The sequence below is a fragment of the Oncorhynchus mykiss genome, chromosome 28 (genome assembly GCF_013265735.2).
Source record: "Oncorhynchus mykiss isolate Arlee chromosome 28, USDA_OmykA_1.1, whole genome shotgun sequence".
NCBI classification, from domain to species: domain Eukaryota; kingdom Metazoa; phylum Chordata; class Actinopteri; order Salmoniformes; family Salmonidae; genus Oncorhynchus; species Oncorhynchus mykiss.
The window spans coordinates 34,121,979-34,194,067 of record NC_048592.1 but is presented as its reverse complement, the minus strand read 5'-3'; the positions used below and the strand labels follow the sequence as shown (position 1 = coordinate 34,194,067).

The 72,089-nt window shown below is 43.0% G+C and overlaps 1 protein-coding gene across 4 annotated transcripts; it reads right to left on the bottom strand.

Annotated features, from left to right (window-relative positions):
• Window positions 1-20,900: 20,900 nt before the first annotated feature.
• On the bottom strand, window positions 20,901-66,438 carry LOC110509059 (RNA-binding Raly-like protein). 4 transcript variants are annotated; one of them, XM_036966851.1, is made up of 8 exons: window positions 66,092-66,435; window positions 32,359-32,437; window positions 31,939-31,986; window positions 31,608-31,816; window positions 24,836-24,949; window positions 24,588-24,724; window positions 24,138-24,175; window positions 20,901-21,843 (listed from the first exon to the last, which is right to left on the bottom strand). In XM_036966851.1, exons 1-7 carry the CDS (start codon window positions 66,345-66,347, stop codon window positions 24,143-24,145), a joined length of 876 nt encoding a protein of 291 aa, XP_036822746.1. In that variant the 5' UTR covers window positions 66,348-66,435; the 3' UTR covers window positions 20,901-21,843; window positions 24,138-24,142. The 4 variants fall into 4 exon arrangements, with proteins under 4 accessions (XP_036822746.1, XP_036822748.1, XP_036822747.1 ...); XM_036966853.1 differs by having other exon boundaries at window positions 24,588-24,721; window positions 66,092-66,434; XM_036966852.1 differs by lacking the exon at window positions 24,138-24,175 and having other exon boundaries at window positions 66,092-66,438.
• Between the last annotated feature and the right edge of the window lie 5,651 nt (window positions 66,439-72,089).

Genomic DNA, 72,089 nt, shown 5'->3' with positions numbered 1-72,089 from the left:
TTGTTAACATTGCAACATGAAATCCATGTCTTAAACGTAGCTACGTTTCAGGAATGGCAAAGAAAACACTTAATCTCCTTGACACATTAAAATAACTAACATTACAGATCACCAAGTCAGCTAATTTCCACTCCTTTCATTTTCAAATCTGTTTGATTCATACACTGGCTTGTCTGGCTGTAATGTATTTATTGAAACCTGTGCCCTTCCCTTGTCTACACTGAAATAATATAATTTCAGTAGTCCTCTATTATGATAAAAACATATATCTATCTCACATAGCTCATTGGTACACCCTTGTGAAATATATATGTATCTATTGTAGGTCATAGGATACAACCGTGAATAATGTGGAACAAATAAAAACCATCAAAGGATACCTTACAATTTACAACAATGAACACTGAAAACCGACCTGGCAATATTTAAACTTGTTTAAAAATGTTTGGTACAGTTGTGTCATTAATTTATTTTCACCGATTTATTTTTTGTACACTCACTCACATGGCACTCGAACCGAAATGCTTAATTCTGGTGTGTGGAATAAAGAGGTGGGTGCTGTGTGGTTGGGAGGTTCTGCCCAGTGTTGCCAACTTAGCGACTTTGTCGCTATATTTAGCGAGTATTCAGACGCCTCTAGTGACACATTTTTAAAAAGTCGACTAGTGACAAATCTAGCGACTTTTTCTGGTGTTATTGGAGACTTTTGGAGACTGACGTGAAAGCACGTATCGTTCTTACTCTTCTCAACGAGCAGCGGGTACTGCCGTGGGCCCCACCCCGTCCCAACGCACAGGCGGCCCAGTCCTCACGCAGCAGTCCCTCCCAGCTGCAGTCAGCGCAGGAGATGTTCACCCCTCCACGTCCAGACTGCAAATGAATCGCGCATGCGGGAAGCCGCCGCTGGCTAATCTCGCTCTTGTTTACATTCAGGGCGGAATGTAAAATGTTCTTTGTCTAAAATAAATCACTGCACAAAAAATAAATCACTGCTTTTGACTCACACAGCCTCAGTCACTTACTCACCTTGTCCACTGTGTGTGCGCCTCTCTGTGACATAAGCTAAACATCTAGCTGGCTAGCTCATCATGTCTGTCTAAACTGTACACTCAAAAATACAGAAAGGAGATGGAATCAAACCCTGAATTCAAAGGCTGGTTGAAGCTGTTTATTGGAGATGATACACCGGCATACAGCCTGTTTCTACGCCAAACTTAGTGATGTAAAAAAAAACACATGACAACTCAAAATTATACTCAAAAGGCAAAGCCTTATATAACAGTTCCACCAAAAATAAGCTGCCATTTATGGTTAAAAAAATTACTGCAAAAAAGGCTGAGGCCACCATGGCATTAGCTATCGCTGAACACTGTCCATGCAGGCATGTGATCACATTGGAGAAGCATGTAAACTGCTTTCTCCACAGTGCTGCTACCTACTTCAAAATGCACAGGACGAGGTGCACAGAAATGAATAATGATGTTCTAGTACAATACTTTCTGGATGAGTTGATCGCAGATCTGCGTGACCAGCGTTTCAGCCTCCTCCTCGATGAGTCCACGGATGTAAGTGTTTCTAAGTACCTGGGGGTTGTGATAAGGTACTTTAGTGACACCAAGCAGACAATTGTATCAACATTTCTGGGGCTTGTTGAGTTGGAGGGAGGAGATGCCAAATCTATAGCCAGTGCTGTTGAGGCTTTCCTCGAGAAGTGTTGTCTTGGAAAAGAGAAACTCCTGGGGATAGGGACTGACAATACCTCTGTTATGATGGGGATTAACAATGGGGTCCATAAAGTGCTGAAGGTAAGGCCTCAACTATCTGGTTCTTATTTGCTGTGTGTGACACTCTGCAGCTTGCTCATTTGTAGTTGTAATCATATTTAGGGTGTTTTTTTACTCACTGTTTTGTCTCTCTCATGATGTTATTCCTCTCACCTAAAGTGTCCATCACAATTGCATGCACATGGCCAATTATGCAAATTAGGCGATGACATCATTTAGCGACTTCTAGCGACTTTTAGGACAGCCAATAGCTACTTTCCTTCATGAGTAGTTGGCAACACTGGAACTTCTGCCTGTCACTTGTTCTCAATAGCCTGAAATACTGAATTCTGGTGGGTGGAATAGAGAGGAGATGGGTACTGTGTGAGTGGGAGGTTCTGCCTGTCACTTGTTCTCAACAGGCAGTCAGTCTTGGAAGGTGGACTTGAAAAGGGAGATTGCGAAGACCAGGCACTGAAGCTTTCTTTGTTCTGAGTGTTTGCAGTGCTAGTGTTTTTAGTACATCGGTGTATCTGACATATTATATGGCCAGTATGATATGGATAGCAAACTTTATTAGCAGATAATGACAACATGACAATAACAGTAGCTTTATATGATGAAATGAGATGGAGGAGGGGATGAGATGAGTGGGCAGACTGCCCAACAATCATAGTCACTAGATGCAGAATTTCATCTGGAGGGAAAGGAGAGAAAGAGTTAAAGGATGAGGAGAGAGGAAAGAGGCAGAATCGAGATGCTTGATCAGGTGCTACGGCTAGTTCTTCCTGTCACCCTCCATCTCTCTCTGTCTTTCACTCTCTTCCCACCTCTCTCTCTGTCACTTTCTTCCTCTTGCTGTATGGGTCTCTCTGTCTAGCGAAGACATCTAGTTAAGGGCAGTTGGAGTTACCATAATTGCTTACACCTATTCATTTGATTGATCAGGGTTAACTTATAGCTAGATACCTCTAATAAAATGTATAGCTAGTGACATGTAGATGACCAACTAACGTTAGCTAGATGAAAAATGGTTGTACATAAATCCCTCCAGTTATGTAACAGTAATAGATAACGTTACCCTGAATTGTGAATTTCTCTGCCAACCTACGAATGTTGCGCCTCTTGTCGAGATCAGTGGTGCCTTCGCCTGGGTGGAAAGACAAAAGAAAATCTCCTCGGGGGATGCCGGTGAAGTGCAAGCTACATACAAACAAAAAGCTCCTACAATAACAGTTAGCTACTAAACTTAGCTAACATTATCTAAATAAAACTGTCTGGCTGAGGTAAATAAGTAGCTAGTGTCATGTCTGTGACCATCATTAAATGTGAAGACTTATTTATATCATCAGTTCTCTAGGTTTAATTATTACATGATTAAACTAATCATGTAAACATGAATTAACTAGGAAGTCGGGGCACCACGGAAAATGTTGATTACAAAGTTTAGAAAGAATTTGCTCCTTCTTTTGTAGTGATTGATAGTCTCTGACTTCTTTACCATTCGAGACATCCGGCTTACCGTGGGTCTCTTTGGCAATTGTAGTTTAAACCACTTCACACACCGGCATGTTTTGGTCTCGTGAATTTCATCAGGAGTGGGTTTTTATACACTTCAGTAGAAAAAGGTGGTTCCATGACGCTGACGTAATGTCGTGCTCACGTAGGCGTGGCCATTGATTTGGTTCACTTTATATGTCACGACTTCCGCCAAATTTGGCTCCCCTGCCTGTTCGGGCGGTGCTCGGCGGTCGTCGTCACCGTCCTACTAGCCACTACCGATCCCTTTTTCGTTTGTCTGTTGGTTTTGTCTTATTCGTTTCACCTGTGTGTATTTTAGTTTAATTAGCGTCCTTATATATAGTAGGTTGTCCCGCCCTTGTTTTGTGCGGGATTGTTTTTGTTATCCTGTTATATGGTGGTTTTTCGTGTGTTTTATTCTCCGGACTATTTTGGTCCTGTGTTAGGGCTGGGTATTGTATTCGCCCTGTGTGTTGGCGTGACCGTCGTTTGTGCGCCGGAGAATAAACTGACAAGTAACTGAAACCTGCTCTCTGCGCCTGATTCCACCCACCTTAGTAATTCGGGACATTATATGAAAAACCTATACTCTCATTTAGAAGGTTAACATCACATCTTTTCACAAATAGTTTCATTTTTAATCACATACGTTTCACAATATTTAGATTTAAACCTGATAGATGGGAAATTTACAGTTATGTGTGTTTCCTGTCTTTCATGAGATCACCAAATAAAACACACTCTTCATAATGGTCCCCTAAGTGTCCACAGTCCATTCCCACATTCTCAAAAGTAAGAATATTGTTTAATTCTCCCATTTTTGGTATTAAAAGTTTGGCCAATAGAGGTTCTTTGTTCTCTTAGACAAATATATGGTAATGAAAGTGTTCTCTTTCCGGTCTTTTCGGGCCTCTGAAGCAGCAGATTGTCACCGTCTAAAACACCGTCCTTGGAGAGAAATTCTGAGGTAATAATTTAGCATGGAGTGAGCGAGCGCTTCTGAGGTGAAATAGAACTAGAACTGCCGGCTTCCTCCTTCCTTCGCGACCGCTACGAGGTAACCAAGTAACCAGATTAGCGACGAACACTTCGGTTCATTACATAATCCGGTATGAATGTTGTAAATTCTAGCAACAGAAGTTAGCTCATTGAATCCCATTGTGACGTAGAGGGGGACATTATTTAGCATGACTATGGAGGAGCAAGACGACCAAAATCTAAAATAAATGAATTCATAAATAAATAAATATGCATGTAAATGTAAAAATAAATTAATGTACACAGAAATCAATCAATACATAAACACAGTTTGATATAAATGAGTACTTGTGCACCATTTATTCCTGTATTTATTTCCCTATTTATTTACTAATGTCAACTTTTATTAATGTATTATTTCTGTATTTCTTTGTCCCTATGCAAATGATGAGGCTGTCAATCAAACTATATCACTGTGACCTTACTCCCATTGGTTGATTGGCATCAGAGTACGAAGATCAACTTCACATGCATGGTTGCTATGACACAGACACTACGCAATATGGCTACAGACATGCAAGAGATAGCCAGAGATTTGAGAGTGTTGGCTAACCTAGCTGAAAATGCTAGTGCTGAATCTGATTATTTACTTTTTTGTGTGGAGTCTCTGGCTGACAATTAGTTCCAGTTAGCTGCATCTACTGACACAGAGGTTGACCCTGTAGTGTTCAGCAATTTGGATGAAGTATGCCATTGCCTGAATCTTTCAATCCAAGATTCAGATGCCACCAGAGCAATTGGACGTCCTGCTCACATACTTAGCCTATGGATGCTGCAGAAGGTTATTTGTTAGCAGGTTTGTCTGTCCGTGACCTTGCAACTCTTTTTGGGGTTGGTGAAAGAACAGTTTGCCGTCGAATAGCAGAGCATGGGATAAGGTGAGTGCACCTGATTGTCTTGCGGCAGCCATCCCTAAAACGAATTGGTGTGTGAATGCGTCTTGAGGTCAAGGGTGACATTAGCTGTTTTGTCTGTACATGTTTTTCCAAAATCGTGTTTGATATGGAGTTATGTACCCATAACTGTCTTTCAACTTTTCATAACAGGTGTTACAATATTCAGTTTCATCAATGAATACCTTTTTGTAAGGAAGCAACTCCATTTGGTAGTTGCCAGTTAATCTCAGCTTGTAACTATGGCAAGTAACCAAACAGATCTCCAAGCCATTGTTAAAACCTGCGCCAAAGTCACTGGTGTGCCCCTCCGTATCCAGGCCTCGTTCTATAAGCAAACCCTCATCATCTTGGGGGACGTTACCCATCCCCTGCATTCACAGCTGAACTCATGCCACTAAGGTGGTGCCTGCACTTCATTAAGTGCTCTACTAACCGCCACAGAGCAACGTTTATGCCAGAGGCCTATTCAACAAGCTGGGACAATGATCAGGAGGTATTTGTTATTTATTTGTTACTAATTCACTCATCATGTCCATTTGCATTACTGTCTTGAAGACTTTGCACTTGTGCAATGTGTAAAAAGCCCCTGTAAAATGTCAGTCTAAGAAAAAAGAACACATCGATCCAGTGATTGAAGAGTGCAGATTCTTTTAACTATGTTAGTTGGGACCTTTACTATTCCAGTAAACGAAACAATGCAATTTCTTTATTACAGATGGTGATTTGTAGTTCATGGTGGCATTGACGGTTTTAGCCGTCTAATCGTGTACCTCAGCGCCGCCTCAACAGTGCTGAATCGCTTCCTTGAAGCAGTCAACCGCTATGGAGTGCCATCGCGCGTTAGGTCTGACGAAGGAGGAGAAAATGTTCATGTGGCACTCTTCATGGTGTCCACCAGAGGCCTAAACAGGGAATTCCCAGTCACTGGTAGAAGTACACACAACCAGAGGTATTATATGTTTTGTAATAACTGTGTATAATTTCACACTTCTTCAATTCAACCTTTATTAGCTTAAATGGCCAATTATGTTTGGTTAATATGCAGAAAAACATGTTTAAGAAGCAAATGAGTTATCAGATTGACATTGTGGTTGTTTTATGTTTGAGTTCACATGCTAAATTGAGCGGATTAGTAAACATTCCTAGAACTTTTTTGCACAGAAAAGACTGTTGACAACTGTGGTGATTTTATGAATAACAATAATGACATTTCTCTTTCCCCCAACTCTTTCTCTCACACTCTTCTGCTTGTCTCTTTATCCAGGATACAACGACTGTGGAGGGGGATATCTTTAGGGGAGTGTTGGACCTCTTCTATACTTCTTTCTGAAACCTGGAGAGAGAGGGTCTACTCAACCTAGATGAAGAGATCCACATCTATGCCCTGCACTGGAGCTTACAGATACAAAGGCACCTGCAGTTCTTCAAGGACGGCTGGAACCACCATCGATTACGCACTGAGGGGAATCAGTCACCACTGCAGCTATGGAATCAACGTGAGGGATATCATGACCCCCTCCAGGTTTGTACTTTAAACAATGTTAGCAAGTACACTTCTAATACATAACACACAAATGTGTAAGTATGAATAAGTATGAATGTAAGCAGCAATCAATGATGAAAATAACAATATAATTAAATTGGTAAACATTATTTTACCACAATTTATTTAACATGATTAGAGATAAATTCCAACTTTTTTTTACACTGCAAGCAAACACTGTATTGCCATATGACCTTGTTCTTGAGTTTTATTGTGCTTGGCATTCCTTTATTATTTGCATAGAAAAGACATGCTCATATTTTACTGTCGAATCTCACATTAGGTTGACATGGAATACGGCATTGACTGGGGAGGTCCTTATGGTCACCATCATGAAGGAGTCACAGTCCCTGAGGTTCAGCTTCCACGGTCATTGACTGGGGAGGTCCTTATGGGCACCATCATGAAGGAGTCACAGTCCCTGAGGTTCAGCTTCCACGGCCATTGACTGGGGAGGTCCTTATGGGCACCATCATGAAGGAGTCACAGTCCCTGAGGTTCAGCTTCCACAGCCATTGACTGGGGAGGTCCTTATGGGCACCATCATGAAGGAGTCACAGTCCCTGAGGTTCAGCTTCCACGGCCATTGACTGGCATGGAAGTGCACACATTGCCAGAGGTTATTTTCCCGGTGTCTTAAATGTCTAAAGACAGTTGCCATATTATCAGATACAATTGGAGATATTTAAAAGCCCGGGTCTGAGAATTTAATTGATTTTAGTGTTTGGATTGGTCAAATTATGTCCAATAGAATTTCAAGTGCTGATAGATTCCATGTAACAGCAAATGCTGTTTGAGCTGTTTTGGCAAGTTCCCACTGAGTCATTCACACTGACTCAGTGTAGAACGAATTGAAAGATAAAACAAGTGCCAACTATTATGATACAAACAAACTGTGATTTCTGACAAAAAAATAAGTTGGCTTTAGCTAAAGAAGGTTATTTACAAAAACAATGTTAATTTGAACAATTGAGTGCCACTCATTCAAACTCAACATTCAACAAGCAAATCACTGTAATAAGAAACTATAAACTGAACTGTGAGTGACATGGTCCTCTGTAAAATGTGTTGTATATGGCTGATTTAGTTCCAAAGCATTTTACCTCCCAAAAGAATGAGTGAATGTGACGTAAAATCAATCATTGATTGTCTGACAACTTGTCTAGGTTGTATTCATTTGCCGAAGCGCTTTACTTTAGATGCTGTTTTGTGAAAACTGTCATCACCATTTTTGAGTTTGTCTTTGAAAATTGGGATTTAATTCCAAAAGACATCAGGAGGAAGCATGGTAAACAAACATTACTGATGTTGACTTGTGGAGCCTTTAGAAAAGGGTGTTCAATAACTGCTCAATTCTGTTCTTTAATTCGAATTTGTACAGTTTTCCCTGTTCCCATTGACTGCCTCAGTAAAACTGAGGTGAGAAACAGTCAATACTAAGACATGCTGCTGTCTTTTACACTAGGGAGCAGACAGACCATCTGAAAAGTTCAACTAAAGAGTATAACGAAAAGTATCACTTCAACTTCAGCTGAATGTATTCTTCATGACTGTTTAAAAAAATACATTTTTTTTTTTTTATTTCTGGTGATGTACGTCTAACTACCAATCATGAGACAAGCAAACTCAAAACCATTGTACCGGCACCCCCCTGTATATATTGTTCTTATTTTATCTGCTGCTCTTTAATTACTTGTTACTTTTATCTCTTATCCTCTTGAGTGTAGGGGGCAGTATTTTGATGTTTGGATGAAAAACTTACCCTTTTTCTCAGGCCCAGAATCTAGAATATGCATGTAATTGTCAGATTAGGATAGAAAACATTCTAAAGTTTCCAAATTTGTCTAAATATTGTCTGTGAGTATACCAGTACTTATATTGTAGGCGAAAACCTGAGGAACATCCAACCAGGAAGTGCTGTTTTTCCTGAAACTTCTATGTTCCATTGCATGCCTTCCCTCCATTTAAAGGGATATAAACCAGATTCCTTTTCCTATGGCTTCCACATGGTGTGAACAGTCTTTAGACATAGTTTCAGGCTTTTATTCTGAATTAGCGAGAAAGATCACATCGCGTCATTAGATGGCTGGGTGCCGGCAGAGTTTTGCATGCGTGAGCAGCTTGGAGCAGACATTTTCTCTCACTCCTATTGAAAAAGCTATGGTCCGGTTGAAATATTATTGATTATTTATTGTAAAAGCAACCTGAGGATTGATTATAAAAAACATTTGACATGTTTCTATGAACTTTACGGATACTATTTGGAATTTTCGTCTGCCCCGTCGTGACCGCTCGAGCCTGTGGATTTCTGAACATAATGCGCCAACCAAATGGAGGTTTTTGGATTTAAAAAGGGTCTTTATGGAACAAAAGGAACATTATTTGTGTAACTGGGAGTCTCATAATTGCAAACATCCGAAGATCATCAAAGGTAAGCAATTAATTTGATTGCTTTTCTGACTTTCGTGACCAACCTACTTTGCTGCTAGCTGTTTGTAATGTTTTGTCTACTGAGAGCTATCCTCATATAAACACTTGGATAGGTTTCGCCGAAAAGCTTTTTTGAAATCTGACACGCCAGGTGGATTAACAATAAGCTAAGCTGTGTTTTGCTTTATTGCACTTGTGATTTCATGAAAATTTAATATTTTTAGTAATTTAATTTGAATTTGGCACTCTGCAATTCAGAGGATGTTGACGAAAATGATCCCGCTAACGGGATGGGTGCACCAAGAAGTTATTCTTATCTGTACTTATTTTTAAACTGCATTGTTGGTTAGGGGCTCAAAAGTAAGCATTTCACTGTAAGGTTGTATATGTGACTAATAATTTAGGATTTTATTGTGGTCCTTTTATTCCTCAATGCTATCTATGCTATAATAATCTGGGGGCGAACACTGCAACAGTGTGGATAGGCTTGCTGACACAGCCAGCTCTCCACAGACACCCAGAACACAGAGGCCGTTGTGAGCAACTTGTGATTTAAAATTGAGCCAGGCCACGGAACGAGGACATCGCATCACAGCGTAGGGAGCCAGGGATGGAATGTGACCGGGGGCCTCAAACAGGATCAGGTGCTCCAAACCCTGTCAAGACCAACTGAAGCCAGTCACCTTGGTAGGGTACACTAATACATGTAAATGGGCCTCTCCCTTTTCACTTTGACTCTTTCACACTATCATTTTTTTCATTTAAATGTTTGGACTCTGAGGGAAGTTTGTTATAAGGTGTCAGTGGAATGTGCAAGTGGTGAGACCCCACATCTGGCTTCTGTTACAATACGCTACATCACCTTTATTCAGTGTCAGGATTCCCTGGGCTAAAGCCCTTATCATCGCCTTGAAACACCACCCTCTCATCAGGAGGGTTCAGGGGTCAAACAGCTGCACTGCCCTTCTACTGTCAGATTTTATAACACTGGGGAGGCCTTGAGACATAGCTCACATGTTCATCCCTCAGCGTGTGACAGGAAACACTGACTCCTGGGTGCTGAATTAACCCCTGTTGGCCTTAAATATCCTCCTGGCTCCAATTTGATATTGTAAATCTAATCCAATTATGTTAATGCAACAGTATACACAGTTCATTGGAATTACCTGCCGTCACATATTCTCAAAGTCCCCAAATAATGTGTTCTTGATATACTGTATCTTCTTGTCTTAATGAACGGTGCCAAAGGCCTTGCTGCATATTTCAATATAAGAGAAGGCATTGGGCTGAAAAACAAGAATAATGTCTTATCACTCTGTCCCACACTGTTTGAACATTTGTTGCAGTACAAGGAAGAGAAGACTTCCTAACTGGAGAATGCCCACAGTTATAATTAGTTGTTTACTCAGAAGGGCTTGTCCTTCCTACAACGTCATGTTAAATTCAACAGACAGGCTGTTTGAGGTAACTTGGTAATTAAGCAGAAAGTGAGACATAAGTCAGAAACATAATGCCTCTTTGAATTTCTAACATTGCTTTGGCTTGGATCTGGCCCCTTACCCATGGGCATGCAACATTTAAGTCTCTGTCTGGTTTTGGGCTTTTAGTCCACCCAGATTTCCCCTGGCCTCTGTGTTAATTCCTCAAAACAGTTTTGTAGCGTGACCTGTTCAGTTGAATTATACAAGCCCAAAGTGCACACAGGCAGTTTGGATGCCCCTGTACTGAACCCTGTACACTATTTAATTTTTTTTCCTAATTAATTTGAGCTTTCAGAATCCATCCGTTTTCACTTCATTGCTGCCTCTGGTGTCCTGCTCCTCTCAGACCCAGTTAAAGAAACACCTCCACTTTTTCACCAGATGAGGGATCTGTCTATTAGACCTTTTGAGACTCTGAACCTTATGAACACCAATGTCGGTTAATATACGTCAGACGCTTTATTGCAGAAAACCAGAGCACAAAGTGGATCGAGGTAAGCTGGAGGAGCTGGGGGGGGGGGGGGGGGGGGGGGATGGGCCTGGTTTGTCAAGGGCACCTCTAACATTGATTGGCCATTTGAGACACCTTCTCCCTCGGTGTGGTGGAAAACATATTTCAGGGTAAATGCAGTTATATCGAGAGGATATGTTGTAGATATATAAAAAATGTTCAAGCATCCGATGAAGCTTCAGTTTTTTTATTTCACTTTTAGAGGGTAACTTGCCTTACAGTTCACTTTGTAGTGCAGGCATAGAAAAAGTACATGGGTATTCTGATATTGTCACACTGATCTGTTTCACTTGTCTTTGTGGTTGTCTCCACCCCCCTCCAGGTGTCGCCCATCTTACCCATTATCCCCTGTGTATTTATACCTGTGTTCTCCGTTTGTCTGTTGCCAGTTCGTCATGTTTGTCAAGTCAACCAGCGTTTTTGTGTCTCAGCTCCTGCTGTGCCCAGTCTCACTTTTTCTCACCCTCCTGATTTTGTCCCTTACCTTTCTGGACTCTGAGCCCGCCTGCCTGACCACTCTGCCTGCCCCTGAGTCTGCCTGCCGACCTGTACCTTTGCCTCACCTCTGGATAATTGACCTCTGCCTGACCCTGAGCCTGCCTGCTGTCGAGTACCGTTGCCTCACCTGACCCCATTGCCTTTACTGACCCCTGCCTGCCCCTGTTGGATTATTAAACCATTGTTAATTCGATGTTGTCTGCATCTGGGTCTTACCTTCATACCTGATAGACATACCAAAACAATATTCCCTAATGCAGTATGTTTCCCACAGTTGGAAAATCCCACCTGGCTTCAAAGGTAAATTGTTTGCCATCTATAAAGAGGATTTGTCAGTCACAATTAGTATTTGTTTCTTTGAGAGGGACCCAGAACACATACCAACTCAATATTTGTCCTCACGTCCTTAATTAATTTATCCAATATAGAAATGAGGCAGTGCATTAATATCACAATTTCCTAGAAACTCCTTTTTAATTTTTAATTTACAACCAGCAATTATTTTCCTCTGCTAGTTTTTGGCCATACATTTGGATTAGCCAATTACACTGAGCTTCAAAAGGCACATTTATCTTCTGCTGCTTGACTGCATAGGCACTTCCTTGAGGAAACTTTTCAAGACAGAGACTTTTAAATAGGGATAATGAGAGTGGATATGGAGGGTAGGCCTTTGAACTGGCCCCTCAGCTTCAGGTTCCTCCTCCAATAGGATCTAGAATGCAACTGCCTGCAAGGCCATTGGGAATTGATGAGGTAGTGAGCACTACCGCTGCCGGCCGCGACCGGGATGCCCATGGGGTGGCGCACAATTGGCCTAGCGTCGTCCGGGTTAGGGAGGGTTAGGCCGGCAGGGATATCCTTGTCTCATCGCGCACTAGTGACTCCTGTGGCGGGCCGGGCGCAGTGCACGCTTACCAGGCCGCTAGGTGTATGGTGTTTCCTCTGACACATTGGTGCGGCTGGCTTCCGGGTTGGATGTGCGCTGTGTTAAGAAGCGGCTTGGTTGGGTTGTGTTTCGGAGGACACATGGCTCTCGACCTTCGCCTCTCCCGAGTCCGTGCGGGAGTTGTAGCGATGAGACAAGACTGTAACTACTAACAATTGGATACCACGAAATTGTGATCTTCCTGTCTGGGTTGGCCCCCCCCTTGGGTTGTGCCGTGGCGGAGATCTTTGTGGGCTATACTCGGCCTTGTCTCAGGATGGTAAGTTGGTGGTTGAAGATATCCCTCTAGTGGTGTGGGGGCTGTGCTTTGGCAAAGTGGGTGGGGTTATATCCTTCCTGCTTGGCCCTGTCCGGGGGATGTCATCGGATGGGGCCACAGTGTCTCCTGACCCCACCTGTCTCAGCCTCCAGTATTTATGCTGCAGTAGTTTATGTGTCGGGGGGCTAGGGTCAGTTTGTTATATCTGGAGTACTTCTCCTGTCCTATCCGGTGTCCTGTGTGAATTTAAGTATGCTCTCTCTAATTCTCTCTTTCTCTCTTTCTTTCTCTCTCTCAGAGGACCTGAGCCCTAGGACCATGCCTCAGGACTACCTGACATGATGACTCCTTGCTGTCCCCAGTCCACCTGGCCGTGCTACTGCTCCAGTTTCAACTGTTCTGCCTGTGATTATTATTATTTGACCATGCTGGTCATTCATGAACATTTGAACATCTTGGCCATGTTCTGTTATAATCTCCACCCGGCACAGCCAGAAGAGGACTGGCCACCCCACATAACCTGGTTCCTCTCTAGGTTTCTTCCTAGGTTTTGGTCGTTCAAGGGAGTTTTTCCTAGCCTCCGTGCTTCTACACCTGCATTGCTTTCTGTTTGGGGTTTTAGGCTGGGTTTCTGTACAGCACTTTGAGATATCAGCTGATGTACGAAGGGCTATATAAATAAATGTGATTTGATTTGAATTGGGGAGAAAAAGGGGGTAAAAAAATATATAAATATAAACTGAGAAACTAATTTAGGCTCCATACTCACATTCCCTTGCAGGAGGCCAATGTACAGAGTAGCATGATTTATCATGACACAAGTGTATTAAAGATTTCTCACACTGTAGCCCAGATTGGGGCATAAGATGATGGCTCCGTGTAGTTCCAGACATTTTCAGCAGCTCGAGCCCATGTCTCAACTTTGAAAACAAAGTTAAAATGAACTCCACAAATTCTGGTGAGCTTTCTTGATTACCTGGTGGGATAATGACAAACAAAATATATATATAACTTGCAAACCTGATTTTTATCATTATATACACTTTTTATTAGTTAAAACTCCGAGGAGGGCAGCTGTTTCTGAGATGCTGGAACCACCAAGTGTGGCACCTACAATCATACCACTGTCAAAGTTGCTTGCATCTTGCCCATTCTAACGTTGGGTAGGACAACAACTAAAGCTCTCTACTCTATAGATTGAGTTGCAGGCAGCCATATTATTCGCTCTTCAAAGGAGCAGGCTATTTACGTTAACACGCACGTGTACCTAATAAAGTGGCCGGCGAGTGTACATCTAACTGACAGGACCTACAAAATGGTGTGATATCTGGGCCAGCTGTCCAGCTTTTTGCCCTATGGTGCAGATCTATGATCACATATCCCCTGTCTATATTCTATCCTTATTCTTTGCTAGATAGCAAAACTGACCCTAGATCAGCACCCGTACTCTGAGAATCTTGATAAGTACATGGCCAGATTAGCTTTAATCAGTAGGATTTAATATTTAATAGCCATAGAAGTTATCATGCTTCTCATAGTACGGGTGCCGATCTAGGGTCAGTATTATACACTATGAAAATTGAACTCAAATATGCAAGAACCCATTAATAATTCAACAAGAAACTCATTGAAATCAAATCAAACTTTATTCGTCACATGCGCCGAATACACCAAGTGTAGACCTTACCGTGAAATGCTTACTTACAAGCCCTTAACCAATAGTGCAGTTCAAGAAGAGTTAAGAAAATATTTACCAAATAAACTAAAGTTAAAAAGTAACACAATAATATAACAATAACAAGGCTATATACAGGGGGTACCGAGTCAGTGTGATGGGGTACAGGCTAGTTGAGGAAATCTGTACATGTAGGTGGGGGCGAAGTGACTATGCATAGATAATAAACAGCGAGTATCAGCAGTGTACAAAACAAATGGGGGGGGGGGGGGTGTCAATGTAATAGTCCGATGGCCATTTGATTAATTGTTCAGCGGCCTTATGGCTTGGGGGGTGGGGTAGAAGCTGTTAAGGAGCCTTTTGGTCCTAGACTTGGTGCTCCAGTACCGCTTGCTGTGCGGTAGCAGAGAAAGTCTATGACTTGGGTGACTGGAGTCTCCAACAACTTCATGGGCTTTACTCTGACACCGCCTATTATATAGTTCCTGGATTGCAGGAAGCTTGGCCCCAGTAATGTACTAGGCTGTACCCTCTGTAGCGCCTTACGGTCAGATGCCGAGCCATACCAGGTGGTGATGCAACCAGGTGCTCTCTGGTGCAGCTGTATAACTTTTTGAGGATCTGGGGACCCATGCAGAATATTTTCTCTTGAGGGGGAAAAGGTTTTGTTGTGCCCTCTTCACAACTGTATTGGTGTGTTTAGACCATGATAAATCGTTGGTGATGTGGACACCAAGGAACTTGAAACTCTCGACCAGCTCCACTACAGCCCCGTTGATGTTAATGAGGGCCTGTTTGGCCCACCTTTTCCTGTAGTCCACAATCATCTCCTTAGTCTTGCTCACATTGAGGGAGTGGTTGTTGTCCTGGCACCACACAGTTCTTTGACCTCCCCCCTATAGGCTGTCTCATCGTTGTCGGTGATCAGGCCTACCACTGTTGTGTCATCAGCAACCTTAATGAGGGTATTGGAGTCGTGTTTGGCCATGCAGTCGTGGGTGAACAGGGAGTACAGGAGGGGACTGAGCACGCACCCCTGGGGAGCTCCAGTGTTGGATCAGTGTGGCAGATGTTGCTACCTACCCTCACCACCTGGGGGCGGCCAGGAATTCCAGGATCCAGTTGCAGAGGGAGGTGTTTCGTCCCAGGATCCTTAGCTTGGTGATGAGCTTTGTGGGTACTATGGTGTTGAACGCTAAGCTGTAGTTAATGAACAGCATGTGCATAACAGAGTTTGTAATTTCCCAACATAGACATAAAAATAGCTGCAGCTATTCCCATCCATTCCCCATCCAACCTGACAGAGCTGAAGCGGATCTGCAGAATAGAATGGGAGAAACTCCACAAAATACAGATGTGCCATGGCTTGTAGGGTCATCCCCAAGAAAACTTGAGGCTTTAATCACTGCCAAAGGTGCTTCAACAGTACTGAGTAAAGGGTCTTAATACTTATGTAAATGTGATATCAGTTTTTTTATTTTAATACAAACATTCCCAAAAACCTGTTTTTGCTTTGTCATTATGGGGTATTGTGTGTAGATTGATGAGGGGAAAAAAACATTTCATCCATTTTAGAAAAAGGCTGTAATGTAACAATGTGGAAAAAGTCAAGGAGCCTTAATACTTTCTGAATGCACTGAAACCAGACTCAGCCTACATGTAATTATAGACTGTGTGTCATGAATCCATTGTCTTTCCCGCTCTTTCTCAGTCCCCACCCCTTTCTTTTGACAACCAAGCCGTCATATCGGCTTAGCCCACTAGGGACTTTTCTATCATTGCTAGTAACCAATATCTACTGTTTGTTTGTTATGTATTTCTGTGGTTAGTTAGTTAGTTAATAAATAAATAATTAAGCCAATTTGTATATTGCTGATTCATAATTTATGCTAGGGTTCGTGCAGATAAGCAAGAATTTCACAACATTCAGATGAGACTGATAGAAGTTAATGAATAATTCATGATTGACTGCTATTGATATAAAAGATCTTTAAGAGTGGATTCGGGAGATAGCCGCTCTACATTAACTAATTGCCCCGGATTCCTAATGAGTTAGTTATTGCCTGATTAATTTAATACAAATAATTAAACGTTAGGTAATCGACTTGAAAATAGCATGTCATCTCATTTATTAACCATAGTAAAGACACGACAGTATGGTACCCTGAGAGTGGCATCAGTAGACCGGTAAGCTTTGGATGCCCATGAGATGATTGATGCCTTTTGAAGCATTTAAACTCTTCAAATGCGCTGAACCATGATGGAGAGGCATTGGATGTGGTGGCGGACAAGTTGGTGTTAAACACCAGATCTACCACTTTTAAAAGAAACTCCAAAACCCCTACCACTGTTACTTTAGACCCAGGCTATGTGGTGGGACTTGAGACTTGAGACGCAAATCTTCTTCTCTGGTGTGGTCTTCTTCTCTGGTATGGTCTTCCTCTCCTTCTGTCTCTCTTTCAATTACACACACAACAAACACCATTGTTTATCTTTAGGTTTTGTTAATATTTTCAGTGGATTACGTAACTTCAAATCCAGCTCGCTAGCTAGTTAAAGTTGTGTTGGTCTTACCTTCGGCATGCGACATCGATCTGGTATTTGGATCCATTCTTCTGGCTGCATAATTTCTCCCGTTTTATGAAAAGGTACGCATGCGGTTTTTCTACTTGAGAATTAGAATTTGCCCCTTGGTTCATCCGCAGAAGGCATATGTTGTTTGGACCAGCCATGGGGACGTCAGCTAGTCTTTTAGACACGACACAGGCTACATGGTGCAAGGACTTAGGATGGCGTAACAGAGCGCACAGTGCATCTGTCCTCTTGCTGGGTCATTTTCAACCCATGTTTATTGCTGACTCCATGACTGAAGGAACTCTCGTAGGCTCTGGGGTTCGCAGCCATTTCAAAAGAATGTGTGCTCTACAAGGCGGCATAATGGTGACAATACCCAAATCTGCGTACGCAAGTATGATTGGTCAAAATAATGACAAGCCTCCAAACATGCCTCTTGATCTTGTGACACACACACAGAGACGCAGCAGGAGGAGTACACAAGGCAGATGTACATTTTAACATGAGATCATGAACAGAGTTGTGAAAATTGAGGACTGGCCCCAGTGACTATCTTGGCTTACTGGCCCAACATTACTTTTCACTGGCCCCGGGCCAGCGGGCGATCTTTAACGTCGGACCTTTTCTGTAAATATTCTTACTGCGAGCCACCAACACATCGGCTCAGGTAGCAGCCAGGTGTCTGGAGCAGTTCAAATAATATCAAGGTTTATAAATAGTGGCATTCTCTCACCCTGCAGAGGGGTATACTACGATCTACTCTGGGTTTTATAACGCTAGCCAGCTTCAGTTAGCTTCACATTCCAGCTCAGGCTTTATCCATGTTACGAAGGTGGATATTTATCGTCCACCCGCCGCTTACTTGAGCTGGTCTTGTAACGGCGCGCGCTCTGAGCTCTAATTCTATGGGCCAATCAGTGCCACTTTTTTATTTGTTATTTGTGCTGAAATGAAAATGAAAGAAAGGTTTCCTTGCAAATTCAGCAGGCGTGAAATAGGATTTTAGTCTTTATTTATTTTAGTGCCGTTTTTATTTTATTACATATCGTCAATGCCATCTTTGGCGTGCTTATCAATGCACAATTACCTTTTTTACCATTCCTGTCGATAAAATACTTAAGTATTAAGTCCTACAATAAGTTTTACTGTGCGTGAAGTTTCAAATGCATTCTCTAATTTCAAAATTTGTAATGTGATATAGGTATTTTTAACAATTAAAAAAAAAAAAAAAAAGGTTAACTCTGGCCTGGATTCAGTCAGATGGAGCGTTAAACAATGTTGTCTGACATCCAAATAGCAGATGTTTTGGAGGTGTAATTGCGGTATGAGCTGACATAGCAATGAGCGGCTGCTCGTGTTTTCAAAACCACTCCCTTCCTTACTATTCCTACTGTTATTGTGAAGTTCAAAATGGCGCTAGAAAGTGTAGGCTCTATCGATAATAGAAATGACTCAAATGTCAAACCATTGATGTTAGGGTTTATGGATTTATGTCTGTCAGTCTAATTAGAGTGTTTGAACTTGTAACGATGCTGCATGACTTTCAAACGCGGCTGCATGGGATTTGTAAGATTATAGTGTGGTTTCGTTGCATCAAATGGATGTCTCCGCGATAAGGTAACGCAACGAGCCGCTTGCAGATTTGACAGCTGTAAACAGTAGCAACCCGCCATCCAGGGCAACTGTTTTGAGCCCCACATTGTGAGAATGTCGCCGAAGGAGATGGCTGACGTTTTACGATCCCGTAACCAATTGTGCTAAAGCGTACGTTTTTTCACGTTGTTTTGTACATAATGTTTCTGCCACTGTGTCTTATGACTGAAAAGAGCTTCTAGATATCAGGACAGCGATTACTCACCCCGTACTGGAGGAATACTATTACTTCATACGCCCAACAAGGCCCTCATCCCCGTCATTCACAGGAGAAAGAGACGGAGGTATCGTGGACAAAGATGCGGGCGCCTTGTTAGGATCCGTCGCCGAGAGGGTAATCTACCTTTACCATCGGTCCTATTAGCCAATGTACAATCAATCTACACTGCTCAAAAAAATAAAGGGAACACTAAAATAACACATCCTACATCTGAATGAATAAAATATTCTTATTAAATACTTTTTTCTTTACATAGTTGAATGTGCTGACAACAAAATCACACAAAAATTATCAATGGAAATCAAATGTATCAACCCATGGAGGTCTGGATTTGGAGTCACACTCAAAATTAAAGTGGAAAACCACACTACAGGCTGATCCAACTTTGATGTAATGTCCTTAAAACAAGTCAAAATGAGGCTCAGTAGTGTGTGTGGCCTCCACGTGCCTCTATGACCTCCCTACAACGCCTGGGCATGCTCCTGATGAGGCGGATGGTCTCCTGAGGGATCTCCTCCCAGACCTGGACTAAAGCATCCGCCAACTCCTGGACAGTCTGTGGTGCAACGTGGCGTTGGTGGATGGAGCGAGACATGATGTCCCAGATGTGCTCAATTGGATTCAGGTCTGGGGAGTCTGTTCTCTCTGCTACCGCACGACAAGCGGTACCGGAGCGCCAAGTCTAGGTCTAAAATGCTTCTTAATACCTCCAAGCCATAAGACTCCTGACTAGCTAATCAAAGGGCTACCCAGATCCCTCTTTACACTGCTGCTACCCTGTGTTTATTATCTATGCATGGTCACTTTAACTCTATCTACATGTACATATTACCTCGACTAACCGGTACCCCCTGTACATTGCCTCGCTATTGTTATTTTACTGCTGCTGTTTAATTATCTGTTACTCTTATTTTCATTTTTTTTTTACTTATCTATTTTTTACTTAGCACGTTTTTCTTCTTAACTTCTCAAAGCATTGTTGGTTAACGTCTTCTAGGTAAGCATTTCCCTGTAAGGTCTAAACCTGTTATATTCGAGGCATGTGACAAATAAAATTGGAGTTGTTTTTTGCTATAAAAAATGAGGGGGTTGCCTGTATTGCATGTTATTTTGGCATTGATACGTGTCACATATTAGTTTGCAAACAATGTAAAAATTGTATTTAAAAAAACATTGAGTTAATGAAAACTCCATACAAACATGATCTCTTTTTTGCTTTCTTGAGTAAGGCAGCTCCAAAATGCAGGTGTTTCAGTCTAGCTCAGTGCTTTCTGTGGTGGTGGGGCAGCCAGAGGAGATTACAGAGCATTGGGGTTGGTAATGTTCTCTAGTTGTGCTGTAATTGGACTCGGTGTTCTGTTACTCATGGGGACACTACGTCTCGGCCAAATCTAAGAGTAGAGCTCTCAAATTCAAGCCCCTTGGGTGCTGACATTGAGATACATTAGAAGTGCCCATCCGAGAAGGTTCATGGTCATTGGCCACAGATAAAATGACGTCAAATCACTTTCTACCTACCGTAGGTAGCTAGCTATGTGTGGACTGATCATGGCAACATCATACTTTCAAAATCTTAGCTAGCAGTCGTCATCGTGAGTAAAGTCAACAATCTACTGGCAAATCCTTGTCATTTGAAGAGAAATTATAGATAAAACATATCGGTGCTCATCAGCCATTGTACATGAACATGGGTTGAGAGAATGCCAAGAGTGTGGAAGGCTGTCATCAAGACAAGGGTGCATACTTTGAAGAATATAAAATATATTTTGATTTGTTTAACACTTTTTTTTGTGAGTCCATTTTTGTTATTTCATAGTTTTGATGTCTTCACTATTATTCGACATTGTAGAAAATAGTAAAAAAATAAAGAAAAACCCTGGAATGAGTAGGTGTGTCAACTTTTGACTGGTACTGTAGTTTATTAAATAACACACATTTTAGTGCCAATATTAAGAAAATGGCAGAATTTTGTGGTCTACCATTTTCAAACATCTGAAAACTGCTCCCTGCGAGACTAATTTCGAAAACCTTTTTTCTCATGTCCCCTAACCCATTTCATAGGTGGCCATACAACAGTTTCAACACATAAATTAAAATGCAAAGTCACAATTCCAACAAAACATTTCTTCTGAATTTTGCCATTCACGTTTTAGACGATAATACCTTGAAACCGGAACTATTAGTCTGAGAACAATGAGCATGTTTACACGCACACTAATATAATTCGATATCAAACTGATTTATGACAGTAGACAGATTATACAATAGTCATGTAACATCCTTACTCTGTTTATCTTAATCGGTGTAAGGTCAAAATAAAAGTAAGCATATGCCGATTAAAAAAAAGAAGACGCTTTTCTGACATTTATTTTGATTGCCGATTTTCGGCATTGATCAGAGTGCCATCAGATAGCCTGATTTTCATATGCGTCCATGTACACAGGATTATTAGAGAAATCGTTCCTCTTGCAAAGCATGTAAACGTTTTAATTTAACTATTATATTAATCTGACTATCCACAATCACAATATTGTGTGCATGTAAGCCACACTCAATGAGAGCAACTCTTTTTTTCACACCCTGCATTAATTCATTTCTTAGATGACTAGAATAAAATACAGTAGTCTGGTACATGTATTGTATGAAATTAAAGTACAACCTTGTAGTACCGCATCAATACGCACACAGTGTTGTGTCTTGACGGGCAAACAAGCACACTGGTCCATGAGTCTTTCTCTCTGAGAGTCTTTTCCTTTTTTCCATTGATTGGTCATTCAGGTCCTGATGTTGTCTATTGATTCTTCAAACCACCAATGAGGCTTTATTTTTACCTCCCTGCGAACAAGAAGCAAAACAACACACAATAAGATGAACTATTTTAATTGTGAACCTTATTGTTATTGGCATGATCAGTAAAAGCCAAAACATTATATATTTTTATTGTCATCGTCAACATCCTCATCCTAATCAAGGAGAACCTTAGAAAGGAGTTTCCCCCAATATTATATAAAAAAAATCTCTGATCTCTGCCCCCAAAAATATTAGACAAATCAGGGGGCATTTCAATGTGACCCAGCAGAGGGAAAAGGGGAGGGAGAGAGGTTGTCTTTTTGACATGCTCAACAGACATCAGAGATAACTGCTGAAAAACAGCCATTTTACTGCTATAGACACCAAAAATGACAGGCAATTTAGAAAAACTGTGAATTAAACTAGAAGATAATGATTGCCTATTTGGGTTCTTCTCAACTTGAAATAAAGACAAGTAAAACACAGCAATTTCCTATGGAGCAAATTCCTAGCCTGGTACCAGATCTGTTTTCCTAGCCTGGTACCAGATCTGTTTTCCGAGCCTGGTACCAGATCTGTTTTCCTAGCCTGGTACCAGATCTGTTTTCCTAGCCTGGTACCAGATCTGTTTTCCTAGCCTGGTACCAGATCTGTTTTCCTAGCCTGGTACCAGATCTGTTTTCCTAGCCTGGTACCATATCTGTTTTCCTAGCCTGGTACCAGATCTGTTTTCCTAGCCTGATACCAGATCTGTTTTCCTAGCCTGGTACCAGATCTGTTTTCCTAGCCTGGTACCAGATCTGTTTTCCTAGCCTGGTACCAGATCTGTTTTCCTAGCCTGGTACCAGATCTGTTTTCCGAGCCTGGTACCAAATCTGTTTTCCTAGCCTGGTACCAGATCTGTTTGTGCTCTTGCAAGACAGACCATAGGAGTTGGCAAGACAACACAAACAGATCTGGGGCCAGGCTAATCCCTGCATTCTATGGACTAATCATATTAAGTCAAACGAGTTGTGGATCTACAGCATAGGTGGCCATTCTTATCCGCAGTGTCAGTGAAGGCTTTTGTGCCAACCAAGCCATAACAAACCCGATTTTAAAAGTCTTGATAGAAGACTATGATTTGCTGATCATTGCTATCAGGTGTCTTACTGCTTGGTAGGGATGGGTTGTTCGTAAACAAACAGATCTCTTTAGTGAACCTCAGGATCCGAATTGCATCTGTCTCCGAGCCACTCATTTGTCTCTCTGAGTAAAGACTTGCTAAACGTATTTTTACATGTCCCTCCCTGCACCCGCAGTGACTTCTGGGAATATTTTAACCCACTTAACCCCAAAATGTCAAGTTTTCACCATCATTGTGAAGCCCTAGTTATGTTGTTGCTTTTACAAGTCATTTCTGAGGATTATTATTTTTTACTTCATGTGATTCATTTACATCCGTTCCTCATTTTAAAGTCACACCTGTTACATGAACTGAACTCTCATTTTAATATAGTAAAACTATTCCTTTTTTCAATCTTTTTTTTCTAAAGAAATAGACATCATTATTGTAAAAGAAGGTGAGCTGGTTCTACTCTTTTTGGACATTTTTTGTGGTGGAAAACTGAGCGGGTCACGTTAACCATAGATACCATAGGTACTGTAGACAGGCAAAAAAAATGTTTAACAATGTGTGTTATTATTTTTTTTTTACCTTGCATTCAATTGCCCCTCCCTGTTTCACACTAAGCTTCCATTCCCCAGTCAGACAGGGATATATGGCTGATTTTAAAATGAAATCGTCAACCCTGTAGTAAACATTTTTTTATTTTAACCTCTTGAGATGGATTTTTTTTTTTATTAAGTTGAACATGTGCTCTTTATGACAGAATGGAAACATTTTTGTGAAATGTACATGTATTTAAATTTGCACCAAGTTTACTCTTCTCAAAAGGCACTGGATTGGTGGAACGATCCTACTATTGCTTTAGGAGGACAAAGACAATGATTATCTGTAGGTAAGTTGTAAAAACATTCCCTGGAGATGGTGATTCCTGAGCCACGGCAGGAACAATAGGCCGTCGGGGGGGAAAGCCTCATTCTGGTCCACGCTCAATTTTTGCAATGTTGCATTTTTTTTTGCTATGAAATGTGCTATTTTTCATGTTGTTTTTTTTTTCATCCAAATAGACGGCTCATTTTCGGTGAGCGGAGCCAAAAGATCTGGAATGCCCGTCGCTACTGCTTGGCTGGAACAAAAGCCTACACCCACTGGCCCTTACACTGACACTTATAATAAACACTTCTAATTAACACGTTTAAATTGAACCAAACATGTCACCTGAGTAATAACTGACCTCTCTCAATTGTCAATGTCTGATAAGTGGTTTTCTATCTGCAAAGAAGAAAACAACACAGTAAGCAGTGATACTGTTTTAACCATTCAGCATTCAGGATTAGACTCACCCATTGTATATTGTTTAACAACACACAGTGGCTTACTCATAATGCTGCTTAGGTATCATCCACATAGGGCTCTGGGCAAAAGTAGTGCACTACATAGGGGAATAGGGTGTCATTTGACCCCATTAAGACTTCAGATGTACGATGACAGACTAACCTCTAACTTGACATTTAAAAAATTGTTTTATGTAGTTCTGTCCTTGAGCTGTTCTTGTCTAATGATGTTCTGTATTCTGTCGTTCTGTATTATGTTTTGTGTGGGCCCCAGGAAGATTAGCTGCTGCTTTTGCAACAGCTAATGGGGATCCTAATAAAATACCTAAAATAACCCTTGGCCTCCTCACCATATCGTTAGTGCCTTCATCGTCAAAGACATCCTCGTTGGCTTCATCTGTCATCTCTCCCGCCTCCAAGTCTTCGGAGAGGTCCGCTGTTTTGGCACGGAGACACTTATACACTCCTCCCTGTTTCCTCTGGGCTGCTGGGGGAAGGGGGGAAGGGGGGGATGAGAGATAGAGAGAAGATGAGGTCAGGTTAAAGGTTAGTCTGACACTCACACAAAACAGGACACACACAGTCTGAACACTCTTACCTGCCTCTGTGCAATGCTGTCTCTCAATCCTCTCCAGACGCCCCAGTAGAGAGTCGATCTTGGTCTTAATCTGGGACAGCTCCTGTTTGATGGTTACCAACTGGTCGGTCTTTACTGGGAATATACAAAAACGTAGACAAATTATGTTTCTTGAAAAGAATATGCTTCTAACTATGACTTCACCAAAACCGTTATGTCAAAGAGTAGGAGACAGACAGAGCAGTGCCGAAGGGGGAGAGAGGGGAGGACAGAGATAGGGGTGAGAACGGAGGGAGAGGGGAGGACAGAGAAATGAGAGGGGAGGACAGAGGTCCCGAAGACAGAGAGGGGAGAGAGGGAGAAAGAGTAGGAGACAGACAGAGCAGTGCCGAAGGGGGAGAGAGGGGAGGACAGAGATAGGGGTGAGAACGGAGGGAGAGGGGAGGACAGAGAAATGAGAGGGGAGGACAGAGGTCCCGAAGACAGAGAGGGGAGAGAGGGAGAAAGAGTAGGAGACAGACAGAGCAGTGCCGAAGGGGGAGAGAGGGGAGGACAGAGATAGGGGTGAGAACGGAGGGAGAGGGGAGGACAGAGAAATGAGAGGGGAGGACAGAGGTCCCGAAGACAGAGAGGGGAGAGAGGGAGAAAGAGTAGGAGACAGACAGAGCAGTGCCGAAGGGGGAGAGAGGGGAGGACAGAGATATGAGAGGGGAGGATAGAGGGAGAAAGAGTAGGATAGAGAGAGGGGAGGAGAGAGGGAGAAAGAGTAGGAGACAGACAGAGCAGTGCCGAAGGGGGAGAGAGGGGAGGACAGAGATATGAGAGGGGAGGATAGAGGGAGAAAGAGTAGGATAGAGAGAGGGGAGGACAGAGGGAGAAAGAGTAGGAGACAGACAGAGCAGTGCCGAAGGGGGAGAGAGGGGAGGACAGAGATATGAGAGGGGAGGATAGAGGGAGAAAGAGTAGGATAGAGAGAGGGGAGGAGAGAGGGAGAAAGAGTAGGAGACAGACAGAGCAGTGCCGAAGGGGGAGAGAGGGGAGGACAGAGATATGAGAGGGGAGGATAGAGGGAGAAAGAGTAGGATAGAGAGAGGGGAGGAGAGAGGGAGAAAGAGTAGGAGACAGACAGAGCAGTGCCGAAGGGGGAGAGAGGGGAGGACAGAGATATGAGAGGGGAGGATAGAGGGAGAAAGAGTAGGATAGAGAGAGGGGAGGAGAGAGGGAGAAAGAGTAGGAGACAGACAGAGCAGTGCCGAAGGGGGAGAGAGGGGAGGACAGAGATATGAGAGGGGAGGATAGAGGGAGAAAGAGTAGGATAGAGAGAGGGGAGGAGAGAGGGAGAAAGAGTAGGAGACAGACAGAGCAGTGCCGAAGGGGGAGAGAGGGGAGGACAGAGATATGAGAGGGGAGGATAGAGGGAGAAAGAGTAGGATAGAGAGAGGGGAGGAGAGAGGGAGAAAGAGTAGGAGACAGACAGAGCAGTGCCGAAGGGGGAGAGAGGGGAGGACAGAGATATGAGAGGGGAGGATAGAGGGAGAAAGAGTAGGATAGAGAGAGGGGAGGAGAGAGGGAGAAAGAGTAGGAGACAGACAGAGCAGTGCCGAAGGGGGAGAGAGGGGAGGACAGAGATATGAGAGGGGAGGATAGAGGGAGAAAGAGTAGGATAGAGAGAGGGGAGGAGAGAGGGAGAAAGAGTAGGAGACAGACAGAGCAGTGCCGAAGGGGGAGAGAGGGGAGGACAGAGATATGAGAGGGGAGGATAGAGGGAGAAAGAGTAGGATAGAGAGAGGGGAGGAGAGAGGGAGAAAGAGTAGGAGACAGACAGAGCAGTGCCGAAGGGGGAGAGAGGGGAGGACAGAGATATGAGAGGGGAGGATAGAGGGAGAAAGAGTAGGATAGAGAGAGGGGAGGAGAGAGGGAGAAAGAGTAGGAGACAGACAGAGCAGTGCCGAAGGGGGAGAGAGGGGAGGACAGAGATATGAGAGGGGAGGACAGAGGATCCGAAGACAGAGAGGGGAGAGAGAGGGAGAAAGAGTAGGAGACAGACAGAGCAGTGCCGAAGGGGGAGAGAGGGGAGGACAGAGATATGAGAGGGGAGGACAGAGGATCCGAAGACAGAGAGGGGAGAGAGAGGGAGAAAGAGTAGGAGACAGACAGAGCAGTGCCGAAGGGGGAGAGAGGGGAGGACAGAGATATGAGAGGGGAGGAGAGAGGGAGAAAGAGTAGGAGACAGACAGAGCAGTGCCGAAGGGGGAGAGAGGGGAGGACAGAGATAGGGGTGAGAGGGGAGGACAGAGAAATGAGAGGGGAGGACAGAGGATCCGAAGACAGAGAGGGGAGAGAGAGGGAGAAAGAGTAGGAGACAGACAGAGCAGTGCCGAAGGGGGAGAGAGGGGAGGACAGAGATAGGGGTGAGAACGGAGGGAGAGAAATGAGAGGGGAGGACAGAGGATCCGAAGACAGAGAGGGGAGAGAGAGGGAGAAAGAGTAGGAGACAGACAGAGCAGTGCCGAAGGGGGAGAGAGGGGAGGACAGAGATAGGGGTGAGAGGGGAGGGAGAGGGGAGGACAGAGGATCCGAAGACAGAGAGGGGAGAGAGAGGGAGAAAGAGTAGGAGACAGACAGAGCAGTGCCGAAGGGGGAGAGAGGGGAGGACAGAGATAGGGGTGAGAGGGGAGGGAGAGGGGAGGACAGAGGATCCGAAGACTGAGAGGGGAGAGAGAGGGGAGGACAGAGGAGCCGGAGAAAGAGTAGGACAGGGGGAGGATAGAGGTAGGACAGTGAGAGAAAGAGTAGGACAGAGAGAGGGGAGGATAGAGAGAGAAAGAGTAGGACAGAGGGAGGAGAGGATAGAAGGAGAAATAGTCGGATAGAGAGAGGAGAGGATAGAGGGAGAAAGAGTAGGACAGAGAGAGGGGAGGATAGAGGAAGAAAGAGTAGGATAGAGAGAGGGGAGGAGAGAGGGAGAAAGAGTAGGACAGAGAGAGGGGAGGATAGAGGGAGAAAGAGTAGGACAGAGAGAGGGGAGGATAGAGGGAGAAAGAGTAGGACAGAGAGAGGGGAGGATAGAGGGAGAAAGAGTAGGACAGAGAGAGGGGAGGATAGAGGGAGAAAGAGTAGGATAGAGAGAGGGGAGGAGAGAGGGAGAAAGAGTAGGACAGAGAGAGGGAGGATAGAGGGAGAAAGAGTAGGATAGAGAGAGGGGAGGATAGAGGGAGAAAGAGTAGGACAGAGAGAGGGAGGATAGAGGGAGACAGAGTAGGTCAGAGAGAAGGGAGGAGAGAGGGAGAAAGAGTAGGACAGAGAGAGGGAGGATAGAGGGAGAAAGAGTAGGTCAGAGAGAGGGGAGGATAGAGGGAGAAAGAGTAGGACAGAGAGAGGGGAGGATAGAGTGAGAAAGAGTAGGATAGAGAGAGGGGAGGATAGAGGGAGAAAGAGTAGGACAGAGAGGGGAGGATAGAGGGAGAAAGAGTAGGACAGAGAGAGGGGAGGATAGAGGGAGAAAGAGTAGGACAGAGAGAGGGGAGGATAGAGGGAGAAAGAGTAGGACAGAGAGAGGGGAGGATAGAGTGAGAAAGAGTAGGACAGAGAGAGGGGAGGATAGAGGGAGAAAGAGTAGGACAGAGAGAGGGGAGGAGAGAGGGGGAAAGAGTAGGACAGAGAGGGGAGGAGAGAGGGAGAAAGAGTAGGACAGAGAGAGGGGAGGATAGAGGGAGAAAGAGGAGGACAGAGAGAGGAGAGGATAGAGGGAGAAAGAGTAGGACAGAGAGAGGAGAGGATAGAGGGAGAAAGAGTAGGACAGAGAGAGGGGAGGATAGAGGGAGAAAGAGTAGGACAGAGGGGGGGGGGGATAGAGGCAGCCAGAGTAGGACAGCGAGAGAAAGAGTAGGACAGAGAGAGGGGAGGATAGAGGCAGCCAGAGTAGGACAGAGAGAGAAAGAGTAGGACAGAGAGGGGGGGGGGATAGAGGGAGAAAGAGTAGGACAGAGGGGGGGGGGGAGGATAGAGGCAGCCAGAGTAGGACAGAGAGAGAAAGAGTAGGACAGAGGGGGGGGGGGGAGGATAGAGGGAGAAAGAGTAGGTCAGAGAGAGGGAGAAAGAGTAGGACAGAGAGGGGAGGATAGAGGGAGAAAGAGTAGGACAGAGAGAGGGGAGGATAGAGGGAGAAAGAGTAGGACAGAGGGGGGGGGGATAGAGGCAGCCAGAGTAGGACAGAGAGAGAAAGAGTAGGACAGAGAGAGGGGAGGATAGAGGCAGCCAGAGTAGGACAGAGAGAGAAAGAGTAGGACAGAGGGGGGGGGGGGGGGATAGAGGGAGAAAGAGTAGGACAGAGGGGGGGGGGGGGGGATAGAGGCAGCCAGAGTAGGACAGAGAGAGAAAGAGTAGGACAGAGGGGGGGGGGGAGGATAGAGGGAGAAAGAGTAGGTCAGAGAGAGGGGAGGAGAGAGGGAGAAAGAGTAGGACAGAGAGGGGAGGAGAGAGGGAGAAAGAGTAGGACAGAGAGAGGGGAGGATAGAGGGAGAAAGAGTAGGACAGAGAGAGGGGAGGATAGAGGGAGAAAGAGTAGGTCAGAGAGAGGGGAGGATAGAGGGAGAAAGAGTAGGACAGAGAGAGGGGAGGATAGAGGGAGAAAGAGTAGGACAGAGAGAGGAGAGGATAGAGGGAGAAAGAGTAGGACAGAGAGAGGGGAGGATAGAGGGAGAAAGAGTAGGACAGAGAGAGGGGAGGATAGAGGCAGAAAGAGTAGGACAGAGAGAGGAGAGGATAGAGGGAGAAAGAGTAGGTCAGAGAGAGGGAGAAAGAGTAGGACAGAGAGGGGAGGATAGAGGGAGAAAGAGTAGGACAGAGAGAGGGGAGGATAGAGGGAGAAAGAGTAGGACAGAGGGGGGGAGATAGAGGGAGAAAGAGTAGGACAGAGAGAGAAAGAGTAGGACAGAGAGAGGGGAGGATAGAGGGAGAAAGAGTAGGACAGAGAGAGGGGAGGATAGAGTGAGAAAGAGTAGGATAGAGAGAGGGGAGGATAGAGGGAGAAAGAGTAGGACAGAGAGGGGAGGATAGAGGGAGAAAGAGTAGGACAGAGAGAGGGGAGGATAGAGGGAGAAAGAGTAGGACAGAGAGAGGGGAGGATAGAGGGAGAAAGAGTAGGACAGAGAGAGGGGAGGATAGAGTGAGAAAGAGTAGGACAGAGAGAGGGGAGGATAGAGGGAGAAAGAGTAGGACAGAGAGAGGGGAGGAGAGAGGGGGAAAGAGTAGGACAGAGAGGGGAGGAGAGAGGGAGAAAGAGTAGGACAGAGAGAGGGGAGGATAGAGGGAGAAAGAGGAGGACAGAGAGAGGAGAGGATAGAGGGAGAAAGAGTAGGACAGAGAGAGGAGAGGATAGAGAGAGGGGAGGATAGAGGGAGAAAGAGTAGGACAGAGGGGGGGGGGGGGATAGTAGCAGCCAGAGTAGGACAGCGAGAGAAAGAGTAGGACAGAGAGAGGGGAGGATAGAGGCAGCCAGAGTAGGACAGAGAGAGAAAGAGTAGGACAGAGAGGGGGGGGGGATAGAGGGAGAAAGAGTAGGACAGAGGGGGGGGGGGGAGGATAGAGGCAGCCAGAGTAGGACAGAGAGAGAAAGAGTAGGACAGAGGGGGGGGGGAGGATAGAGGGAGAAAGAGTAGGTCAGAGAGAGGGAGAAAGAGTAGGACAGAGGGGGGGGGGGGGATAGAGGGAGAAAGAGTAGGACAGAGGGGGGGGGGGGGGGATAGAGGCAGCCAGAGTAGGACAGAGAGAGAAAGAGTAGGACAGAGGGGGGGGGGGGGAGGATAGAGGGAGAAAGAGTAGGTCAGAGAGAGGGGAGGAGAGAGGGAGAAAGAGTAGGACAGAGAGGGGAGGAGAGAGGGAGAAAGAGTAGGACAGAGAGAGGGGAGGATAGAGGGAGAAAGAGTAGGACAGAGAGAGAGGGGAGGATAGAGGGAGAAAGAGTAGGTCAGAGAGAGGGGAGGATAGAGGGAGAAAGAGTAGGACAGAGAGAGGGGAGGATAGAGGGAGAAAGAGTAGGACAGAGAGAGGAGAGGATAGAGGGAGAAAGAGTAGGACAGAGAGAGGGGAGGATAGAGGGAGAAAGAGTAGGACAGAGAGAGGGGAGGATAGAGGCAGAAAGAGTAGGACAGAGAGAGAAGAGGATAGAGGGAGAAAGAGTAGGTCAGAGAGAGGGAGAAAGAGTAGGACAGAGAGGGGAGGATAGAGGGAGAAAGAGTAGGACAGAGAGAGGGGAGGATAGAGGGAGAAAGAGTAGGACAGAGAGAGAAAGAGTAGGACAGAGAGAGGGGAGGATAGAGGGAGAAAGAGTAGGACAGAGGGGGGGGAGGATAGAGGCAGCCAGAGTAGGACAGAGAGAGAAAGAGGACAGAGAGAGGGGAGGATAGAGGCAGCCAGAGTAGGACAGAGAGAGAAAGAGTAGGACAGAGGGGGGGGGGGGGGGGGGATAGAGGGAGAAAGAGTAGGACAGAGGGGGGGGGGGGGGGGGAGGATAGAGGCAGCCAGAGTAGAACAGAGAGAGAAAGAGTAGGACAGAGGGGGGGGGAGGATAGAGGGAGAAAGAGTAGGTCAGAGAGAGGGGAGGATAGAGGGAGAAAGAGTAGGACAGAGAGAGGGAGAAAGAGTAGGACAGAGAGAGGGGAGGATAGAGGCAGCCAGAGTAGGACAGAGAGAGAAAGAGTAGGACAGAGTGGGGGGAGGATAGAGGGAGAAAAAGTAGGACAGAGGGAGGGGAGGATAGAGGCAGCCAGAGTGACTAGAGTACTAGACATACACATAGATCCTGCAGCTGAAGACCCAGAAGTGAGAGGTAGAGGCGAGGACGGAGGAAGAGGTCTGGAAGAAGAAAAGGAGTCAGAGCAGGTCCTGACCGGCAAGGAAGATTTGATTCGCCGCAGGGACGGGACCAAGACACGAGAGCGTTTGGCCGGTATCGGCGATCGGATGGGGGGCTCCACCACGCGTCCATGATAATCAAATAATCTAGGGAGACGAGGAAAGGTGAGAGGGGCAAAAGTTTTAAGAAGTAGTTAAATAGGTAAAGCGGAGTACATTGTTTACCAAAACAAATACTAGAATAGAACAGAGCAGAATGATTTCCATACCTGCTGTAGAAATCCTCTCTGTAATAGTCGTAGTCAAACTCATAGCCACTAAAGACAGACATAGAGATGTACATACAATAAGCCACTGATACACTGCCAAAACAATAAAAGGGATGTTGATCAGTCCCTGGTATGGTTGACACTGATTTTGTCCCTACTCAAGGGCTAGTATTAATGTAAGTGGGTTTTAGTGTAAGTGGGTTTTTAGTGTAAGTGGTTTATTAATGTAAGTGGTTTTAATGAAAGTGGTCTTCCAAGAAGGAAGTGGGCATAGCTTGTCACTCTCTGGCACAAAAAAAAAAGGGTTTGAGAAACGCTCCTGTAGCCAACTCTATTTATAGAGTAGTACAAAGTGTTTTCTATGGTTGTCCTGCTCACAGAATGACAATCTTATTTCTATGGTCATGCTATGACTCTGACCTGTAGAGAGAGGAGAGGGGCCTCTTGGAGCCCACCACCTTTGGCCTGTAGGGTCTTGGTTCTCCTGCCATGTTGATGTCTGGAAGACAAGCACAGCAGCTGCAGGATCACTGTCTGAACGCTTCACACAGACCACACATACTTTTAGAATTCATGGCCAACTGGCAGCTAATAACTTTAACTTCTCACTCTACTCTTAATGTGCACCAGTCTGGTTTTATACCTGGACATAACACCGTTTCAGCAGCTGTGCTTGTTTTAGATTTAAATTGCCTAGATGATAAAAAATCATTGTGCTGCCCTATTTATAGATCTTTCCAAGGTCTTTCACACTGTTAAACACTCATTCAAAGGTTTACTGAAAGCAGGCTTATTGGAAGTGGTCAGACAGGACAGACACAATGTGTGATTTTTGATGGTGTCAAGTCTAAGACCTGTAGCTAGCTAGCTAAACAATAAACCATAATCCCAACTCATGACGTTACTACCCTGCATGAATCTGCAGGTAGCTAACCAACCAGGTTCAATGTTAGTTAGTTAACATTAGGCTATATCTAGCAAAGTAAATGGTTCTGAGATACGAATAATATTACTATACTACACAGATCATACAGCTAGCTGACCTAACAACAGCAGTCAAGCACCCAAACTAACTGGCTAACGTTGGCTAGCTTGCTAGCTACTTCCATACACAAATGAGTGAACAGCTCACTGACCATTTTACTCGCCCTATTGAAATGGATGCTTGCATAGTGGATTATTTTGTCACGACATGTCGCTAGCTAGCTAAACAATGAACCATAATCACAATTTATGATGTTTCTACCCTGCATGAATCTGCAGGTTGCTAACCAACTAGATTCAATGTTAGCTAACAAACCAGCTATAACTAGCAAAGCAAATGGCTCTGAGATATAAATAACGAGCTAGCTAACAGTACACTTTAACTTGAAATGAAAAAGACTTTGTCAAAATTAGAAACGTGTAATATCTGAAAATGTAGCAAGCTAGACTATCTTTTCTGGAATGGACGCTTCTCCCTGTCATGGATGCCATGGTTAACCTTAGTTTGAAGATGTAATCCGGGGACAGGTGTTTTCTCCATCTCCTTAGCTATCATACTCTAATTCCACTGATTTGAAAACTCGGTCCTCCAGAAAGTGGAGAGCAGCACTTATACAGTGGCAAGAAAAAGTATGTGAACCCTTTGGAATTACTTGGATTTCTGCATAAATTGGTCATACAATTGTATCTGATCTTCATCTACGTCACAACAATAGAGAAACACAGTCTGCTTAAACTAATAACACACAAACAATTATATGTTTTCATGTCTTTATTGAACACACCGTGTAAACATTCACAGTGCAGGGTGGGAATGTGAACTCTTGGATTTTATAACTGGTTGACCCTCCTTTGGCAGCAATAACCTCAACCAAACTTTTTCTGTAGTTGCGGATCAGACCTGCACAACGGTCAGGAGGATTATTGAACCATTCATCTTTACAAAACTGTTTCAGTTCAGCAATATTCTTGTGATGTCTGGTGTGAACCGCTCTTTTGAAGTCATGCCACAGCATCTCAATCTGGTTGAGGTCAGGACTCTGACTGGGCCACTCCAGAAGGCGTATTTTTTTTCTGTTGAAGCAATTCTGTTGATTTGCTTCTGTGTTTTGGGTCGTTGTCCTGTTGCATCACCTAACTTATGTTGAGCTTCAATTGGCGGACAGATAGCCTTACATTCTCCGGCAAAATGTCTTGATGAACTTGGGAATTCATTTTTCCATCGATGATCCAAGCAAAGCAGCCCCAAACCATGATGCTCTCTCCACAATACTTTACAGTTGGGATGAGGTTTTGATGTTGGTGTGCTTGTGCCTTTTTTTATGTTCCTTCCAAACAACTCAACTGTAATCTGTTCACCGAATATTTAGCCAGTAGCGCTGTGGAACACCCAAGTGCTCTTTTGCAAACTTCAGGCGTGCTGTAATGTTTTGTTGGACAGCAGTGGATTCTTCCATGGTGTCCTCCCATGAACACCATTTTGGTTTAGTGGCCTCGTCAACATAGTTGTTAGCATGTTCCACTCTGACACTCTAGGATTCTTCTTCACCTCGTTGAACATTCTGTGCTGTGCTCTTGCAGTCATCTTTGCAGGACGGCCACTCCTAGGGAGAGTAGCAACAGTGCTGAACTTTCTCCATTTATATACAATGTGTCTTACCGTGTGGACTGATGAACGTCAAGGCTTTTAGAGGTACTTTTGTAACCCTTTCCAGCTCAATGCAAGTCAACAATTAATCTTAGGTCTTCTGAGATTTCTTTTGTTTGAGGCATGGTTCACATCAGGTAATGCTTCTTGTGAATAACAAACTCCAATTGTGAGTGTTTTTTTTTATAGGGCAGGGCAGCTCTAAACATCATCTCCAATCTCATTGATTGGACTCCAGGTTAGCTGACTCCTGACTCCAGGTTAGCTGACTCCTGACTCCAGTTATCTTTTGGAGAAGTCATTGGCCGAGGACAGGTATTCCCAAACTGGGATACGGGAGAAAAAAGAAAATGTGATTCACATTTTCAAACAGTCCATTTATATTTTCCAACGGGGCTATTCATTTGGGCAAGTTTTTTTTTTCTTCTAAAAATATCTGGGGTTTTGGATTGACAAGGATTTAATGTTTAAAAAACACTGATGAACTAGTTAAAAAGCACAAGTGTAAAGCAGGCTTCTTTAGAAATAGATCTTGCCTCTCCCGAAACAGCAGCAAGCAGATTGTAGAGTCAACTTCCCTGCCAGTTCTTGACTATGGCGACTCAATTTACCAGAATGCAGCTTATCATTTCTCCTAAACCTTTGGATGCCGTCTACCACAGCGCCCTTCGCTTTATCACAGGTGACAGTTCTAATACTCCTCACTGCGTCCTCTATCAAAAGGTTGGCTGGTCCTCATTAAAGTCCCGTAGATCTCTTAATTTCTCCCTTTTTGTTTACAAAGCTCTACTACACAAGCTTCCCGACTTGCCTAACTTCCTTATTGAAGTATAAAGATGTGTTACCTAAACCAGTTCACAGGGTTAGTTAACTTCCTCGGGTCTCCGCTGAATTAGGTAAATCCGCATTTAAGTCTTAATGCGCCTCACTGCTGGGACAATTTGCAGAACTCGTTACAATTTGGATGTTCTGGTGCCTCTCCGGCAGTTCAGGGTGCTGAGTGAAGACCTAGCAGCTGAGGAATGTAACTGTTTTGTATCGATTGCCGTTTTGTTGTACATTGGTTGTCGTATTGTTGTGATCAGGGCACCCTTGGGAATGACACCCTGGTCTCAATGGGTTTTCCCTGAATAAATACAGAGTAGTACAACAGATAAGGAAACATCTGCACACACATTGACAGCACTGACTCACACCTCATCCCTGTCCCATTCAGAGTGGCAGGACACTGGTCGGGGAGTGAGATGATATCAGTGTTGAAGCGTCTGTCTGTCGGCTCAATCCTATGAGCCCTGAGGGTCTCTCAAGGTAATAGGACAGACAGGCACAAGCACGCAGACACAGAAAACACATACATACAGCTACATCACAGAGACAGCTACAGTAGATCACACAGTGCCTTTCTTACATTCATACTCTGTGAGGGTTTTGATGAACAACTCATCCATTCCATAAAAGACACTCTCCGCTGGACTCCTGCTGAGGTCACTAATGATAGAGTGGCACTCAACAGAGTACGTTCTCCCCTGGAATCCTGCTGAGGTCACTAATGATAAGAGTGGGACTCTAAGTGAACACTGTGCCGTTCATCCAGGGAACACACAGTACTGTGATTGATGTCAGTCATTATACTAATCATATAATTGTGTGCTTTGGGGTTGTGTAAGAGAGTGTGTGCATATGGTGAGAGACAGAGTGTGTGTGTGTGAGAGAGAGAGTACATGTGGGTGTGTTGTGTGTGTGCGCAAGGCAAGGTACACACACAAATAATGTGTTGCTAAGCAATGACCACGACTTAAGAACATGCATATAAATACAATTTGAACTCTGACCTTTTACAATGTTCTATTTTGGCTAAAAGGATATCAAAGGACATCTGAAGTGCCAAACCCATCCCCATTTAGCAGAATGTACAGCATTAGCATTGCTACATCAGCTTGTACTCTCTTCAAACCATTCTTATCCCTGTCCACAGGCCTTGATGGAGGGAACAGTCTGTGTTTTAGAGACCATCAAAGCTGCTGCTGAGAGCTCTCACAGTCACTTGGTCTATGCCTCCCTTTTAGGAAACTACAGTATGGTAACTCTATTGGACTAGCTATGTACAATAAAGTATAGTTGCTTGAGTGAACAGCAGATTGTGTTCATGATAGAGTTTTTTGAGAGTTTCGATGTGCCTTGAATTTGAATGTGTAAGAGACCTCTCATGTCGTTGGTAACAGATACCATCAGATAATAACTGTGCTTTTAAGGTCTGGATGTCTGGGAGAGCCAGGTATGAGTTATCTTATCTTTCTTTAAGGGCTTGGCTGATATCTATGGTTCAGTATATGGCTTTATCATGCAGGAGACTGGCAAAAGTAGTTTTTTTTTGTGATCAAGAATGGATGTTTAAAAAATAACATTTAAAAAAAGTACTATTTGATATTCTACAAGTGTATCCATCTGCGCTCCCTACCAGTCTATTCTCCATATAGCTAATGGGGATGAGCAAACTTGTTTTCCACAGACAAACTTGGCTCAGAGGTTTGGCACATCATACCTGCCAGAAAGAACCTCTCCTACACTCTTAGAAAAAAAGGGTTTTTCAACACTCCCCGTAGGAGAACACTTTTTGGTTCCAGGTAGAACCATTTGGGGTTCCATGTAGAACCCTGTGTGGAAAAGGTTCTACCTGCAACCAACAAGGTTCTCCAATGGGGACCGAGAAGATCCATTTTAGTTTCTAGAAAGCACTTTTTTTCTAAGAGTGTATAGCCCCCCTGATGCTGAGCCAAGACAGGCCGTGATTTAATCCAAGGCGCGTTGTAGAGCATTGCACTAGATAGCCAACAACGCCAACATTTTACCCGATGTTTGCGGAGATCGCATTCCCAATAAACGCTGTGCATGTCGGCTGAAGTGTAAAATCACCTTTAAAGGTCAAATGCTATGCGTTTGTCGATAACATGCCTTGGATTGAATAGATAAAATAACTTTTGACTTCAAACTAAGACTTCTTTTCCTAGTATCCATACTAAATTAGTGCTCCTCTATGGATTTAGTGACCTATCAGATCACTCAGATACCAGGTCAAAAGGCTGCTGGCTTTGCACAATATGACTCTATAGTCAACACTGTAACTGCAATCCCCTTTTTCGACGATGCACTGTTAAAAGGTCATCTCCGATTGAGCTTACATATGCATCGTTTACCATGAACGCGGTCTTCGCGAACGCAGGAATGTTACCTTTTAAAGCCGCATTGTCGGCAGCGCTATACAGATTGAATCCCTGCCTCAGCCTGCCCACTACTTTGGCATTTTAAAGCATATTATGGCATTTCAACTCCAAAAAAACACTTAAAAAATACTCCACTCAATAGAACTCTCTAGATTCTATAATGTTAGATATAGCCTAATGTTAACTAACTAACATTGATAAGGCATTATCTAAGGCATATGATGACATTCCAAAACACTCCTCACATCAGTGTTTCACAAACTAGGGGTCGCGACTCCACATGGGAAATTCAGATAAAATAAATATCTCGGTAACCTCCGGTAGCCGCTAGATATGGTTGTAAATAACAGAGTGGTTTCTTCCTACAAATGTGGCTCGGTATAAGTTACAAAATATTATGACCTGATCACTGAGAGATAATACTCTCAGGAACATGTGCATGTCTTCTGTTTCCCTCTACAATGCCCACAAGGACTCATTAGAACAGAGTGGACAAGACCGGGAAAATATCATTCATCAATGTTATTCTTTTCTACACAGAAGCTCATACAACATTATTGCCTGATGATCTTCTGAACTTCCCAACACCTTCCTGATGCATACTTCCTTCAGATGGAAATACTGTCAGACTGATTTGTAACAGACTGTCATAGCCCCAATTTTAAAAAAGTAAACATTGGCCGTTGATTACATCATTTTCTTTACATGGATATCAAAATGGGATCGCGGGTCAGAAAGGTTTGGGAACCCCTGCCTTACGTACACACACAATCCTTGTTATCATCTCATTTGCTATTACTGTTGACTTGCTGTTGTCTCCACTTCAGTTCTCTTTTGGAATCAACTGCCTGAGGTTTAGTTTAATGATGTAACCGAGTGACTGGGGCATGATGTAACCGAGTGACTGGGGCATGATGTAACCGAGTGACTGAAGGCATGATGTAACCGAGTGACTGGGGCATGATGTAACCGAGTGACTGGGGCATGATGTAACCGAGTGACTGAAGGCATGATGTAACCGAGTGACTGGGGCATGATGTAACCGAGTGACTGGGGCATGATGTAACCGAGTGACTGGGGCAATACTCTTGTCTCTCCACTTAGAGGAGGTCCATCCATTTCATTCATTCATTTCAGGCGAATGTGAGAAGCACAAATTGTGCAAATTCTACTGTACATAATGTAATTCTGTAAATACAATAATGATGTAATCAATACATCTTTACATAGAAATATGACTAACTACTCACACCTTTACATAGAAACATGACTAACTACTCACATCTTTACATATAAATATGACTAACTACTCACATCTTTACATAGAAACATGACTAACTACTCACATCTTTACATAGAAACATGACTAACTACTCACGTCTTTACATAGAAACATGACTAACTACTCACACCTTTACATAGAAACATGACTAACTACTCACATCTTTACATAGAAATATGACTAACTACTCACATCTTTACATAGAAATATGACTAACTACTCACATCTTTACATAGAAACATGACTAACTACTCACACCTTTACATAGAAACATGACTAACTACTCACACCTTTACATAGAAACATGACTAACTACTCACATCTTTACATAGAAATATGACTAACTACTCACATCTTTACATAGAAATATGACTAACTACTCACATCTTTACATAGAAACATGACTAACTACTCACACCTTTACATAGACACATGACTAACTACTCACACCTTTACATAGACACATGACTAACTACTCACATCTTTACATAGAAACATGACTAACTACTCACACCTTTACATAGAAACATGACTAACTACTCACACCTTTACATAGAAACATGACTAACTACTCACATCTTTACATAGAAACATGACTAACTACTCACATCTTTACATAGAAACATGACTAACTACTCACATCTTTACATAGAAACATGACTAACTACTCACAACTTTACATAGAAACATGACTAACTACTCACATCTTTACATAGAAACATGACTAACTACTCACATCTTTACATAGAAACATGACTAACTACTCACACCTTTACATAGAAACATGACTAACTACTCACATCTTTGATTGCGGCGTCTGCCCTTATTATACATTGCCATGACGAACTGGAAACGGTTTCATGCAAGTAGAGATGCTCTATTCTAGTCGGGGTTCCAAAAATGGACTGCCGACAGTACTAGGCAGGACTCACAGTGCCTCCCTGGACTGTACCATGGCACAGCCGATCTGGGGGGGACGGACTACAGCATCACACACTCACACACACATACAGTCTGAGTGGATTAATCAATGGACACATGACAATCAATATACACAATGTAATATGGGGAAAAATACACAATTATTTTGTAATCTTCAACATACGGCAGAAATTCTACCAAAAATAATTTACTGAAACTCTTGTTACAAATGACGGAGTCAACCAAGTTATATTTTGAAAGAGGAAGCAAAGTACTTTAAGCATATGTTTTCATTTCAGTCTCCTCCATCTACACTAATCAAAGTGAATTGGAAGGATTTGTTTTCTATGAATAATGTAAAAGGAACAGCTGTACAGAAAGACTCATGTGAAGACGAGGAGGAACTTCCTGGAACTTCCTGATGCAATCCTGGAACTTCCTGATGCAATTAAAGCCTAAAGACGGGGAAAATTGGATGGCCTACCAGTTGCGGTATACCAAACCTTTTGTGATGTACTCAGAGGACCGTTATTAGCATGTTTTAACCACTCCTGTACAAATGGTAGATTATCAGATACTCGGCAAGAAGTTCTGATTTTATTATTACTGAAACAGAACCCAAGTGGTAAATATAAAGAACCAGTCCATGTAAAAAAAAATTGGAGGCCCCTTACACTTCAGTGTTGTAATGCAAAATGCATAGCACACAGAATTACAAAGGCATTGTCGTATATTATTCATCCCAATAACACTGCTGTTTTACATGGACGAGACGTTGGAGATTATATAAGACAAGTACTGGAAACAAAAGAACACTATGACAAATCTGGGAAACCAGGTCTTAAGTTCATAGCTGGCTATGAAAAGGTGTTTGATAAAGTATGACTGGAATTGATATATAATATTTACATTTTGGAGAATCTCTTATACAATGTGGAAAATAGTAAATAATGGCTACTTCTCAGCCCAACTAACCGGTGCCTGTATATAGCCTCGCTACTCTTATAGCCTCGCTACTCTTATAGCCTCGCTACTCTTAATGCCTCGCTACTGTATATAGCCTCGCTACTGTATATAGCCTCGCTACTCTTATAGCCTCACTACTGTATATAGCCTCGCTACTCTTATAGCCTCTACTGTATATAGCCTCGCTACTGTATATAGCCTCGCTACTGTATATAGCCTCGCTACTCTTATAGCCTCACTACTGTATATAGCCTCGCTACTCTTATAGCCTCTACTGTATATAGCCTCGCTACTGTATATAGCCTCGCTACTGTATATAGCCTCGCTACTCTTATAGCCTCACTACTGTATATAGCCTCGCTACTCTTATAGCCTCGCTACTGTATATAGCCTCGCTACTCTTATAGCCTCGCTACTGTATATAGCCTCTCTACTGTATATAACCTCGCTACTGTATATAGCCTCTCTACTGTATATAACCTCGCTACTGTATATAGCCTCGCTACTCTTATAGCCTCGCTACTGTATATAGCCTCGCTACTCTTATAGCCTCGCTACTGTATATAGCCTCTCTACTGTATATAGCCTCGCTACTGTATATAGCCTCACTACTGTATATAGCCTCGCTACTCTTATAGCCTCACTACTGTATATAGCCTCGCTACTCTTATAGCCTCACTACTGTATATAGCCTCGCTACTGTTATTTTTCACTGTCTTTTTACTCTTGTTTTTATTTCTTTACTTACTTATTGTTCACCTAATACCTTTTAGAAATTGCACTGTTGGTTAGAGCCTGTAAGTAAGCATTTCACTGTAAGGTCTACACCTGTTGCATTTGGCGCACGTGACAAATAAACTTTGATTTGATTGGAAAGTGTTAAACTGTCGAGGAATAAAACAAGGTTGTTCACTATTGTCATATCTATTTATTATGGCCATCGAAATGTTAGCCTTTAAAATCAGATAATAATAATATCAAGGGGCTAGAAATCCAGGGTTTAAAAACAAAGATGTCATTGTACGCTGATGATTCATGTTTTCTTTTAAAACCACTATTTGGATCATTCCACAGCCTCATAGAGGATCTAGATACTTTTTCTAACCTCTCTGGATTTCAGCCAAATAATGATAAATGTACTATATTACGTATTTGATCACAACAAAAAACAACCTTTACATTACCTTATAGTTAAATTAAAATTAAAATGGTCTGACGGTGAAGTGGACGTACTCTGTGTTAATATCCCAAAAAACAAAGAAATGACCTCACAACAATACAATTTAATGGCAAGTTAGCAAAGATAGATAATATCTTACATGGAAAGGAAAATACCTGCCTATTTGTGGAAAAATCACCCTGATTTAACTCTTTAGTTATATCCCAGTTTACCTATTTGCTTATGGCCTTGCCTACACCTAGCAACTAGGTATTTGGAATGGCAAGCCAGACTAAGTTAAACGGGCCTATTTATATAATGAATATAAATGTGGAAGGCAGCAATGATTTAAATATTAAAGCATTAGACATCTTACTAAAGGCTTCAGTCCTACAAAAGTTATTCTTAAAACCGAACCAGTTCTCTAGCACATTAGTAAGAATGGCCTTTTTCCCTTTATTCAGATTACAACATCTTACTTTCGGTTATTTGAAAATGAAATAATATTGCTTTTTTAAGGACAAGCCATAGAAAGTTGGTTGTGATTTCTGTTTAATCAGAAAAGACAAAACAAATATTATGGTCAGACTCAAATATACGAATTGTTAAAAAAAAACATTATTTTTGAAGATTATTTTTTTTAACCAGTATAATCTTTGTAAATAATATCATAAATAGGACTGGTGAAGATACACTGAGGCAAAAAAAGTATTTAGTCAGCCACCAATTGTGCAAGTTCTCCCACTTAAAAAGATGAGAGAGGCCTGTAATTTTCATCATAGGTACGCTTCAACTATGACAGACAAAATGAGAAAGAAAATTCCAGAAAATCACATTGTAGGATTTATAATGAATTTATTTGCAAATTATGGTTACAAACTGCCTCTGTAAGCAACGTCACCACAAGAAACGTTTGTCGGGAGCTTCATGAAATGGGTTTCCATGGCCGCACACAAGTCTAAGATCACCATGCGCAATGCCAAACATCGGCTGGAGTGGTGTAATGCTAGCCACCATTGGAATCTGGAGCAGTGGAAACACGCTCTCTAGAGTGATTAATCATGCTTCACCATCTGGCAGTCCAATGGACAAATCTGGGTTTGGCAGATGGCAGGAGAATGCTACCTGCCCGAATGCATAGTGGCAACTGTAAAGTTTGGTGGAGAAAGAATAATTGTCTCGGGTTGTTTTTCATTGTCCGGGCTTGGCCCCTTAGTTCCAGTGAAGGGAAATCTTAACGCTACAGCATACAATGACATTCTAGACGATTCTGTGTTTCCAACTTTGTGGCAACAGTTTGGGGAAGGCCCTTTCCTGTTTCAGGATCACAATGCCCCCGTGCACACAGCGAGGTCCATACAGAAATGGTTTGTTGAGATCGGTGTGGAAGAACTTGACTGGCTTGCACAGAGCCCCTGACCTCAACCCCATCAAACACATTTGGGATGAATTCAAACGCCAACTTTGAGCCAGGCTTGATCACCCAAAATCAGTGCCTGACCTCACTAAGTCCCTGCAGCAATGTGTGTCCACATACTTTTGGACTCAATGAATGATCTATAGAAAATAGTCTTATCCACTCTGAGACTGCAGAGATTCCTCAGGAAGAACAAGCACCAATTTCCCTTTGCACACATAGCATCCACATTGGCCTCAACTTAGTTTGCTGTCAAGGAAAGCGCCAAAATATTTGTACTGATCAATGGTCTCCACTGGCTCACCATTGATAAGAGTCCTCATTGGTGTCAGTGAGCTCCAATAGCCAAATGCTTGGTTTTCTTAACATTCAGTACCATGTAGGAGTGGCCACACCATCCAACAAAGGTCTTCAATAGAAGGTCACATGTCTGTAGTTGTCTAGAGCCCTCAAGACCCAGTTTCAGACCAAGATTAGACCTCTTGAATTCGGCTATACCCAAACCACATCTTCGGAGACTCCAGTGTATTGAGACCATCTTTTGAATGACTGTCAAATGTTGAAAAATGATTCAAATCCGTGCTCATTTCACCATCACACAGGAAGGACAATGGAGCCTGCTGAAAGTAGAGGCCTCTGTCTCTCCTGGATGACATCTTTATCGTCTGACTTTTTTATTCCACACAAGAAAAGAGGCTCATCATTGCTAACTTGTCTCTTTCAATAGCCCACTGACTTTGCACCAGTCAATTTGTATTCTCTTGAAGTAGTATAACTTTTCAGTTAGACTGTCCTGGCATTCATGTATCATTGAACAAAAAAAAATCCCCCCTAGACCGAGATATTTCTAATCTTTCTCTATACATTTTAAAGCTGCAATATGTAACTTTTTTTGGCAGACCCAACAAAATTCCCATAGAAATGTGACTTATAGATCTGTAATTATCATGCAAAGCAAGTCTAAGAAGCGTAAGATCTGTTCTATATGTGTGATAACTATGCTTCCCGTTTTTAAGTTTTGTTTTTGTATCTTTTACTTTTGGTTTTGTACACCAGCTGAAATTACAATATTTTTGTTATGGAAAATATGTTTCACAATGGTTTAGATGCTAGAATGATTCTTATACACTATACTTGCTTGTTTTGTCACAAAAACTGAAATTAGGCTAACTATCAGAATTGATTTCTGCATAGTGCATCTTTTAAGAGAGGATAACTATACATATCATCAGATTAATTATAATACTAATACAGAAGACTGGCGAAACCACTATATTCACAACGTGAGATTCAGTTTAGTTAGTTAAAGATGGTCCGCAATGGGGGAAATAGCTGTCTGCCCCATGGCCGTTGCTATTGTTTTGTTGACAAGGTGGAGGTGAGGCGCGTCGCACAACGTGATAAAATAATTTGCAGTATATATTCTGCTGTTCCATCGTGAGGGCAGTGATGTCCGAGGGGGAAAAAAACTGTTAGTTGTTTGCAGAAAAGTATTTGTTGTTGTAATATCGCAAACGGGCGTGGAGGTTCCACCAATTAAGGATTCCCGCTATAAAGTACAAATATCTGATATCACGATGTGTTCTCAGGAAAGATAACGTGAAGCTGTTGAATCTTAATAAGATGTGCTACACAACTGAGACAACAAGTGCTGTAGTAGCCTCCATAACTACTCCGCTACCACCACCTAGTGTTCACATTAGGAAAGTGCAGTCCACTCACGTCAACAGTAACTGTAGCCTGGTTTCAGACCTGTTTGTGCTGTATATGGCAAGACAGCACAAACATATCTGGGACCAGGCTAGTATAACTGTATTACTACTGCTAAAATCAGTAATATTACAAAATCCATCACCATATCAGAGTGGACGTAGAGATAGATACGACATTATCCTCCTGATGATTTATTTAAATTACAATTCAAGAAAATGTATATTATTCAGAATAAGAACTATCAACTTGTTCATACGGATGCAGAGAACTATTTAAGTAACATTTTCATGGATACATATGCAAGGAGTTGAAAGAATATGTATACAATTATGATATTTTCTCTAGTCCGGTCCAAGATAACAAAATGCTAGAAATTACTGCCAAACCTGCATAAGTCTCCGGAAATGTGTTTGTTAAAAACATACATATGCAAACCTCAATCAGGACAATACACTTGAAATGCATACTAACCTACACCCAAACAACACACAAGAATCAATGAACAATCCTGTACTGTAGTTATAATAACAGACCCAACAAGGCGCTCAAGCACCATTAGAGAGCTCTCCTCTCCTGTCAGAATGGCACAAGGCAAGCAGAAAACCACTGTGTTTTTAGAAATAAATGACTAAAACCAAAAGACCATCTTACCTCATACTCCGATCAGACGAGGGTTCAAATAGTAGGTTCTCTTTTAAACACTGGAAGTGAGTTGTTTTGACTAAATATGCATTTAGAATTCAAATATCTCTGCCATTTTAAAATGCATGCCCCCCTCTGTCCTTGACTTTTCCTAAATAAGTATATTTAACAAACATATGTTGTAAGAATGTTGACATCACAAACAGAATGTGTCATAAGCAGTTTTAAGAGGACATCATTTTTTTTTTAACAGAAAGGCACTTTTTCAAATCCTCCTACACCTACAGTCACATGCAGGTAAGATGTTTTTCATTCTATATAGTATCAGAAAGAGAAAATGCGGAGGTTTTCCCAAACCCCTCACCATTGCTAATTAACTCTCAAAATTGAAGAGAAGAGCTTTATTTCAAAATCAAAGTTTTCCAAGACTAACCACTGTTCCATGAGCTCCACATATAAACTCATGAAAATGCTATTGCGTTCATTGAAATGTTTTTGTATTCTAATGTTACCCAAGACCTTCATAAACACAACCAAGTGATTATTTTTCCAATAACATACATGAAATGTTGCATTTGCTTCACTTTTAGCTCGTCGTCTTATCCTCCTTTTTAATTGGAACGCCTCGACTAACGCAGTGGGTTAAGGAAATTATGTCATCTCTGCCACTTGAAATGGTTAGATACACTTTGCAAGGGTCTCGAGAGAACTTTGGCCTGACGTGGTCCCCTTTCATTGAACATGTAGAGAGCCTATCTTTTTTTACATAGTTTAGTGCTCACATTTTAGTATAGGCAGTCATGTCCTATGTAAGAGGCTGATGTGCTAATAGGAATCCACTGTTAATGTCACACCCATTTCATTAACTTTGCTATTTTTTTATATTCTGTTATCCAAGCACTGTTGCCTTGTTTTCGCCAGCCAATGTATGGACCGGATTCTCCTGGTATTTGTATTTATTACGGATCTCCATTAGTTCCTGCCAAGGCAGCAGCTACTCTTCCTGGGGTTTATTATGGATCCCCATTAGTTCCTGCCAAGGCAGCAGCTACTCTTCCTGGGGTTTATTATGGATCCCCATTAGTTCCTGCCAAGGCAGCAGCTCCTCTTCCTGGGGTTTATTATGGATCCCCATTAATACCTGCTAATAGCTACTCTTCCTGGGGTTCCGGCAAAATGAAGGCAGTTATTACAATTCATTCATAACAGATTTCACAACACACCTGGGGGCCCAGTGGGCCAGGCTTTTCCCTAGCCCTAGCACACTTGATTCAATTGTCCAACTCATTACCAAACTTGTGACAGGAGTCGAGTGAGCGGGGGTGGGAATGCAGGAGTGGGAATGTGTGGCCCCCTTCGGGTCCCGGGGCCAGGACTGGAAAATTATGTCATGGGCCAGATAGTGCCTGAGCCGCTTGTGGAGAATGGCTATTTTAATTCTTTTTTTTTCAGTATAGGTAGTTATGTCAGTGGCTACAGTGTGCAGATAGGATTCCATTGTTATTATGACACCTACTTTTATTTTATTCATTTTATTTTCTCTTTTGTGTATCAGGTGTGGGGGGATAAAGAACTGTGGATGTTGCATTGATGTCAATGTCTCCATGTTCTCAAATTTGAAAACGAACAAATAAAGTATATATTCTATACAGTGTGTGTATATATAAACTCAGCAAAAAAATAAACATCCTCTCACTGTCAACTGCGTTTATTTTAAGAAAACTTTGTATTTGTAGGAACATAACACGATTCAACAACTGAGACATAAACTGAACAAGTTCCACAGACATGTGACTAACAGAAATGGAATAATGTGCCCCTGAACAAAGGGGGGGTCAAAATCAAAAGTAACAGTCAGTATCTGGTGTGGCCACCAGCTGCATTAAGTACTGCAGTGTATCTCCTCATGGACTGCACCAGATTTGCCAGTTCTTGCTGTGAGATGTTACCCCACTCTTCCACCAAGACACCTGCAAGTTCCCAGACATTTCTGGGGGGAATGGCCCGAGCCCTCACCCTCCAATCCAACAGGTCCCAGACGTGCTCAATGTGATTGCGATCCGGGCTCTTCGCTGGCCATGCCAGAACACTGACATTCCTGTCTTGCAGGAAATCAGCCATACTGCTCATTCTGTGCTCATTCATTGTCATGCTGGAGGGTCATGTCAGGATGAGCCTGCAGGAAGGGTACCACATGAGGGAGGAGGATGTCTTCCCTGTAACGCACAGCGTTGAGATTGCCTGCAATGACAACAAGCTCAGTGCAATGATGCTGTGACACACCGGCCAAGATCATGACGGACCCTCCACCTCCAAATCGATCCCGCTCCAGAGTACAGGCCTCGGTGTAACGCTCATTCTTTCGATGATAAACTTGAATCCGACTATCACCCCTGGTGAGACAAAACTGCGACTTGTCAGTGAAGAGCACTTTTTGTCTGTCTGGTCCAGTGACAGTGGGTTTGTGCTCATAGGCAATGTTGTTGCCAGGTGAGGACCTGCCTTACAACAGGCCTACAAGCCCTCAGTACAGCCTCTCTCAGCCTATTGCGGACAGTCTGAGCACTGATGGAGGGTTTTGTGCATTCCTGGTGTAACTCGGGCAGTTGTTGCCATCCTGTACCTATCCTGCAGGTGTGATGTTCGGCTGTATCGATTCTGTTCAGGTGTTGTTACACGTGGTCTGCCACTGCGAGGACGATTAGCTGTCCGTCCTGTCTCCCTTTAGCGCTGTCTGTACGGACATTGCAATTTATTGCCCTGGTCACATCTGCAGTCCTCATGCCTGCTTGCAGCATGCCTAAGGCACGTTCACGCAGATGAGCAGGGACCCTGAGTATCTTTCTTTTGGTGTTTTTCAGAGTCAGTAGAAAGGACTCTTTAGTGTCCTAAGTTTTAATAACTGTGACCTTAATTGCCTACCGTCTGTAAGATGTTAGTGTCTTAATGACAGTTCCACAGGTGAATGTTAATTAATTCAAATCAAACATTTTTTGTCACATACACATGGTTAGCAGATGTTAATGCAAGTGTAGCGAAATGCTTGTGCTTCTCGTTCCAGCCATGCAGTAATATCAAAGTAATCTAACAATTTCACAACAACTACCTTACACACAAGTGTAAAGAAATGAATAAGATTATGTCCATATAAATATATGGATGAGTGATGGCTGTGGGGATAGGCAAGATACAGTAGATGGTATAGAGTACAGTATATACATATGAGATGAGTAATGTAGGGTATGTAAACATACAAAGTGGCATTGTTTAAAGTGACTAGTGATACATTTATTACATCCAATTTTGAATTATTAAAGTGGCTAGAGATTGAGTCAGTATGTTGGCAGCAGCCACTCAATGTTAGTGATGGCTGTTTAACAGTCTGATGGCCTTGAGATAGAAGCTGTTTTTCAGTCTCTCAGTCCCAGCTTCGGTTCACCTGTACTGACCTCGCCTTCTGGATGATAGCGGGGTGAACAGGCAGTGGCTCGGGTGGTTGTTGTCCTTGATGATCTTATTGGCCTTGCTGTGACATCGGATGGTGTAGGTGTCCTGGAGGGCAGGTAGTTTGCTCCCGTGATGCGTTGTGCAGGTCTCACTACCCTCTGGAGAGCCTTACGGTTGTGGGTGGAGCAGTTGCTGTACCAGGCGGTGATACAGCCCGACAGAATGCTCTCGATTGTGCATCTGTAAAAGTTTGTGAGTGTTTTCGGTGACAAACCAAATTTCTTCAGCCTCCTGATGTTGAAGAAGCGCTGTTGCGCCTTCTTTATGACGCTGTCTGTGTATGTGGACCATTTCAGTTTGTCTGTGTGATGTGTATGCAGAGGAACTTTCCACCTTCTCCACTATTGTCCCGTCGATGTGGATAGGGGGGTGCTCCCTCTGCTGTTTCCTGAAGTCCACAATCATCTCCTTTATTTTGTTGACGTTGAGGTTGTTTTCCTGACACCACACGCCGAGGGCCCTCACCTCCTCCCTGTAGGCCATCTCGTCGTTGTTTGTAATCAAGCCTACCACTGTAGTGTCGTCTGCAAACTTGATGATTGAGTTGGAGGCATGCATGGTCACCCAGTCATTGGTGAACAGGGAGTACAGGAGAGGGCTGAGAACGCACCCCTGTGGGGCCCCAGTGTTGAGTATCAGCTCAGTGGAGATGTTGTTTCCTACTCTCACCACCTGGGGGCAGCCCGTCAGAAAGTCCAGTACCCAGTTGCAGAGGGTGGGGTCGAGACCCAGGGTCTCGAGCTTAATGACGAGTTTGGAGGGTACTATGGTGTTAAATGCTGAGCTGTAATCGATGAACAGCATTCTTACATACAGTGCATTGCGAAAGTATTCGGCCCCCTTGAACTTTGCGACATTTTGCCACATTTCAGGCTTCAAACATAAAGATATAAAACTGTATTTTTTTGTGAAGAATCAACAACAAGTGGGACACAATCATGAAGTGGAACGACATTTATTGTATATTTCAAACTTTTTTAACAAATCAAAAACTGAAAAATTGGGTGTGCAAAATTATTCAGCCCCCTTAAGTTAATACTTTGTAGCGCCACCTTTTGCTGCGATTACAGCTATAAGTCGCTTGGGGTATGTCTCTATCAGTTTTGCACATCGAGAGACTGACATTTTTCCCCATTCCTCCTTGCAAAACAGCTCGAGCTCAGTGAGGTTGGATGGAGAGCATTTGTGAACAGCAGTTTTCAGTTCTTTCCACAGATTCTCGATTGGATTCAGGTCTGGACTTTGACTTGGCCATTCTAACACCTGGATATGTTTATTTTTGAACCATTCCATTGTAGATTTTGCTTTATGTTTTGGATCATTGTCTTGTTGGAAGACAAATCTCCGTCCCAGTCTCAGGTCTTTTGCAGACTCCATCAGGGTTTCTTCCAGAAAGGTCCTGTATTTGGCTCAATCCATCTTCCCATCAATTTTAACCATCTTCCCTGTCCCTGCTGAAGAAAAGCAGGCCCAAACCATGATGCTGCCACCACCATGTTTGACAGTGGGGATGGTGTGTTCAGGGTGATGAGCTGTGTTGCTTTTACGCCAAACATAACGTTTTGCATTGTTGCCAAAAAGTTCAATTTTGGTTTCATCTGACCAGAGCACCTTCTTTCACATGTTTGGTGTGTCTCCCAGGTGGCTTGTGGCAAACTTTGGCTTTCTTCTTGCCACTCTTCCATAAAGGCCAGATTTGTGCAATATACGACTGATTGTTGTCCTATGGACAGAGTCTCCCACCTCAGCTGTAGATCTCTGCAGTTCATCCAGAGTGATCATGGGCCTCTTGGCTGCATCTCTGATCAGTCTTCTCCTTGTATGAGCTGAAAGTTTAGAGGGACGGCCAGGTCTTGGTAGATTTGCAGTGGTCTGATACTCCTTCCATTTCAATATTATCGCTTGCACAGTGCTCCTTGGGATGTTTAAAGCTTGGGAAATCTTTTTGTATCCAAATCCGGCTTTAAACTTCTTCACAACAGTATCTCGGACCTGCCTGGTGTGTTCCTTGTTCTTCATGATGCTCTCTGCGCTTTTAACGGACCTCTGAGACTATCACAGTGCAGGTGCATTTATACGGAGACTTGATTACACACAGGTGGATTGTATTTATCATCATTAGTCATTTAGGTCAACATTGGATCATTCAGAGATCCTCACTGAACTTCTGGAGAGAGTTTGCTGCACTGAAAGTAAAGGGGCTGAATAATTTTGCACGCCCAATTTTTCAGTTTTTGATTTGTTAAAAAAGTTTGAAATATCCAATAAATGTTGTTCCACTTCATGATTGTGTCCCACTTGTTGTTGATTCTTCACAAAAAAATACAGTTTTATATCTTTATGTTTGAAGCCTGAAATGTGGCAAAAGGTCGCAAAGTTCAAGGGGGCCGAATACTTTCGCAAGGCACTGTAGGTATTCCTCTTGTCCAGATGGGTTAGGGCAGTGTGCAGTGTGATTGCGTCGTCTGTGGACCTATTGGGGCGGTAAGAAAATTTGAATGGGTCTAGGATGTCAGGTAGCTCAGTTACCTTAGCTTTCTTGGGAACAGGAACAATGATGTCCCTCTTGAAGCATGTGGGAACAGCAGACTGGGATAGGGATTGATTCAATATGTCCGTAAACACACCAGCTAGCTGGTCTGCGCATGCTCTGAGGATGCGGCTAGGGATGCAGTCTGGGCCGGCAGCCTTGCGAGGGTTAACACGTTTAAATGTTTTACTCACGGTGAAGGCGAGCCTGCAGGTTTTGGTAGCGGGCCGTGTCAGTGGCTCTCTATTGTCCTCAAAGCGAGAAAATAAGTTGTTTAATTTGTCTGGGAGCAAGACGTTGGTGGTTTTCTTTTTGTAATCAGTGATTGACTGTAGACCCTGCCATATACGCCTTGTGTCTGAGCCATTGAATTGTGACTCTACTTTGTCTCTATACTGACGCTTAGCTTGTTTGATTGCCTTGCGGAGGGAATAGCTACACTGTTTGTATTCGGTCATGTTTCCCGTCGCCTTGCCATGATTAAAAGCAGTGGTTCGAACTTTCAGTTTTGCGCGAATGCTGCCATCAATCCATGGTTTCTGGTTGGGTAAGGTTTTAAGTCACCGTGGGTACAACATCAACGATGCACTTGCTAATAATCTCGCTCACCGAATCAGAGTATACATCAATGTTGTTGTCTGAGGCTATCCGGAACATATCCCAGTCCACGTGATCGAAGCAATCTTGAAGCGTGGAATCCAATCAGTCGGACCAGCGTTGAACAGACCTGAGCACAGGCCTTTCCTGTTTTAATTCTAGTCTATAGGATGGGAGCAACAAAATGGAGTCATGGTCAGATTTGCCGAAAGGAGGGCGAGGGAGGGTTTTGAATGCGTCGCAGAAGTTAGAGTAATGATGATCCAGAATACTGCCAGCCCGGTCTCACATTCGATATGCTGATAAAATTTAGGGAGCCTTGTTTTCAGATTAGCTTTGTTAAAATCCCCAGCTACAATAAATGCAGCCTCAGAGATATGGTTTCCAGTTTACATAGAGTCGAATGAAGTTCTTTCAGGGCTGTCGAGGTGTCTGTTTGGGGGGGGATATACACGGCTGTGATTATAATCGAAGAGAATTCTCTTGGTAGATAATGTGGTTGGCATTTGATTGTAAGGAATTCTAGGTCAGGTGAACAAAAGGATTTGAGTTCCTGTATGTTGTTATGATCACACCACAACTTTCTTAATCATAAGGCATACACCCCCGCCCTTCTTCTTACCAGAGAAATGTTTGTTTCTGTCGGCGCGATGCGTGAAGAAACCAGGTGGCTGTATCTACTCTGAGCCATGTTTCCGTGAAACAGAGAATGTTACAATCTCTTATGTCTCTCTGGAAGCTCGAATTGTCTTGTTGTCAAGAGACTAGACATTGGCGAGTAGTATACTTGGGAGCGGTGAGCGATGTGCCCGTCTACGGAGCCTGACCAGAAGATCGCTCCGTCTGCCCCTTCTGCGGCGCCGTTGTTTTGGGTCGCCTACTGGGATCCGATCCATTGTCCTGAGTGGTGATCCAAACAGAGGATCTGCTTCGGGAAAGTCGTATTCCTGGTCGTAATGTTGGTAAGTTGACGTTCTCTGTCGGCGCCATCTTTTCAATTGTTTATGGTTCATTGAACAAGTATGGGAAACAGTGTTTAAACCCTTTACAATGAAGATCTGTGAAGTATTTGGATTTTTCTAAATTATCTTTGAAAGACAGGGTCCTGAAAAAGGGACGTTTCTTTTTTTGCTAAGTTTTTATATATATATATATATATGAATTAAATTTTTTTGACTCTTAGAATGTTTGAGTCAAACTGATTGCTCATTGGCTCATAGGGGGTTCCCTCGAGGCCCAGCTTTTCCAGTGTTAAAAAACTTTACTTCCACTTCATTGAGCATGTCTTGTGCAATGGAACGAATGGAATAGTCCAAAAAGTATACTGAACGAAAATATAAAGGCAACATGCTACCATTTTAAAGATTTTACTGAGTTACAGTTCATAGAAGGAAATCAGTCAACTGAAATAAATAAATTAGGCCCTAATCTATGGATTTCACATGACTGGGCAGTGGTGCAGCCATGGGTGGGCCTGGGAGGGCATAGACCACCCACTTGGGCGCCAGGCCCAGCCAATCAAAATGAGTTTTTCTCCACAAAAGGGCTTTATTACAGACAGAAATGTGCAGACCAGCTGGCTGGAGTGTTTACAGACATATTAAATCTATCTATCCTAGTCTGCTGTCCCCACTTACTTCAAGATATCCACCATTGTTTCTGTACCCAAGAAAGCAAAGATAGCTGAACTAAATGACTATATGAACACTTCTGTTATCATGAAGTGCTTTGAGAGACTAGTCAAGGATCATATCACCTCTGCCTTACCTGACACCCTAGACCCACTTCAATTTGCTTGCTTACCGCCCCAATAGATCCACATACGATGCAATCGCACTGCACACTGCCCTATCCCATCAGGGCAAGAGGAATACCTACATCAGAATGCTGTTCATTGACTATAGCTCTTCCTTCAACACCATAGTACTCTCTAAGCTCATCATTAAGCTCGGGCCCTGGGTCTGAACCCAACAAAATGAAGGAGCTGATCGTGGACTTCAGGAAACAGCAGGAGGGAGCACGCCCTTATCCACATCGACGGGGGCCGCAGTAGAGAAGGTGGAAAGCGTCAAGTTTCTTGACGTACACATCACTGACGATCTGAAATGGTCCACACAGTCAGAAGGCGCAACAGTGTCTCTTCAACCTCAGGAGGCTGAAGAAATTCGGTTTGGCTCCTAAGACTCCCCAGGAACTTTTACAGATGCACAATTGAGAGCATCCTGTTGGGCTGTATCACCGCCAGGTACGGCAACTGCACCTTCCCGCAACAGCAGGGCTCTCCAGAGGGGGGTACAGTCTGCCCAACGCATCACAGGGGGCAAATGATCTGGAGTCGGTAGATATCTTTACCTGGATAAAAATAATCTCAGTTCCTGTTAGCTCCCCCAGTATGATTGAGTGTGTATATTATTTGCATATGCCACTTAAAGTCATTGTGATGGAAATGGAGCCCTGGCTGGTGAAATTAACCTGAGTGAATGAATAGAAAGCCTGAGCTCCGTCTCTCATATGGCTATTAAATTCACTCAACCATTCAAGCCTCTCCTCACCTGCTGGCCAAATCCACAGCAGTATCATGATCACGAACATAAACACACAGACACACACAAACACGCACACACACCTTTTGTAATCTAGGAAAATGTAATTCTCTGCATCTGCTATTTATTCTGCAGCTTTGCTCTTTTTTTTTAACCCTTTCCTACTTCTACAAGTGTGTGTGTGTGTGTGTGTGTGTGTGTGTGTGTGTGTGTGTGTGTGTATGTGTGTGTGTTTATGTTCGTGGAAGAGGTGGAAGAAAATAGGATAGTGTAGAAAACCCCTCTCTCTGGTCCTGGGAGTTAGAGACAGACTATCTCCCTGGCCCTGGGAGATAGAGACAGAACCTCTCTCTGGTCCAGGGAGTTAGAGACAGAACCTCTCTCTGGTCCTGGGAGATAGAGACAGAACCTCTCTCTGGTCCTGGGAGATAGAGACAGAACCTCTCTCTGGTCCTGGGAGATAGAGACAGAACCTCTCTCTGGTCCTGGGAGTTAGAGACAGAACCTCTCTCTGGTCCTGGGAGTTAGAGACAGAACCTCTCTCTGGTCCTGGGAGTTAGAGACAGAACCTCTCCCTGGCCCTGGGAGTTAGAGACAGAACCTCTCTCTGGTCCTGGGAGATAGAGACAGAACCTCTCTCTGGTCCTGGGAGTTAGAGACAGAACCTCTCTCTGGCCCTGGGAGATAGAGATAAACTTTAGGACTCTGTCCCCAGCAGAGGCTACCATCCCCCGGTTTCACACCTCTGCCCTTGGCTACTCCATCGCTAGGGGGTCAGCCAATCACATGCTGTACCTGGTGGGGATCTCAAACCCCTCAACACAGTCTGTTCTTTTGTTGGACATAGAGGTCCAGAGAGACCAAAGGTCAGAAGAACTCTGCACCACCTCAACACAATTCACCACTGGACCCTTCCAACAAGGACAAGCCTCCACCCTGGACTTCCTAACCGTGTGTCACTGACCATAATCCACTGTCACTACCACTGGTCTCCTCTTCCTGTTTGGTGTGAGGTAATAAAGTGTGGACTGTAAATCTATCTCCTACTGGTCATTTCTGTCCTCTAACCGGGACAGATGTACCTACAATCTAAACCAGCACCTCTTTCAGAGGCCACCACATGATGGCGCTCTGTTTCAAGTAGATTACATTAATCAAAGGGTGTTTTAACTTTTTAACAACATTTTATCCTTAACATTAATGCAGCATCTTTCAAATGATTTACGGGATGTAAACGCTCGACACGCCATCATAGTTAACAGTTGGAAAGGTGAGTCTCTCTCATTTATATCACTGTTCACCGTTTACTCCCACTTTAACAGGGTCTTATTCCCTTTACGAATGAATAGATATTACATTTACATTTTTATGTCAAATCACCATTTGGCAACCCATCCCATCCCGTATGGGATTATTTCACACATAAACAAACATTACAGTGATTCAATGATAATTCTTCCAGTGTTTTGAGCAGGGAGTTGAGATGTACAGTTAACAGCAATTACAAAGCATAAATTCTTCCATTTTTTTAACCGATAGATATCCATATTTGGCACGTGTTTTCTTTTGCTCTGTGTTTGATTCGTGAGCTTAAACTTGGTGGACAGGCTTTTGTTAAACATGGAACAAAGTAGGCCCCTATAGACTAGACTAATGAATACGCAATTTGACAACATCAAAACAATGTTTTTGTTGCATATTTCAGTCTGGAACCTGCCTAGGTTTAAGGAGGGGGGTGTAACCTAATCTACATGGCACACTACAGCTGCGGCACTAAGCAAAAAAAAAGCCTAAAATAGACGGAGATGCATTTATTATTCCTAACTGCAGCGCGTGATTGGGAACTCATATTTCCCTACTGTAATCAACCAGTCCATTTAGAATTTGTTTTAAAGCTGTCGTGATTTGGCAAAGAATGTATCTCGTCTACTGTTTTGTTTTCGTGCATACCGTAAGTTAGACACGTCTTTATAGGCAGTCATTTCTGTAGATCTAATGGGAGGTGCGCACCACACGTGTGTAGAGGGAGAGTTGGAGGGAAAAGAGAATGTAGGGAGAAGAACTGTGTTCACCTGGCTACTTTTTTTTTTTTTTTTGTGAGTCGCGGACACGAGCAACGTAAATGAACGGTTGTCTAAGGGACTTAATTTCACCTGCCCAAAGCAGATTCCAGATGCCGCCCTACTGTTTGACTGCCACCTATCGGCCATACCACGCAATAGGATTTGAAGTGGAATTTTATGAAATGTTATTTTCTTTTTAATAGAAAACCACAAATACATTTAATTTGTAAAGATTTGTTTTTCTTTGTCACATCCCTGCATTAAACCACATAATTCTATGCTCGTTCTCTCTCTCTCTCTCTCTACAATACATCTTCACCATATGACTTATTGATTAACTCCCTGCTTCCGCCATGAAAAATGAGAAAGCCTGTCCTCTTCTCTTATTAAATATGAACTAGAGTCCAGAAGGTCGCAGCTGATATTCTATCCTGCTTAACACTATGGCTTCAGATAGATGGTATGTTAGTGGGAGGGTGCAGTGTGACTGCAAGGTTAAAGATGGAATCCACAGTAGGGGGAAACAGCGCCACTGGCCGCCCCACTACTGCTGTTATTGCCGAGCTGAGGAGCGTCATGCAGCATGGTAAAACAACAATCTGTACATATTGGTTATTGTTTTATCATGCAGCATGGTACAACAACAATCTGTACATATTGGTTATTGTTTTATCATGCAGCATGGTACAACAACAATCTGTACATATTGGTTATTGTTTTAGTTGCAGAGCTGAGGAGCATCGTGCAGCATGGTAAAACAACAATCTGTACATATTGGACTCTTCTATCACACGTGCGATGATGTCAGAGGGGAAAACTCTGTGTTTGTTGTTTGCGGTAGCTTCTTTATTGTTTTAATCTCACAAACGGACCGTTTCACCATGAAGATTCCAGTTCTAAAGTTCAGAGATGAGCCATAGTGCTCTCCTCATTCAGAGGCATATTAAATACACAATCTGGGATATTTCCTGTTGTTATTTTCAAACGATATACTGTACCATATGTAAAGGAGTGGTTGCATACATTTCTCCAGCTCCATCCCTCAGTTAACCCGAACAATGCAGGGGTCAGGCTGTTGAAATGACATATTGTGATTTTAAATGACTCCAAGGCTAATACAGCTGTAGCTCAAAGGGCCCTTTTATGATAAATGTGTTCATTTGTATGACATTTTAATTCGTATCACATTCATAATTAGCTGTGGTGGCACGTTGACATTCTTGAAATGCAAATGTTTCAGATCCATATGATTCAGTGGCAACCTGTCATTCAGGGCAGGTCGGGCAGAGCCTGTTTTGAGCCCCTCCTGCTAATATATATATATATATATATATATATATATATATATATATATATATATATATATATATATATATATAGATATACATATACATATAGATATAGATATATATATATACACACAGTACCAGTAAAAATTTGGACACACCTACTCATTCAAGAGTTTTTCTTTAATTTGACTATTTTCTACAATGTAGAATTATAGTGAAGATATCAAAACTATGAAATAACACACATGGAATCATGTGCTAAGCAAAAAGGTTTTAAACAATTCTAAATATATTTTATATTTGAGATTCTTCAAAGTAGCCAACCTTTGCCTTGATGACAGCTTTTGCACACTCTTGGCATTCTCTCAACCAGTTTCACCTGGAATGCTTTTCCAACAGTCTTGAAGGAGTTCCCACATATGCTGAGCACTTGCTTTTCCTTCACTCTGGTTGGGGGATTGTGGAGGCCAGGTCATCTGATGCAGCATTCCATTACTCGCCTTCATGGTCAAATTGCCCTTACACAGCCTGGAGGTGTGTTGGGTCATTGTCCGGTTAAAAAACAAATGATAGTCCCACTAAGCGCAAACCAGATGGGATGGCGTATTGCTGCAGAATGCTGTGGTAGCCATGCTGGTTAAGTGTCCCTTGAATTCTAAATAAATCACAGACAGTGTCAACAGCAAAGCACCCCCACACCATCACACCTCCTCCATGCTTCACGGTGGGAAATACACACGGAGAGATCATCCGTTCACCTACTTTGCGTCTCACAAAGACACGGCTGTTGGAACCAAAAAATCTCAAACTTGGACTCATCAAACCAAAGGACATATTTCCACCGGTCTAATGTCCATTGCTCATGTTTCTTGGCCCAAGCAAGTATCTTCTTCTTATTGGTGTCTTTTAGTAGTGGTTTCTATGCAGGAATTCGACCATGAAGGCCTGATTCACGCAGTCTCCTCTGAACAGTTGATGTTGAGATGTGTCTGTTACTTGAACTCTGTGAAGCATTTATTTGGGCTGCAATTTCTGAGACTGGTAACTCTAATGAACATATCCTCTGCAGCAGAGGTAACTCTGGGTCCTCCTTTCCTGTGGCGGTCCTCATGAGAGCCAGTTTCATCATAGCACATGATGGTTTTTGTGACTGCTCTTTAAGAAACTTTCAAAGTCATTGACATTTTCCAGATTGACTGACCTTCATGTCTTACGTGCTTCTACACCTGCAGTGCTTGCTGTTTGGGGGTTTTAGGCTGGGTTTCTGTACAGCACTTTGAGATATCAGCTGATGTACGAAGGGCTATATAAATACATTTGATTTGATCTTAAAGTAATAACAGACTGTCATTTCTCTTTGCTTATCTGAGCTGTTTTTGCCAAAATATGGACTTGGTCTTTTACCAAATAAGGCTAACTTCTGTATACCTATCCCTACCTTGTCACAACACAACTGACTGGCTCAAAAGCATTAAGAAGGAAATAAATTCCACAAATTAACTTTTAACAAGGCTCACCTGTTAATTGAAATGCATTCCAGGTGACTACCTCATGAAGCTGGTTGAGATAATGCCAAGAGTGTGTGTGCAAAGCTGTCAAGGCAACGGGTGGCTACTTTGAAGAATATAAAATATATTTTGATTTGCTTAAGACTTTTTTAGTTACTACATGATTCCGTATGTGTTATTTCATGGTTTTGATGTCTTCACTATTATTTCACAATGTAGAAAATAGTAAAAGAAAGAAAAACCCTTGTTGAAGCACCTTTGGCAGCGATTACAGCCTTGAGTCATCTTGGGTATGACGCTCAAAGCTTGGCACACCTGTATTTGGGGAGTTACTCCCATTCTTCTCTGCAGATCCTTTGAAGCTCTGTCAGGTTGGATGGGAGCGTTGCTGCACAGTTATTTTCAGGTCTCTCCACAGATGTTCAATCGGGTTCAAGTCCAGGTTCTGAATGGGCCGCTCAAAGACAATCAGAGATTTGTCCCGAAGCCACTCCTGCGTTGTCTTGGCTGTATGCTTAGGATCGTTGTCCTGTTGGAAGGTGAACCTTCGCCCCAGTCTGAGGTCCTGAGCGCTCTGGAGCAGGTTTTCATCAAGGATCTCTCTGTACTTTGCTCTGTTCATCTTTCCCTCGATCCTGACTAGTCTCCAGTCCCTGCAACTGCTTTTACTGAGGAGTGGCTTCCGTCTTGTCACTCTACCATAAAGGCCTGATTGGTAGAGTACTGCAGAGATGGTTGTCCTTCTGGAAAGTTCTGAAATCTCCACAGAGGAACTCTAGAGCTCTTTCAGAGTGACCACTAGGCTCTTGGTCACCTCCCTGATCAAGGCCCTTCTCCCCTGAATGCTCAGTTTGGCTGGGCGGCCAGCTCTAGGAAGTCTTGGTAGTTCCAAACTTCTTCCATTTAAGAACGATGGAGGCCACTGTATTCTTGGGGACCTTCAATGCTGCAGACATTTTTTTGATACCCTTCCCCAGATCTGTACCTCGACACAATCCTTTCTTGGAGATCTACGGACAATTCCTTCGACCTGACATGTATATAAGGTCAAATGTGGGACCTTATATACTGTAGACAGGTGTGTGCCTTTCTAAATAATGTCAAATCAATTTACCACAGGTGGACTCTAATCAAGTTGTAGAAACATCTCAAGGATGATCAATGGAAACAAGATGCACCTGAGCTCAATTTCGAGTCTCATAGCAAAGGTTCTGAATACCTTATGTAAATAAGGTATTTCTGTTTTTTACTTCTATAAACCTGTTTTCGCTTTGTCACTATGGCGTTTTGTGTGTAGATTGAGGAGGAAAAACATGTATTTAATCAATTGTAGAATAAGACTGTAAAGTAGCAAAATGTGGAAAAGGGGAAGGGGTCTGAATACTTTCCAAATGCATTGTGTGTGTGTGTGTGTGTGTATATCATATTGGTTTTGCCTGTTTGTTCTTTTGGCATTAATAGGTGTCACATATCAGTTTGCAAACAATGTCAAAAATAAACTAATTGAGTTAATAAAGCTGCATACCAACATGGTCTTTCTTGAGTAAGGCAGCTTCAAAATGTAGGTGTTTTAGCCCAGCTCAATGCTTTCTGTGGTTGTTAGGCAGCCAGCCGAAAACCGAGTGTAGGGGTTGGTAATGTTCTCTAGTTGGGCCGTGATTGGCTCAGTGTTCTGTCACAAGCAGTCATCATTATGAATCAGGTCGACAATCTACTGGCAAATCCTTGTCATATGAAAATAAATGTTTGATTAAAAAGTATCGGTGCTCATCAGCCATTGGACATAAACATTACACAACAAGTTGGAAATTGCAAATTCAACAATGAGTGGAATCAGTGGCTAACTGATTGCAAAGCAATCACTAGCCTGTTATTCAGTGGAGTGGGTGTGTGGTCCAAGTGTAGGTTTAAGGGTCTTATTTCCAAGCTGAAAAGGATAAACATTCACATGTCATGGGCCAGAAAATGTTGAAGACATTGACCATGCTGTCAATCAAGCATGACTTTTGCCGCGTTCAAAACAACTGGAAACTGGAAAATCTCCGAAAAAAATGAGCTCCGACCGGGGAAATACATTTTGAAAGGTCATCCAACTCGGAATTCGAAGTCGGAAACTGGGGCCTCTTTCTAGAGCTCTGACCTGAAGAAAACTGACGTCATGATTCAACCTTGTTTTTTTTCCAGAGTTCCCAGTTGTCTTGAAAGCACCATAAATCCAGATAATGCCCGACTTTGTTGACAAAGTTTCATGACAAAATTTGTCCACAAGAAGGACGCTGCTCCACCTTCTGTTCAAGTGAGTACAGCACAACAACGTGAGTCCAAAAATGTATTGTATGCTGCTGCATAAATGATGTAATATTAGGGAGATATGTATATTATAGCTAAGAAAGTAATACTAAGTGTATGTTGAGGAGTAAGCTGTTAGTAGCCCATGTGCTTCACCCTAATGATTTGGTAACTTAGCCTACTGTTCTGACCTGTTGGAGCACATGTAGCCTATAGCCTGTTTTAGATACATGTAATAATTGAATATTGTAAGAGCTTTCATTGTCTGCTTATATGCCTCCTTCATTTATCCTATGGTTCTGACTTGGTGTACAGGAAGAATACTGTAATAATGGACCATGTTCTGAATCCTGTCGCTGAACAATTCAAAGGTGCTGAACAAATGTTACTCGTTTCAGGAAACTAGGCTTGTTTTATTTTACCTTTATTTAACTAGGCAAGTCAGTTAGGAACAAATTCTTATTTTCAATGACGGCCTAGGAACAGTGGGTTAACAACAGATTTTGTACCTTGTCAGCTCGGGGATTTGAGCTTGCAACCTTTCGGTTGCTAGTCCAATGCTCTAACCACTAGGCTACCCTGCTGCCCCCGTGGGTGCGGGTTACTACTTCACAGGAGAGCCGTTTGAATGTAAACTTTTTTGTTTTTATCAAAATGCGTTTTTGGTCAGAAAGGACTTCTGGAACATGTGAACTTTCATGTGCCTTAGAAACAAACCTGTTTGCCATCTGTAAATACGAATACAATTGTTAAATTACGAGCCTAGTTGGTTTAGCCACAGAAAAAGCCAGCAACCTTCCCGCTAGCCATTATTGGCTGAGATAATGAGTGGGCTGGACATGCCGAGAGATGAGTTCGGATTGGTCTGCTATATAGCATGCTTCTGTTTATTTGATCTGGTCAGTATGTGTCGGCAATCCTGTGTTAACGCGTCTGTTTTTTAAATGCATTGTGTAGTAAAACTGCATAAGTGTTGCTCTCCACTTTCTGGAGGACCGAGTTTTGAAATCAGTGGAATTAGAGTATGATAGCTAAGGAGATGTAAAAAACACCTGTCCCCTGATTTATATTTTCAAACTAAGGTCAACCATGGCATCTGTGACAGGGAGATGCATCCATCTATGATGTATACGGACGGGTAAGCTGTAGCTAGCTACATTTTCAGATATTTTACTGTTTATCTAGCTAATGTTAGCTGGCAGGCTCACTAGCTAACGTTACAAGTATGATCTTATTATTTGTATCTCAGAGCCATTTGCATTGCTAGTTATAGCCTAATTTTAGCTAGCTAACATTGAACCTGGTTGGTTAGCTACCTATCTGGTAATCTACTCCAATGTCAGAGCACTGTGTGCCAGAGTGCTGATGGGATGAACGCTCAACACCTTGAATATGGCTGGTATCAGTAAACGGCGGCAAAAAAACATAATTAAATTGTTGCAGCAGCACAGTTACTGTCACCAACACACTGGACAATATGAAAACAGCCTAACCAGCTCTGCTGGGTGACTAAAATGGTCAGAGTGGAGTGTTCATTTGTGTCTGGAAGTAGCTAGCAAACTAGCCAATGTTAGCCGGTTAGCTTGGGTGCTTGACTGCTGTTGTGAGGTCAGATCGCTCAGATCAACCCTACTCGTCGGCGAGAGCATCCAGTGTACGCTCTGAACACTCCCAGAGTGAAATGCTCTGAATTTACGATTGGACAATCTGCCACAGTTGCAGTCACCAACGCTCTGGATAACATAATACAACCTGCTAGGGCGAGTAATGTTCAGTGAGCTGTTCTCTCATTTGTGTCTGGAAGTAGCTAGCATGTTAGCCAATTAGCTTGGTTGCTTGCTTGACTGCTGCAGTATTTTCACGTCCGGATGAAAAGCGTGCCCAAAGTAAACTGCCTGCTACTCAGGCCCAGAAGCTAGGATATGCATATCATTAGTAGATTTGGATAGAAATCACTTTGGAGTTTCTAAAACTGTTTGAATAATGTCTGTGAGTATAACAGAACTGATTTGGCAGACGAAACCTCGAGCACAATCCATCCAGGGAAATGTTTTTTTGAGGTCAATGTGTTTTCCATTAGTTTTCTATGGGAAGCCCTTTTAATAGGAATCTGGTTACAGTTCCTATAGCTTCCACTAGATGTCAACAGTCTTTAAAAATGGGTTGATGTTTTTCTTTTGAGAAATGAAGAAGTAGTCCTATTCTTTCCATGTGTCACTCAGATGGACTCTTTTGGTGCACGTGACCTGGAACGCGCTTCACGTTGTTTTTATCCGGTATTATAAACAGTTCATTCCGTCTTATTGATTATTTACGTTTTAGGGTACCTAAGGTTGGATTAGGAATGTTGTTTGAAATGTTTGGACCAAGTTTACAGGTAACTTATTAGATACTTTGTAGGCATGTTGGGCGAATTGAAACCGGTGTATTTCTGAATCAAACTCACCAAATAAATGTACATTTTTGGGACATAAAAAAGGACATTATCAAACAAAAGGACAATTTCTGATGTTTTTGGGACATTTTGGAGTGCCAACAGAAGAAGATCTTCAAAGGTAAGGCATTAATTATATCGCTATTTCTGTCTTTTGTTGCGCACCTGCCTGGTTGAAATCTGATTTTCATGTGTTTGTAGGCAGGGTGCTGTCCTCAGATAATCGCATGGTATGATTTCGCCGTAAAGCCTTTTTGAAATCTGACACAGTGGCTGGATTAACAAGAAGTTAAGCTTTATTCTGATGTATAACACTTGTATGTTTTATTAATATTTGTTTGAGTATTTCTGTTTTTGAACTTGGGGTGCTGCAATTTCACTGGACGTTGTCAAATCAATCCCGTTACCGGGATTCGAGCGGGATTGGGGTTTAAGGGATCCCTAAGAGGTTTTAAAGAGATGGGTCAGTCTAAAGCTTAAGAGGGTGTGAACGAAGCTGAATGTGTGTAAACAAAGAAGAGCTCTCCAGTTGGTACCAAAACATTCAAAGGTTATTTTCTCAAAATTGAGGTTACAAGTTGATGTATTTTCAAAACAGAATTACTTTCCCATTGTTCCTCAAATGCAGTGTATGATATATACCATTTTGTAGCTCTGTATCTCTGCTTTTATGCAATGTAAAAAACACAATTTAAAATGTTGATACATAAATAGTCACAAAGAGTTATATTGACGACGTCGGTCCTAGCTCGCTCATTAATGTCTTAATCACAATTATGGATTGCCTTTCATCCGCTCCTCGTTCCCTTATGCCATAGTTTGTACATCTCAATTGTCAATAGAAAGCACAATTGTTTAAGCAAGTCAGCCATGTTTTTTTTTAAAGGCACTAATTAAGGCAGAATTAACTGTTTCGCTGCCAGACAAGGCTCTGCTGATAGCCAGGTGTAGCGGTGGGAAGGATTCCCTCCATGGTCCTGAAAAGAAAACTCTGCTGTTAGGGCCTACGTAAAGCTGTCCCAACAGTTTGTGGGCACTGTTTGTCACCGTTATAGTGCAATTAATATATTGTTTAGTGTTGTTGTGTTGGGGCTTTTCTGGCATGCATGTAAAAAAAAAAAAAGTGTGGATTTTGCCCCACCAAGATTTACATGCTAAAATCGCCACTCATATGAATGCAATGTACTTTATGCCTCTCTTATACTCTGCATCAGTGGATCCACTATGAAATAGCTTGTCCTTTGGAACTAATGATTCATTCAACAATTCAAGAGGCCTCGACAGTGAGTGCAATACTAGAAACAGTAGAACAGCTGAAGAGAAGCACAGTACAATCACTGATGTGATATCAACAACAACTCAATAGTTATCTTCTTACCACAATATAGACCTAACATATTCCTTCCCTGCAATCGACGAGCAAAAAAAAAAAGAAGTTACCCAAGGGCTGTCCAGCGATGACCCTGGTGTTCTCCCTTGCTACAGCCACTCGCGCGTTCCTCTCGCTGCCATACTGGACGAAGGCAAAGCCCTTGTGGACGGAGCAACCCACGATCCTGCCGTACTTGGCGAAGAGGGCCTCGATGTCGGCCTTGGTTACCGCCGCCGTGTTGAGGTTGCCGATGAAGACTCTGGAGTTGAGGGAGCGTGGATCATTCTTGTTGGTCACGTTGCTGGTGGGAGTCTTACCAGTCATCCTACTGTACCCTGACCGACTGACCGAGGAGGAGAGAAGAGATGTCAGAGTGTGTAGGGTGGGTGGTTGTGTAGGGGGGGGAGTGTGTGTGTGTGAGAGAGAGAAAGTATTTCCAGTCATCCTACCACACCGTGCTGAAATGAGAGAAAAAAGATGTCAGGGTCAGATATTGCCAGGGCCAGATACTGTTAGGGCCAGATACTGTCAAGTTAAAGTATTTCAAGTTTATTTGCCATTACGAATACATTGGAAATCTGAGATCACCCAAGCAAGCTCTCACAAACACAATACTTTCAAGTATTTGAGGGTGTTTTCACAATTGGTCCCTTTCAGACAATTTTTGCAAACTCAGTGCGGCTCTCTTAATTTTTCTGCAGGGTGAACACTCCAAAGGAACTCAGACCCCTCAAAAGAGGCCCCTGAAGTGAACCAAACTGAGACCATCTCGAGAGGTGGTCTGAGTTCAGTTCGCTTGAATTGCGTGGTCTGGTTCCCTTTTTTGGGGCAATTTTGGGGCAACACAAAGCTCCCGAGGTTCGCTTGTCATTATTCCTGCACCACACACTAGACTACTGCAACACGGTTTCCCCTGACATAACCCCTCAGACAGAAGATGATGATGTGCAGGTTCGTGGGAAAAACACGTGTGCTATTCTTGGATATTGATTAGCGATTGTCAAGGATGCAAAGAAATTCCTAAATTTGTGTGGAGTTTTGTACTGACACGATGTTCAGACTATTTGTTTGCCATAGGTGATCTATAGGCTTACAGCTTTATAGACTGTTTTTGGGGTAGGAATAGTGTGAGGTGAGAATGACGTATTTGGACAGAATCACAACTAGAGTCCAAAATCAAGGTCTTTGCTATCTGGGATCTTTGGGACATCCCACCTCTGATATTACCCCATTTGAAGTTGATATTTAAAATGGTTAATGTACGGGTTAAGGTTAAAGCTAGGGTAGGGGTTAGGGTTAGGATTTAGGGTAGGGACGTCATAAGGATCCCGGATAGCATTTCCCACAAAATCAAGCCTAGCTCTTGAAGGGGCAGTATCCTACATTCAGTGTACAATTTTCAATTACAGCATTATTTCATCTGCAGTATTCTTCTAATATTTATTATCGTACCAATAATATTTACATGTAAATATTATCTTCTGATTATAATTGTCTAATTAAAAATAAAATAAAATTTAAAAAATTCTTCCTTTTCAGTCTCATCGCTGCAACTCCCCAACATGCTCAAGAGGGGAAAGTCGAGTCATGCATCCATAACACCCGCCAGCTTAACCCGGAAGACAGCCACACCAACTTGCCGTTCAACTGACAACCGAGGTCAGCCTGAAGGCGCCCGGCAGCCACAAGGAGTTTGTTAGAGTGCGATGAGCCAAGTAACGCCCCTCCCGGCCAAACCCGGACGACACTGGGCCAATTGTTCTCCACCCTATGGATCATGGCCGGTTGTGATACGAACCAGGGTCTGTAGTGACACCTCTAGTACTATGATGCAGTGCCTTAGACCGCTGCACCACTCATGTCTCATCTTTTTTTATATATATTTTATTTAAGTTTTACAAAATGCACATCAATGTAAGTACAAAGATTTTACCATATCCCAACCAATCACCCTCCCTCCATACAACACATCCATCCAACCCCCCTAGTCCTTTCCCTAACTCTTCGCCCTACCTCAGTCCACCCACCTCGGTTTCCTCCCTCCCTAATACAAAAATGTGCCTCTAGGTGGCACCATGGGGTATATGGAGCATGTAACCAGAATGGCAATTTCTGAAAGTTGGCTGCCCAGTAATAGTATAAAACGTTGGGCAGTGCCAGCCCTCCACTAAACTTGTATCTCCGAAGTAAAGATCTACTGACTCTGGGTACCTTTCCTCCCCAGATAAATGTGGCAACAGGTGGCAAGGTAGCCTAGTGGTTAGAGCGTAGGACTAGTAACCGAAAGGTTGAAAGTTCAAATCACCGAGCTGACAAGGTACAAATCTATTGTTCTGCCCCTGAACCCACTGTTCCTAGGTCATCATTGAAATTAAGAGTTTGTTCTTAACTCACTTGCCTAGTTAATAAAAGGTAAAAATAACATAAAAACAGCCTGACTGACTTAAGAATACTTTGGTAAAAACAATGGGATAGATTGAAATAGATAAAGGAATTAACTGATAAAGGAGTTAACTGTTCATTTGTATAGTGGTAGTACGTGATAGTGATAGTGGTAAGCTTACCCCATTTCAGAAAATCAGTTTTCATTTGCACAAGGGGAGTAGAGTTTGCAGAAAAAAGAGCATTTAATGAACGAGTTACATTCACTCCGAGGTATATGAAACCAGAGTGGCTAAGCTGAAAGGGCAAGTCTGTCTGCTGGAGCTGTAGCGCTGCTGGATTGATTGGGAAGCACTCACTTTTCTGGAGATTCATCTTGTAACTGGAGAAGGAGCCAAAGTTCTCCAGAATAGAAGGTAAACATTTTACAGTGTTATTTACATAGAGTAACACATCATCTGCATATAATGATAACCAATGTTCAACTCCTTTCCGTGCTACACCTTGGAAAGAGGAGGATGTCCGCAAAGCTACTGAAAGGGGCTCGATGGCAACGGCGAATAATAAAGGGGACAGTGGGCAGCCTTGGCGTGTCCCACGTTCCATGGCAAAATAATCAGAACGGGGGTCATTGGTACAGACACTGGCCTGGGGAGATGTATACAAGAGACAGATCCATGAGCTAAATTTGTCCCCAAATTTAAGAACAGCAAAGGTACTCCCACTCAATTCTGTCGAATGCCTTCTCTGCGTCTAGGGAGATTGTCTTCCACTTCCGGCGCCGACAGAGATGGCCGCCTCGCTTTGCGTTCCTAGAAAACTATGCAGTATTTTGTTTATTTTACGTGTTATTTCTTACATTGGTACTCCAGGTAATCTTAGGTTTCATTACATACAGTCGGGAGGAACTACTGAATATAAGAGCAACGCCAACTCACCATCATTACGACCAGGAATATTACTTTCCCGAAGTGGATCCTGTGTTCTGCTTTCCACCCAGCACAATGGATTGGATCCCAGTTGGCACCCCAAAACAACGACGTCGTAAAAGAGGCAAACGAAGCGGTCTTCTGGTCAGGCTCCGGAGACGGGCAACATCGCGCACCACTCCCTAGCATACTACTCGCCAATGTACAGTCTCTTGACAACAAGGTTGATGAAATCCGAGCATGGGTAGCATTCCAGAGAGACATCAGAGACTGTAACGTTTTTTGCTTCACGGAAACATGGCTCACTCGAGAGACGCTAACGGAATCGGTGCAGCCAGCTGGTTTCTTCACGCATCGCGCCGACAGAAACAACCATCTTTCTGGTAAGAAGAGGGGCGAAGGGGGTATGCCTTATGATTAAGGCATTTCACTTTTGGATAAATAGCGTGCCCAATTTCAATTTCCTGCTACTCATGCCAAGAATATAAGATATGCATATTATTAGTGGATTTGGATAGAAAACACTCTGACGTTTCTAAAACTGATTGAATCATGTCTGTGAGTATAACAGAACTTATGTAGCAGGCAAAACCCAGAGGACTAACCGTTTTTTTAGGTCTCTGTCTGTTCAGTGATTTCTCATTGGGAAACGATATTTCTTCGGCACTTGTTTTCAGTTCCTACCGCTTCCACTGGATGTCACCAGTCTTTGGAATTTGGTTGAGGTTATTCCTTTGTGCAATGAAGAAGTAAGGTCATCTAGGAAATGGGTAACACTGTTGAGAGTTGCGCAAGACTTAGTAGCGTTGGTTTGATGTCTTCCTGCATTGAACACAGATAGACCCGTCTTCAATTTGATCGATAATTAACGTTTAAAAATACCTGAAATTGTATTACAAAAGTAGTTTGAAATGTTTTGGAAAAGTTTACAGGCAACTTTTGAGATATTTTTTTTAGTGACGTTGCGCAAATTGGAAGCTGTTTTTTTTCTGGATGAAACGCACCAAATAAATGGACATTTTGGATATATATGGACGGAATTAATCAAACAAATGGACCAATTGTGATGTTTATGGGACATATTGGAGTGCCAACAAAAGAAGCTCGTCAAAGGTAAGACATATTTTATATTTTATTTCTGCGTTTTGTTTAGCGCCTGCAGGGTTGAAATATGCTACTCTTTGTTTACTGTTGTGCTATCATCAGATAATAGCTTCTTATGCTTTCGCCGAAAAGCCTTTTTTTTTAAAATCTGACATGTTGGCTGGATTCACAACGAGTGTAGCTTTAATGTAGTATCTTACATGTGTGATTTAATGAAAGTTTGATTTTTAGATAATTTTATTTGAATTTGCTGCGCTGCATTTTCCCTGGCTTTTGGCCTATACCTTAAGAAGTTTCAACGAGACATGGTGTGATCATGACAACATACAGGAACTCAAGTCCTTCTGTTCACCTGACTTAGAATTCCTCACAACCAAATGTCGACCGCATTATCTCCAAAGGGAATTCTCTTCGATTATAATCACAGCCGTATATATTCACCCCCAAGCAGACACATCGATGGCCCTGAATGAACTTTATTTGACTCTATGCAAACTGGAAACCACATATCCTGAGGCTGCATTCATTGTAGCTGGGGATTTTAACAAGGCTAATCTGAAAACAAGACTCCCTAAATTGTATCAGCATATTGATTGCGCAACCAGAGCTGGTAAAACCCAAAATCATTGTTATTCTAACTTCCTCAACGCATATAAGGCCCTCCCCCGCCCTCCTTTCGGAAAAGCTGACCACGGCTCCATTTTGTTTCTCCCTGCCTATAGACAGAAACTAAAACAGGAAAGAACCGCGCTCAGGACTGTTCAACGCTTGTCTGACCAATTGGATTGGCGCAAAACTGAAAGCATGAGCCACTGCTTTCAATCAGAGCAAGGTGACCGGATACATGACCGAATACAAACAGTTTTGTTCAACGCTGGTCCGACCAATCTGATTCCACGCTTCAAGACTGCTTCGATCACATGGATTGGGATATGTTCTGCATTGCGTCCAACAACAACATTGACGAATACGCTGATTCGGTGAGCGAGTTCATTAGAAAGTGAATTGACAATGTCATACCCATAGCATGTCATTCCCAAACCAGAAACCGTGGATTGATGGCAGCATTCGCATGAAACTGAAAGCGCGAACCACTGCTTTTAACCAAGGCAAGGTGACCAGAAACATGACCGAATACAAACAGTGTAGCTATTCCCTCCGTAAGGCAATCAAACAAGCTATGTGTCAGTATAGAGACAAAGTAGAGTCGCAATACAACGGCTCAAACACAAGAGGTATGTGGCAGGGTCTACAGTCAATCACGGATTACAAAAAGAAAACCAGCCCCGTCGCATACTAGGATGTCTTGCTCCCAGACAGACTAAATAACTTTTTTGCCCGCTTTGAGGACAATACAGTGCCACTGACACGGCCCGCTACCAAAACCTGCGGACTCTCCTTCACTGCAGCCGACGTGAGTAAAACATTTAAACGTGTTAACCCTCGCAAGGCTGCAGGCCCAGGCGGCATCCCCAGCCGCGTCCTCAGGGCATTCGCAGACCAGCTGGCTGGTGTGTTTACGGACATATTCAATCAATCCTTATCCCAGTCTGCTGTTCCCACGTGCTTCAAGAGGGCCACCATTGTCCCTGGTCCCAAGAAAGCTAAGGTAACTGAGCTAAACGACTACCTGTAACGACTATTAACACTC

Bases quoted from the DNA above. Each gene is read 5' to 3' on its own strand.
- LOC110509059 (XM_036966852.1), bottom strand. From the start codon at position 66,347: ATGACTGGTAAGACTCCCACCAGCAACGTGACCAACAAGAATGATCCA. The intron at 31,987-32,358 runs GTCAGAGTCATA...GTCTGTCTTTAG, and splicing joins CCCCTCTCCTCTCTCTACAG to TGGCTATGAGTTTGACTACG. The intron at 21,844-24,587 runs GTGAGGAGGCCA...TCTTGTTCGCAG, and splicing joins ATGAAGGCACTAACGATATG to GGAGGTAAAAATAAAGCCTC.